Source organism: Ovis canadensis, chromosome X, assembly GCF_042477335.2.
Source record: "Ovis canadensis isolate MfBH-ARS-UI-01 breed Bighorn chromosome X, ARS-UI_OviCan_v2, whole genome shotgun sequence".
In the NCBI taxonomy this organism is placed as follows: domain Eukaryota; kingdom Metazoa; phylum Chordata; class Mammalia; order Artiodactyla; family Bovidae; genus Ovis; species Ovis canadensis.
This window is the reverse complement of record NC_091727.1, coordinates 100439146-100511234: the sequence shown is the minus strand read 5'-3', so window position 1 is coordinate 100511234 and position 72089 is coordinate 100439146. Positions and strand designations below refer to the sequence as shown.

The following is a 72089-nucleotide window of genomic DNA, read 5'->3' as shown; positions in this document are numbered from 1 at the left end:
AGAGATAAGAAGGCAGGTTTATGTACTCAATGGTTTTATTCCTCAATGGTCAATGCAAAGAAATAGAGGAAAACAACAGAATGGGAAAGACTAGAGATCTCTTCAAGAAAATTAGAGATACCAAGGGAACATTTCATGCAAAGATGGGCTCAATAAAGGACAGAAATGGTAGGGACCTAACAGAAGCAGAAGATATTAAGAAGAGGTGGCAAGAATACACAGAAGAACTATACAAAAAAGATCTTCATGACCCAGATAATCATGATGGTGTGGTCACTCACCTAGAGCCAGACATCTTGGAATGTGAAGTCAAGTGGGCCTTAGGAAGCATCACTATGAACAAAACTAGGGAGGTGATGGAATTCCAGTTGAGCTGTTTCAAATCCTGAAAGATGATGCTGTGAAAGTGCTGCACTCAATATGCCAGCACATTTGGAAAACTCAGCAGTGGCCACAGGACTGGAAAAGGTCAGTTTTCATTTCGATCCCAAGAAAGGCAATGCCAAAGAATGCTCAAACTACCACTCAATTGCACTCATCTCACACGCTAGTAAAGTAATGCTCAAAATTCTCCAAGCCAGGCTTCAGCAATATGTGAAACGTGAACTTCCAGATGTTCAAGCTGGTTTTAGAAAAGGCAGAGGACCCAGAGCATCGAAAAAGGAAGAGAGTTCCAGAAAATCATCTATTTCTGCTTTATTGACTATGCCAAAGCCTTTGACTGTGTGGCTCACAATAAGCTGTGGAAAATTCTGAAAGAGATGGGAATACCAGACCACCTCACCTGCCTCTTGAGAAACCTGTATGCAGGTCAGGAAGCAACAGTTAGAACTGGACATGAAACAACAGACTGGTTCCAAATAGGAAAAGGAGTATGTCAAGGCTGTATACTGTCACCCTGCTTATTTAACTTCTATGCAGAGTACATCATGAAAAACGCTGGGCTGGAAGAAGCACAAGCAGGAATCAAGATTGCGGGGAGAAATATCAACAACCTCAGATATGCAGAGGACACCACCCTTATGGCAGAAAGTGAAGAGGAGCTAAAAAGCCTCTTGATGAAACTGAAAGAGGAGAGCAAAAAAGTTGGCTTAAAGCTCAACATTAAGAAAACGAAGATCATGGCATCTGGTCCCATCACTTCATGGGAAATAGATGGGGAAACAGTGGAAACAGTGTCAGACTTTATTTTTTGGGGCTCCAAAATCACTGCAGATGGTGATTGCAGCCATGAAATTAAAAGACGCTTACTCCTTGGAAGGAAAGTTATGAGCAACCTAGACAGCATATTCAAAAGGAGAGTTGTTACTTTGCCAACAAAGGCCCGTCTAGTCAAGGCTATGGTTTTTCCAGTGGTCATGTATGGATGTGAGAGTTGGACTGTGAATAAAGCTGAGTGCCTAAGAATTGATGCTTTTGAAGTGTGGTGTTGGAGAAGACTCTTGAGAGTCCCTTGGACTGCAAGGAGATCTAACCAGTCCATCCTAAAGAAGATCAGCCCTGGGTGTTCTTTGGAAGGAATGATGCTAAAGCTGAAACTCCAGTACTTTGGACACCTCATTTGAAGAGTTGACTCACTGGAAAAGACCCTGTTGCAGGGAGGGATTTGGGGCAGCAGGAGAAGGGGATGACAGAGGATGAGTTGGCTGGATGGCATTAACGACTCGATGGACATGAGTTTGGGTGAACTCCACGAGTTGGTGATGGACAGGGAGTCCTGCCATGCTGCAATTCACGGGGTCGCAAAGAGTCGGACATGACTGAGCGACTGAACTGAACTGAGGGTACTTCCCTGGTTCTGTCATTTCCCTGAAAACTAAGAAGGTTGTTTAGGCTACCCGCTTTTCTCCACCTGACTCAAATCACCCTCCTGGCATGGGAGCTCTGGGTAGCTCACTAGAGCTTGTCACGGTTGTGTTTGCCTGACTACCTGCCAGTATGGTTAAAGCAAGCAAATAAATATGCTCTCTGCCCTTACCTCTGGAAGGAACCCGTCTGGAGCTAACTGAAGTAGAGAGCATCAAGTTATCTAAATAAATACACATTGTGTTATACAGAGCAACTAAATCAAGCTGAAGAGTACTCTGAAGTGGTGACTACTATATATAAGCAAGAGTCTGTGTTATGACATGCCTGGATTGTTCATGTGGAGATCATTTCCTTGGAATGGAAAATGGCAGATGATTGTACAATCAATGGGTTTGCCATCTGGTTGATTTTATTCCAGTTACTTTGGCTGAATACCATTGATCAGAAAACAATTCATATGACTGTGGTCATTTCTAATTGTTCTGACAGAACTGAGGACTTTTTCAGCCATGGAAACAGACTGTTTTTGTATGGTTTTGATATTTAGGAATTTGGAACCCCTTCCCTTTATAAAGGATTCAAAAGTTCCATCCTTTTTCTAAAAATAAAACATGTATCTGCCTAAAGGCTGAAAGTTTGTTACCTATTTGTATAATGAAATCAGTAAACTCTCTGAAAATGATCTTCTTTTTCACTTCAAGTCTTGTATCATCTTGTGAAGTGAAGTGAAGTGAAAATCGCTCAGTTGTGTCCGACTCTTTGTGACCCCATGGACTAAACAGTCCATGGAATTCTCTAGGCCAGAATACTGGAGTGGGGAGCCTTTCCCTTCTCCAGGGGATATTCCCAACCCAGGGATCGAACCCAGGTCTCCTGCATTGCAGGTGGATTCTTTACCAGCTGAGCCACAAGGGTAATATTTTGGGGGTGATTTTAATATCTATATCCTGTCTCCATCTAGAACATTCTATAACTCCCAGTATCTTATAGGGGCTTGTTCAAATGAGGGGCCCTGACATTTACTGGAAGCTTTATTAGCTTCTTTTAGCTTTATGGTAAAAATCACTCTACAGAGCATCTATCTTAGCCTTGAGTTATTTAAATCATTAAGGTGTGAATTAATATCTATCTCTCCTAGTAGACTGAGTTCTGAGAGAACAGAGACTTTGTCTAACTTTGCTGACCATCAGATCTTTAGTATTTAGTGTGGTATCTGGAGTAGGAACAGGTCCAACACAGTGTCTCATGGGACCTGAGGCAGGGCTGAATGAAACAGCAGAAAGAAGCCCTAGCCTTCTCAAACTTGCTGTAGGCAGAACGCCAACCCCCAAATAGCCGAGATTTAATCAATGGGATCTGGGCAGATTTCTGAGTGGGGGAATGAGGAAGGAAGGAAGTCACATGCTTAGGTTGGACTAGACTGGCCTAGACTAGGAAGCCAGGGGTATTATGTGAGTGGGGCGGCACCTGTCACCCACTAGTGCCTCCCTCTAAGTCTCATCAGGGATGAGCAGGAGGCCGTTCCTCAGAGCAAATAAAAGGGAAAAGGCACAAGGGATCAGAAAGCAGTCAGAGTGCATCACTAGAATGGCCCAAGTAATAGTCATAAGAACCGCCATTTACCAAGCTTCAGGCAAATGCTCAATATTTTCCCAGACAGTATCTCATGTCTTCCTCATCACTGGTCTCTAAGAGGGATCTCATCTACATTTCATGCTGTGGAAACCAGGGCTCAAGTTGGTCTGTAGTGCAGCAGCATTCCCAAGCAAGTCCAAGTCCCTCTATGCCTGGTCTTTCTGAGTTCAGAGCCAGAACTCTGTTTGAACCACTGTTCACTGGAAGAAGAATCTAGAAACACGCAGAGCCTCCTGTGAGTGAAAGTGAAAGTAGCTGCCAGAGTACACTTGGGTCAGCTGCTGGAGAACCAGACAGACAGGTTTCTTGCCATGTGGGAGCAGGGTTTGGTTTGAGTTGTAACTAGGGCTGGAAGCAGGGTGGTATTGAGGAAGGACTGCTGCTGCTAAGTCGCTTCAGTCGTGTCCGACTCTGTGCGACCCCATAGGTGGCAGCCCAACAGGCTCCCCCATCCCTGGGATACTGCAGGCAAGAACACTGGAGTGGGTTGCCATTTCCTTCTCCAATGCATAAAAGTGAAAAGTGAAAGTGAAGTCGCTCAGTCGTGTCTGACTCTTCGAGACCCCAAGGACTGCAGCCTACCAGGCTCCTCCATCCATGGTATTTTCCAGGCAAGAGTATTGGAGTGGGGTGCCGTTGCCTTCTCTGCAGGAAGGACTAGACCAAAACAATTAAAGGAAAATATCCAGCACCTAGGAGAGCTCCCTGTTTGCTTCTCAGCGGGGTAAAGCTGGCTGTCTCATTTGCTCAAAGAGTTTCCCTAGGTCAAGCAATCTATTCAGTGTGGTCACTGGGTGGCCTGAGCTGCCACTGTGCGCAACTCATAAGTGGGAGCTCTGTGTTAAGATGAGACATGAGCCCAACTTCTAAGTTGTAGCCCTCTGAACCCGGTCCTTGCCCTGAATTCTTGAGCAATGGAAACAGCAGTGACAGCTGTGGAAACAAGCAACCTTGCTCATCTTGGCATTGAGTTATAGAGTACATCATCATTACAGAGGGAATCAGTAACATCTGTCTTTCTTGGCCCTTATTTAACTTATTCTAGTTGTGAAACCTTTCCATGTTCCCACTCTCTAACTACTGTAAATGATGCAAAAGGGGAGTGAGAGACTGAAAGAGGGAAGGAGAATTAATTTACCACTGGGTGAAATGAAAATGTACTGAAGTGTAATGGAATTTCATTAACTTTGGAAACTATGATGAATGCTGTCCAAATAATTCTTACTAATGCATAATTCACAGCTGAAAATAGAGCCAAACTCTCCTAAAAAGCACATCCACTTATGCCCCCAAATTAATTTGGTGTGTTATTCAGAATGGTTGACAGGATAAAAGATCTACTATGAAATGTAATCATCTATTAAGATTGGGAATCTATGAACCTTTCTAGTTTAGGAGAAGATGGTAGCTGATAACAAGTGGCATCTTGAGAGGCAGACACCCACAGTCCTCATTCTCATAATTTGAATCTCCCCAAAGACATCATTTTAGACATAACGAGAGAGAAGATAGGATGAGCTTTGAGATCTCCATAGCAACCATGGCCCAATTCATATATATCCCCAAAGCAAATTAAAATCAATTTCAAAAGATTCAAATGGGGTCAGGAAAAGGCCTATACCTTTTCTGACTGGAAATGTTTTTACATTATATGTTTATAGAGTATATCAATTATATAGACCATATAGTATATGCATTTACATATAACTACACAGAAAGATTTAAAAATTCCTTTCCCATTTTGTGTAATAGTATCTATCCTGTTCCATAAACTCTCAACTGACATTTATCTCTTAACATCTTAAGACATAATAATCCCTCATTAAAACTCGCTTATGCTTTTTGTATACTCAGGAGAGTGGTAATGGGAGAGAGACCTTTTCACCTTTAGATCTAACACAAACCCCCATGTGGTTGGCAAAGAGTAACTCTTATTAAGTAGGAGGGCAGCTATTGGTCCAGCTCCCATCAATGGGAATACGCAGATTCAGAGGCCAGTTGACACCTGACAATGGAGGCGTCATGGCTTCCCCCCCTCACCATGTGTCCCTTCAGCCAATTAGAGAGAACCTTGGTCAGACACGTGCTTAGTAATGTCAGCAATGGCTTCTGGAACCCTCTGAACTCCTTTCCCAAAGTAGACTGCACTAGAGGTGGAAGTATAATGAAGGAGCACTACTTCCAAGATCAACTCTATTTGTCTTAAAGGCCAGATCTTATGATTTGGGGTGCTGGAGTGGTAAATAAGCAGGACTGCTGATACAGAGTATGTGACTAAGTAAGAGGCAGCTTTGGGGCCAGCTTCCACCAATGGGAGATCTTAGTTTGAGAGGTCAACAACACCTCACATTGGAGGCTACATGGCTCCTCCCCGTCCCATAGCTCCTTTCAACCACTCAGAGAGTACCCTAGACTTGATGTTTGAATAGTGATGTTGGGGATAACTTCTCCTACCCTCTCAACTCCTTCCGGTAGGGCAGGGTGCAGAGTATGGAAATGGAAATGTCATGAGGGTAGCACTATCTTCTAGGGCCAACCCTAGCTCTTCTCAAAGATCAGAAACTACGATCTGAAATTCTGGGGTAAGATGCCAGCACATGGCTGCTGATAAAAAGATTGTGAAGACAAGGAGGGTAGCCATTGGGCAAGCTTCCACCAATAGGTGACCTTAGTTTGAGAGGTCTTAGAAGATTGGCCTTGGAAGATGGTTGCCCCCCAAGACACACCCACTTTCATTCTCCGGACCTAGTGCTAGGAAAAGGACTTGAAATGGTACAAGAAAATATTCCTGATATCACTATACACATGTGAACACAAGGTGCTCTCTGATTGGCTGAGGGACTCAAAGGGTGTGGGGAGGAGCCTTGACACTTGACACCTCCATTGTGAGGCATTGATGGCCTCTCAAATTAAGGTCTGTCAATGGTGGAGGCTGACCAATGGATGACTCTTACTTAATCGCAAACTCTGTATCAACAGCCAAGCTGCTTGATTTGATGGCAGCACCCCATGTGACAGGCCATTAGTAGTAATAGAGCTGGCCTTGGAAAGTAGTAGTCCCCCTGGACACCCACTTTCATTCTGCAGACCTAGTCCTAGGAAAGGGACTTGACAGGGTAGCAGAAGCCATCCTTGACATCACTATTCATATGTCAGCACAAGGTGCCCTCTGATTGGCTAAGGAACCCACAGAGAGGGAGGGAGAAGGACAGAGGAGCCATGATGGAGGCTTTAACTGTCTCACAAACCAAAATTTCCCATTAGTGGAAGCTGGCCAATGGCTATCTCCTACTTAATCACGTGTTCAAATTAGAAATCAGTGTTCTTGCTTTCCACCTCAGTGCCCATACCACAAAAACTAGCTGTACCTAGAAGTTAGTACTCCCCCATAACACTTGCATCTTCACACAATGCTCCCTACCCCAGGGGAAGGAATAGAGGGTTGTATTAGTCATCCCTGACATCACTATTCACGTGTCAGCAGAAGGTGCTCCCTGATTGACTAAAAGGCCCCATGTGAGGAAGATGAATCATGCCTCCATTGTGTGGCATCATGGCTCCTCCCCGCTCCCTCTCCACTCCACCTCACCATGGGCCCTTCAGCCACTCAGGCACATGAATAGTGATGTCAGGGAATGTATCTCTTTTCTGAACAACCTCCCTTGGGGCAAAAGTGCAAAAAGTAGTTATTTACTAGGGAGTCTCTGAAATCTCTCATGGTCCCATTTTCTCACCTTCCATCCTTTCATATCCCTCTCCCCGCTGCTATTTTGTGATGTCACAGTCTCCCTAAGTTACAGTAACCAGGCAACCCTTGGTAAAGACAACTCTGCCCATTCCCATACCTAGGTGCACTCACACTGAGACACTACATTTACCTCATTATCCAATGTATTTTCTAAGGCACATCTAAGTTTCCCCATACTTCAGAACCTTGAAAACTTTTGAGTGATGGAAAAGCAGACATTCATTAAAGATTCTGTGATTTGTCGCTTGTTCTCCCTGTAGCCTCATCCATCTCCCAAGGCTCCTCCCCATCATCTTTCCTGTAGGTGCTTTACCCAGACCTAGTGTAGGTGTTAGAGCTTAACCTCAGCCTGAAATGGCTGTTAACTTCATCTCCACCCACACAAAGGCCACTTATCTTTCAAAGTCCAAGTCCATTATTTCCTTTGAAGCCTACTACTCTAGTTCAAATTCTGCCTTTGCTGCTGGTTTGAATTGAGACCCAGCGTCATAACTGCATCTTTACCTTGTTCCTGGACTAGATTACCTACTTTGTCCCTTTAGTCTTTTGTGCTCTATCTTACTTGATTTAAAATTTGTTTAGATGACTCTATTGAATGAATCCTTATAAGCTGTCTCCAACTCTTTTTGCAGCAAATAGGACAAATTAATAGTAAATAGAGTCTTGGAGAGTTTCACCTCGAAACCTTAGCTCTGCTGCTCGCTCCATGTACCCCATTCACTTTCTCTCCTACCTTGTTCTTTTCCGGGCACGTCTGCTTCTGATGGGACTTGATAGATGTCAACTGCAACCCCAGGTGAGTGGATAGATGTTAGTGATTCTCTGGATGTGAGCCTAGCCACGAAGGTGGGCTTCTGATGTCTTCATCTAGGCTCTTCTCCAGAGTCTGAGCTCTCACTAGGAGTGACCCTGTATTTATACTCTGCCCCTGCCCAGATTGCACTATTGTGTGCTAATCAACTATTATGACCTGGCCTTAACTGTGATGTACTCAGACCAGGACCAGGTTATATGTGAATATATTTTAATGACTGAGTACTTTTCAAGGTAGAAGAAACATATTATTAGATAAGCACAAAGACTGATACAATAACTGTTAACCACAAAATGTTTTCCAGAATTCTATAGCTTCCAAACCTACTTCCTCTATGGTTCATAAAGAGTGTGAACAGGCACTAGGAGTACTGCCTTAGCTCTTAGGTACTAATCAGAGCCCTGGGGCTTATTTCAGCCTTTGATTAGACCCCGGAACCAAGACATATCCCACTTCCTTAAGAACTGGAACAGCAGTAGCAAAACATGTGAAAACCTTACTGAGTTTAGTTCTAAGTAAACTTCATTGTTCTCCATGCTGTAAAACCTCTTGTATTTAAAGAAAATAGTGCTCACCATTTTTAAGCTTGTTACCTACTTCCTATAAAGTGCTGTTGCTTTCTTCTTCAAATATCACTGTCCATTGCTGCAATGCTATAAGCCCAGCCTCTTTCCTTTGCTTAAAAAAAGAACCCCATACCCTCTGTCGAAATAAAAAATCCAACAGCAAAAAGTATCCACTGGGACCCAGAGCAGGCTACCTCAAAATATGCTTTAATGACATATTAAATATTTTTAGTAAAAGTTACTTAGACATGGTCAGTGTAAGAGGGACACCCTGACCTCTTTTCTGTCTCCCTTAAAGAAGGAAATAAATCTCCTGTGAAAGGAACACTTCTACATCTGGAGGTAGGATGCTCTTAACACCAGAGGTGGGGAATTTAGGCCATCTCTGGTTTGTATAAACAAACTTTGTAGCTTCTTTCATTGATTACCCCAAGCTTATACTCTGTTTAGATTCTTCTTTAACTGAGCATCCAAAATCTATGTTTCTTTGTCCTGTCAATTCCTTACAAATGTATTGCTTCTTTGTCTAAAAAGTATAAAAGCTGCCTGCTTTGGCTACTTCTTAGATCCTATTTCTATGAGACTTTTGTACACACAAATTAAAATTTCTTTCTTTTCCTCCTTTTAATCTGTCTTGTATCAATTTTATTATTAGTCCAGCTGCAAGAATGTAAAAGGGAGAGAGGAGGAAATTTTCCCCTCCCCAACACCATATACTGCACAGAACTTCTAGAACTCTCTTTGAGTAATGTTAATATAATTGTGTTTGTTAATTGTTCATATATAAAAAGTAAAACCAAAGTTGACAAACAGAATATACAATCACAGACTTACATTTACTCTTAGAACATAAACCTCTCATATAAATTAAATCTATTTAGGTAGCTTAATTGGTTGCCTTCACTTAGACTTACCAATTGACAAAGGATAAAAGAAAATATTTATATTGGTTGTAAGTATATAGCTTTAGGTTAATCTGACTTCAAAATGCTTTGAAACACAGAGGTTTTCTGACCTCAACAGGAACACTTGTAAAAATGGACAAATTAAAGAACTTTTAGATGCTATTAACTTAAAGAAATAGCTACAATAAAAGTGGAGCATCAAAGTGTAAGGACCCAGCATCTCATGATAAAACCTTAGTTAATAATTTTCGCCATTAAATAAGCAGCTTTTATTAAGATGATTGCTCCTGTAATGTCTCAGAAAGGAGAGGCCTTAATATTAATAGACTCCTCTAAGTTTGTTGTTTGCTGTTGTTTATTGTCAGACAGAAGCTTCTAGTTTGGAAAAAAAAATATCTGGTAAAGTTTGAAGGCTCATTTCATAAAGACAATATTTGGTATTCTTGATATGGCTAACTGGTTATGTCAATCCTTTAAAATGGATGTTAGCCAGAATTCTTCATGATATTAACCATAATAACAGAGATAAATTTGCCATGATGTTATACTTAATATTGTTGGGTTGGGGTAATTTTAGAGGCATGTTCCCAAAACATGCTCTACCTTCTAACAACATAAACCTGATTAAACTGTAAAGTTGGGTTGTGGACAGGAATAGAAGCTTGAAGGGCCATTTGAATACCTCCAAGTTAATTTCTACAAATATCTCCTCACGAGGCTATAAGTAGACTTCCCAGGTGACTCATTGGTAAAGAATCTGCCTGCAATGCAGAAGACACGGGAGACACAGGTTCAATCCCTGGGTTGGGAAGATCCCCTGGAGGAGGAAATGGCAACCCATTCTAATATTCTTGCCTGGGAGATCACATGGACAGAGGAGCCTGGTGGGGCTATAGTCCATGGAGTCACAAAAGAGTTTGACACAACTGAGTGACTAAATAACAATAACAAGCCTGTAAGTATCTGGTTATTGTTTATTTTCAGGGTGGTTAAAGCGTTTCCTGTCAAAGGGTTACAACCCTGGATTAGTTTGCTTGGGCTGCAGTAATAAAGTACCACCAACTAGGTGGCGCCAACAACAGGGATTGACGGTCTCACAGTTCTGGAGGCTAGAAGTCCAAGATCAAGGTGTGGGCAGGGTTGGCTTCTTCTGAGGCTGTGAGGCCTTTCTTCTTGGCTCGTGGATGGCTATCAGTTTCCCTGTTTCTATGCCTGTTTCTGTGTCCAAATTTCTCTTTTTATAAGAATACTAGTCATACCAGATTAGGGCTAACACTGATGACCTTTCAACTTAACTAACTACATCTGCAAAGATTCCACTTCCAAAAAATCACTTTCTGAAGTTCTGAGGGTTAGAACTTCAACCTATGAATTTGGGTGGTACACAATTAAACATGTAGTAGGTTCTAACTGAAAAAAATAAAATCTTAATCTCATTTTTTTCCATTCCGATTTATGCCTGTAGTCATAGTGGAACTCATTTTACCAGAGCCATTATTAAGAAGCTCGGTAAACTTTTCCTCTTTTACCCAGAAACTTCCATTGTCCTTATCAACCAGCATCCTCACAAAAAATAGAGAGAACTAATGGAACACTTTAGTAAAAACTAGTAATGCTGTCAGAAACCCTAAATCTTCTATGACCTAAAGTAGTGCCATTAACTTTAATGTCTGTAAGGTCAATTGCCTCTGGGACCCACAAACTAGCTTATGAATTACTAAAGGTTAATGAAATAATAAGCTCTATGTGTTTGGGAATCTCACCCTCAGCCTTCAATTCTACTCTGTTAATGCAAGGGATTCAGACAATACCTCTGGCTTTATCACCTATGTGTACAGTCACATTGCCAAAATAGCTAACCTGAACAGCCTTGACGTGCCCTGGCAACCTGGAGATTTCATCTTCTGGAAAAGACAGTGGAGAAAAACTGCTCTTGAGCCTCAAAAGAGAAGACCTTATCAGGTACTGTTAACACATGTCACAGTGTATGGCTCCAGTATATTGATCCTTGGGTTCATGGTTCTCAACTCAAAAGATACATGTCAGTTCATCCTGATTACAAGACATCCACTCTACTTGAAGACCTGAAACTTTGGATTTTTAGGAATCCTCCAAAGTCTGTTGACTTCAGAGGTGGACAGCTTCTATCCAAGATGACAGGACAACTTGCTGACCTCTAAGGTGAACAGCATTTGCCCCAGATGATAGAACAAGATGAATTTTCTGATTCTTCTACATTCTTTTCTATTCTTTTCCTCTTTCACTAAACCTCTCTATTATTCTACTTGATGCCTTTTAGAACACTAATGGGACATCCCTTATCTCCATCCCATGATTTTTGTCACCCTATGTCTCCTTCTATCACTTAAGAAAAAGCAAGACTTTCTTATGTGTTTTCCCTGTAACCAGTGCTCTGAATTTAACTGACTGTGGGCTCTGTTACCCCCTACCTAACCCTGCTGGCAACAATTTAATAGCTGTTCCTTGAAACACTTCAGGAAAGGTAGATTCCCTTTTACAAGTTCCTTCTGGTACCTGTTTTCCTCACAACAGTAACCTCAACCTTTAGTCTTCTGAAAACTGGACCTTGATCTCACCTCAACAAAATGCTTCCACTAAAGTTGTTATAATCCTATCAGCAAAGCCTGGTCAATCAGGAGTAGATGCTAATATTGAGCATATTTTGATTGCAGTGGTCTGTTTGTTCTCTTCAACCTGCTTTGTGGGAACTATTTAACTCTACTAAAGAGATATGTCCACCTTGAGAGACACAAATTGGGCTCACTTCTGTTGTAATAAGTAATAGTTGTAGTATTAACATTGCATAATAGAATCTGTGCTCCACTAGGGTACCACTTCTTTTTGTTTTTGTTTTTTTTTTATTTTTACTTTACTCTACAATACTGTATTGGTTTTGCCATACATTGACATGAATCCACCACGGGTGTACATGCGTTCCCAAACATGAACCCCCCTCCCACCTCCCTCCCCATAACATCTCTCTGGGTCATCCCCGTGCACCAGCCCCAAGCATGCTGTATCCTGCGTCGGACATAGACTGGCGATTCGATTCTTACATGATAGTATACATGTTACAATGCCATTCTTAGGGTACCACTTCTTCTGTGGACATCAGCCTTCTACCTTGAGAAGGATGCCCAGAAGCCTCTAAAGTGAGGCAAATACAAGTTATTCAGGAGTACTTCCAAGGAGAATTGATTTCCTTTCTACATCTGCACTATGAGCTGCAATTCCCGTAATGGGGATAATTCAACTAGAATGGGGGTCTGAAATCTGTCTCTGCCACTGATGGAAGTTATAAAAGGTATGCTTCTGCTCTGGAAGCTCAACAAACTCATCTAAACTTATTAGCCAGAGTTGTCCTGGGCAATCACATTGCCCTTGATTTCCTCTTAGCCAGCCAAGGGGAAGTTTGTGCTAGAGCAATGTTACTTGTTATACTTTACAGGGCAAGCAGAAGAGTTTGTGACTAGGCTAAAAGAAAAAGCCACCTGCTTGTCTAAAACAAACCTGACTGAATTCTGAAACATGTTTTCATGATCTGGGTTTTATATTCTAGACTTCTGACTTCAAGACCTATTACTGGTCATTGATTTTGATGACTGCTTGTGTTACAGTTGGCTGATGCAAAATACCCAAAGTCCTTTTATATTGACTTCTTATTGCGCAGTCATTTTCATATCAGAGCATGCAGCAACTCACTCTGCAGCAAGCAAGAGAGAAAAATCCCAGTCCCAGTACAGACTGTGTTTTCAAAACAACCTTCCAATCTGCAGTGGGGAAATCTGGCAACCCAAGAGTAATGACCTGCAGCCTGACTTCACCTGCCTTGGGCCGAAGGAGAAAGAAAAGAAGCAGTCCCCGACAACCAGGAAATGGTCTGATGCTCACATCTGAGCCTTGGTGTTGGTATAGGTTGGACTGGTACTCACAGCTAGACCATGTTCTTCTCCTGTGAAACATAATTTTACAGAACACCACTGTCAGATAAGGCTTTCCAGGTGGCATGAGTGGTAAAGAACCCACCTGCCAATGCAGGAGATGTAAGAGACAAGGGTTTGATCCCTGGATTGGGAAGATCCCCTGGAGGAGGGCATGGCAACCCACTCCAGTATTCTTGCCTGGAGAATCCCACGGACAGAGAAGCCTGGCTGGCTACGGTCCATAGGGTCGCAGAGTCGGACATGACTGAAGTGACTTGGCACGCAGTGTCAGATAAGATTACTCCAAGACTACACAGTCAAGTCAGACATAACAAGGTCACTTCGTAATTTTGTCTAAGCACAAACAAAAACAAGGTCACTGTGCAGCCGACACACTGCCAAACATCGCCTTCTCCTGGCTAATCTCAGTGACTGCTGTTTATCTACCAATGCTAGCTTCAGCCTTTCCCAATTCTAGCTTTAGCCTCATTCTAGTCGGATTTACTGAGATACCCAATGATACACTTGTCACCGCTTTCTGACAGCACCTTATGTAAACCAAACCCTTTCTTTCATGATTCTCTTTATCTATTTTTGGCTGTGCTGGGTCTTCTGTGCTGAGCGGGCTTTTTTCCAGTTGCAGCAAGCAGGGGCTACTTTCTAGTTGTGGTGTGAGGACTTCTCATTGCAGTGACATCTGTTGCAGAGCATGGGCTCTAGGGTGTGGGCTCAGTAGCTATGGCGCACGGGCTTAGTTGCTCCACTGCATGTGGGATCTTCCAAGATTAGGGATGGAACCCATTTTTCCTGCAGTGACAAGTGGATTCTTTACCACTGAGTCACCAGGGAAGCCCTCCTTGCTTTCTTAAACTCTCTCCAAATTACCCAATCAAAACCCAAACCCTGTAATTAGTCCTTTCTAACTCCCTCTGACTGAGACACTTCATGGTTCCTCATGGTGTATATTCTCCTTCGTGGCAACAAGTAATGAAAACTCAACTGTGACTGTGTTCCTGGTGGCCTGTGGCTGGAGGCCGTTGACATTAGAGCACTTTGATAGGGACCTAAGACCTGCTCGTGAGACTCATCTCTAAGACCCCAAAGAAAGTATTTCAGAAAGCTATATCTTTGCAGGAGGACTAACTTGAAGCATTTTACAGTTTTCCAGCCAGTTTAAAGGCTGTGATCTGACCTACTTGGATGACCGTAACTCATTGTCAGATAACAAGAGGCATAACGTTATTGCTGGGCTTCAGTAGATTTGGAGGGCAGATGGGGAAACAGTGGAAACAGTGTCAGACTTTATTTTTTGGGGCTCCAAAATCACTGCAGATGGTGACTGCAGCCATGAAATTAAAAGACGCTTACTCCTTGGAAGAAAAGTTATGACCAACCTAGATAGTATATTCAAAAGCAGAGACATTACTTTGCCGACTAAGGTCCATCTAGTCAAGGCTATGATTTTTCCTGTGGTCACGTATGGATGTGAGAGTTGGACTATGAAGAAGGCTGAGTGCCGAAGAATTGATGCTTTTGAACTGTGGTGTTGGAGAAGACTCTTGAGAGTTCCTTGGACTGCAAGGAGATCCAACCAGTCCATTCTAAAGGAGATGAGCCCTGGGATTTCTTTGGAAGGAATGATGCTAAAGCTGAAACTCCAGTACTTTGGCCACCTCATGCGAAGAGTTGACTCATTGGAAAAGACTCTGATGCTGGGAGGGATTGGGGGCAGGGGGAGAAGGGGACGACAGAGGATGAGATGGCTGGATGGCATCATGGACTCGATGGACGCGAGTCTGAGTGAACTCCGGGAGATGGTGATGGACAGGGAGGCCTGGCGTGCTGCGATTCATGGGGTCGCAAAGAGTCGGGTGACTGAACTGAACTGAACTGAAGAGAAGAAGGGCTTCCATCTGAAGGGACTTCCCTGGTGGTCCAGCGGTTAAGAATCCACCTACCAATGCAGGGGACATGGGTTCAATTCGTGGTCCAAGAGGATTCCACATGCCATGGAGCAACTAAGCCATACTACAACTACTGAGCCTGAGTTCTAGAGCCTGGGAGCCACAATTACTGAAGCCCGGGAGCCTAGAGCCCATGCTCTGCAACAAGAGACGCCACCGCAAGGAGAAGCCTGTGCAGCACAGCCAGAGCAGCCCCTGCTCACTGCAACTAGAGAAAGGCCTGTGCAGCAACAAAGACCCAGTACGGCCAAAAATAAGTAAAACAATAAATTAATTAAAGAAAATGAAAACAGAGTATGAACAGAGGGAATAAACAGGGGAAAACTCAACTGAATTATTTCTCCTAATTAGTCAATTACTTCCCTCTTCCCTGTGCCCCAGGCTCCTTTGAATTCTGGCCTACCCATCTTCCTAAAGTTGTCTGTGCAGGCCTGCGCTCTCCTGAAAGTCCTATTACCTCTGTTCAATCTCAAGGATTCCAGCCTTGGGGCTTCACTTGTACTATGGGGCCAGGGTCTAGTGAACATGAGCTTCCAAAGGCTTCACAGCCAAGGGCCAATCATTATAGTTGATAAATTAGGACAAAAGAAACCTGAAGAGGTGACTTTCTCTCTCCCAGAGTCTAGAAATTTGACTGAAGCAAAGGCACTATCTCATGATAGCCTGAATGATCATTTATACCTAGGATGGGATGCAAGCAGAGGGAATTGCTCAGGGAAGGCTACACAGAGGAAAACGATAGCTGTACTGGGGCTTCCTTGGTGGTCCAGTGGTTAAGAATCTGCCTGCCAATGCAGGGAACTTGGATTTGATTCTCTGTCTGGGAAGATCCCACGTGCCTCGGAGCAAATAAGGCCCACAGCTAGAGAGTAGCCCCCCGCTCTCAGAAACTAGAGAAAAGTCCTCAGCAATCAAGACCCACCGTGACCAAAAATAAATATATTTTTAAAAATTGGTGTGTTGAGTCTTGAAGGATGAGTGGGAAAATCATCAGATAATTAAATGATAATGATATTATCTGTTGAAAAATTTTGGCAGAAGAGTCGTATACTCAGACCGGCACTGCAGAGGAAGTCTACTCTGTCAGCACCAATGCATCTTCCTGCTTTCTCCCTCATCCCCTTAGAGTCAATTTTTAGCACAGCATGCTGAGTGATCCTTTTAAAACATGTCAGATCATGTTATTCTTCAACTCAAAACTCTGTCATGACCCAGATCTTGGCTTCTAGACACTATTATCCATTAAATGGAACCAGGGGTCCTAGAAGAATGGCAGACTATAAGTCTGAGGCAGGGGAAATACAAGATAAACCTGGAGTATCTTGTGCAAGAAGGTAAGAAGTGCTCAGAGAATCACAGGCATGTGTTGGAAATTCTTTGGTGCTCCAGTGGCTAAGACTCCATGCTTCCAAAGCAGGGGGCCCAGGTTGCATATCTGGTCAGGAAACTAGATCCCACGTGCCACAGCTAAAACCCAGAATAGCCAAATAAATATATATATATATATATAAAAAGATTCACAGGGATGTGTCAAAAGGACATAGAGCCCAGCTTGAAAGAGTTCCTGTTGGCAATTTGTCCCATTTAGGACTATGTGAACATCACTGACTCGATGGACGTGAGTCTGAGTGAACTCCGGGAGTTGGTGATGGACAGGGAGGCCTGGCATGCTGCGATTCATGGGGTCGCAAAGAGTCGGACACGACTGAGCGACTGAACTGAACTGAACTGAACTGAACATCAAAATAATAATAGATTGTAAACCACTCAATAAAGTAAGAGTCCATGAGTTCATACTGTTAAAAATGAATGAATGAATGAATATGGGAGAAGGGAAAGCTCTTTCTGTAGAAAACTTACTAATAAGTGAAGGACAAATGATGGAAATAGAAAATTGGCATTTGGCAAACATTAGGCAAAAATTAGCAATGACTGCTAAAACTATTGATTGAAGGTTTAAGGAGTGCTATACACTGAATGTTTGTGTCTCAAATTCATATGTTGAAGCCTAGTCTACAATGTGATAGTATTAGGAGGTGAGGCTTTGAGAGGTGATTGGGTCAGGAGGATGGATTCTTAATGAATTGGATTAGTGCCCTTTTAAGAGGCCCCAGAGAGCCCCCTCATTCCTTCTGCCTTGTGAGGACACAGCAAGAATACAGCTGCCTATGGACCTGGAGGTTAGCCATCACCAGACACCAGATCTTCTGGTGCCTTGATCTTGGACTTCTCAGTCTCCAGAACTGTGAGAAATAAATGTCTCTTGTCTATAAGTCACCCAGTCTCTGGTAATTTTTTATAGCATCTTGAGTGAACTAAGACAATGAAGAATAGGATATTTACACAGACTAAGTATAAGGAGAAGTTATGACCAACCTAGATAGCATATTAAAAAGCAGAGACATTACTTTGCCAACAAAGGTCCGTCTAGTCAAGGCTATGGTTTTTCCAGTGGTCATGTATGGATGTGAGAGTTGGACTATAAAGAAAGGTGAGCGCCAAGGAATTGATGCTTTTGAACTGTAGTGTTGGAGAAGACTCTTGAGAGTCCCTTGGACTGCAAGGAGATCCAACCAGTCCATCCTAAAGGAGATCAGCCCTGGGTGTTCATTGGAAGGACTGATGCTAAAGCTGAAACTCCAATACTTTGGCCACCTCATGCAAAGAGTTGACTCATTGGAAAATACCCTGATGCTGGGAGGGATTGGGGGCAGGAGGAGAAGGGGATGACAGAGGATGAGATGGCTGGATGGCATCACCGACTTGATGGACGTGAGTTTGAGTGAACTCCGGGAGATGGTGATGGACAGGGAGGCCTGGCGTGCTGCGATTCATGGGGTCGCAAAGAGTCGGACACGACTGAGCGACTGAACTGAACTGAACTGAACTGAAGTATTTTCTTATAGATCACTTACAAATTAGAGACGGAATAACTTTAACATGGAGAAATCTGTCAGACATCATCTTAACCAAGTGATCACAGTTAACATCCTCAATAATGGGACAAAATAACATCATGTGTGTCCTGTGTGAAGCACTGAGAAGGACACATCAATTCTGTGCTATTCCTGCCAAAAATATACAACCTGAACTATGAGGAAAGATTATGCAAAACCAAATTGAGGGACATTCTGCACAATAGCTGCCTGTACAGTTCAAAAATGTCAATGTGATTAAAGTCCAATACAGGTTGAGGGAATATTTCCAGATTAAAGGATACTGAAAACTAATAACAGCTAAAAGCAGTGTGTCATCCTAGACTGGACCCTGGATCAGAGGGCAAAAACTTCAATAAAGGACATTAGTGAAACAGTTAGTTAAATATGAATATGAACTGTATAGGAGATAATAGTACATCAAGGTAAGTTTCCCTATTTCGATAAGTGTACTGTGGTTATGTAAGAACACTTTACCCCAAATAGCTAAGATGGCCTTTTGCTAGAAATAGTATTACATGTTGTCAAGGGATGCCTACATATAAAGCAAAAGTATGAAGGTACGCACAGAAACCACTACCAGCAGGGAGTTGGTGGGATGGTGGGTAGTGTTTGAGGTGTGTCTGTGTTAGTCACTCAGTCATGTCTGACTCTTTGCGACCCCATGGACTGTAGCCTGCCAGACTCCTTTGTCCATGGAATTCTCCAGGCAAGAGTACTGGAGTGGGTTTCTATGCCCTTCTCCAGGGGATCCTCCTGGCCCAGAGATTGAACCTGGGTCTTTTGCATTGCAGGCAGATTCTTTACCATTTGAGGAACCCAGGAAGTCCCCAGTGTTTGAGGTAGCAATCAAATATAATCAAGATTGTCCTTGGAAATCCCTTAGGAAGTCATCCATTCAGATGGTCTTTTCTCCAGCACTGGACTCTTCCACTGTTTCTATGGTCCAGCCCTGAATTCAGTAGTGTGCTTGTGTTTGGGGGGCCATGTTGTATGGAAACCATCAGACTCCTAACTGGCCTGGTGGGATGCTCATTGCAGGAAAGGGAAGAGGGAATGATGACAGCCTGGACCTTCACCAGATTAAGGGTCTATTGTATTGTCCAAAACAGGGACAGAGTGTCACCAAGCTCAGCACTTTGTGTGGGAGGACACTTCAATCAGCAGAGCCATATGGCTATCTAGACCTTCAAGTTTCCAGGGATGGATGGCTCATAACATCCTGTGATAGCTTTAACTCATATCTCCCACTGCAATTTCAATCCGTTTCCTATTACTATATAGATACGGAGAACAGATGGTCAACATTCTCCTAATAACCTTCCTGAGAATGGAAGGTAGCCATGAAAGCCCTTCCTCCTCAGGTGGCATTTTCTTTTTCTTGACCAAAAGGTTCCAACTTCTTTATTTTTTTTCCACATTTCATTTTCCAGTCAATTATTTCATTTGCACTACAACTGAAAAAACTAAACCTCAGTGTTTTTCTTTGAAAAAGCAATGCATGCAGATGATTAAAATTCTAATAGTACAAAAGCTTATGCAGAGAAAAATGAGTTTTCTTCAAGACCTCTCAGTCTCCTTTTCTAGAATCCACTATTCTCACCAAACTCTTCTTCCAGATAATTTTTTTTAACATATTCAAGTATGTATGAATATATTCTCTTCTAAATTTTTAAAAAATTCAACAAATATTCATTAAGTACCTGCAATGAGGGCAGGGTATGAGGAGAAAGATGTGTTTTCCTGTCCTTAGGAGGGGAGAAAAGCATAGTCATTTATTCATCAAATCTTTTCTTTGGCCATGCCTTGGGGCATGTGGGATCTTAGTTCCCCTGAACAGGAATAGAACCCGTGCCTCCTGCATTGGAAGTGCAGAGTCTTAACCACTGGACCACCAGGGAAGTCCCCATTCATCAAGTATTGACTGAGTGCTTATGTGCCAGGAAGTGTGTGAACCACTGAATAACATGGAACCTCCGCCCTTCCAGAGCTCATGGCGGGAGGAGAGAGACGGACCAATGACCAGGCATGGTGTGAATGCCCTTATCCATGTTTTACAAAAGAGGACACAGGGGTTCCAAAGATGTTAAGGAGCATCTGGCCCTAAATTCACACAATGGCAATTCAAACTCAAGTGTAGCTTCTGCAAAGCCTGGGCTCTCATCCAACATACTGATTACATTTTCTGGGCCTGGGGATGAGTAATGGGTGATTCTATACACACCTTCTTCCCCCTTCCCCCATGGAAAACCTACAGATGATAGGTTGACTCAGCCTCTTTTTAGACTGTCTTTTCCCATTTATGGTGTGAGGTGGAAAGGAAAACACACTGGTCTGGGAGTCAGGAGCCTCAGTTCTCATTCCTGCTCTGCCTCTCATAAGCTCCATGACCTTAAGCAATTCATTCTACCCTGTGGACCTCAGGGTTCCGATCTTGGAAATGCAGAGGGTGGCAGGAATCATCTCTGGATGGTTGATGGGATTTAGTATTTCCATCATCCCCAAAGGTCTTTACTGACACCTTCTGGGGCAAAAGCTACCTCTTCCATCTTGAGAATGACACCAACAAACCAGTTCTGTAAGTTTACTTATTTTCAAGGCAATTTGAAGGCTGGATCTGCAGTGAGAGTAAACAGCTGGCTTCCCTTTACTGACAGTGTGAGATGTGAACAAGTTAATACTTCCTTGGCCTCTGCTTTCTGCTTCTAGTTCTGAACATCACTGCCCCCTCCTCCCCATTGTCTTAATAAAGTGAAACGAGCTTAAGTGAACAAGTGTCTATTTAATAGATCCAGTTTACCAAAGCCATAATCAACTGGCAACTGAAGATAATCGTTACTGAAAACTGGGAAAGAGTCCTCAAATTAATGGGTTATTGCAGGTGTGTGATATACCTGAGAACTTTACTCCTGCTGATTTCATGCTTGGGAGAGCAGCCCCATGACGTGCTACCAGCCACAAAAAGGAGATGTACCCAATCAACAAGCCCCATAAAGTTAAGAGCAGAGAGGCTGATCTGATCCACAGAAGAAGGTGACTGAGGCATGGCCAGCAGTAATGAGCCTCCTGCTTTTTTATTTTATTTTATTATTATTTTTTTTGCTTGTCTCATTTCACATCAAATTTAGGGATTCAGAAACCAGATCTAGTCATTGGAAAAGCAAACTCATCTTCTGGACTCCACAGTGACACAGGGGTGGGAGGCTAAGGGAGTCTAGTCCTCAGGTAAGTGTCTTCCTTCCTTCTTTCTCTGTTACCTTCCTTTAAATTTCTTTAAACTACAAAAGTAACAGATACTCATCATAAAAACCAAATTGCATGTAATTGTATGAGACATAAAAGTCTTTAATTTCTACCCTCTCTTCTCTCTTGCCCTTTTCTTCCTTTCCTTCTTTCCTTCATTTTTTTTTAAATTATGAAAGTAATGCAGGATCACTGTAAACAGTACAGAATGGTATGAGGCATACAGGAAACCCCTTTCATTCCCATTCTTCCTTCCTATCTCTGTTGTCCCCTTCCTTCCTGTTTCCCCTCCCTTCCTTTCTCCCTCCCTCCTTTTCTTTACGTTTCCAAATTAGGTAGGTAATGTATGCTAATTATGAAAGAATCAAGCAGTACAGAATTGTATGGTATACAAAGGAAAAATCCTCAGTCGTCAGCCCCCCTCCTCCAAGCCACCTTTCATGCCTAATAAACATAGAGACTTACCTTATTCCTTTTAGTGACTGCATAGTATTCTGTAGTATGAATGTTCCATGGTTTATTTATGGGGTGCAAGGTAAGTTTCTGAAATATACCTTGAAATTGTTATAAAAGTTTAGAGGAAATGCAAGAAAGGTATAAATTGGATTGTTTGCTGCTGAAAATTCCATTTTATAGATAGCAATCATATCCATTTCTATAGCACTTTATACTTTGAAAATTGCCTTTGAAATATCACCGCATTTGATCCTCTTTTGTAGCAGCTCTGGGAAATAGGCAGATTATTATCTCCATTTTTACAGATAAGGAAACTGAGGCCCAGGAGAATGAAGGAACGGCAATAAGCAATACAGCCTCAAAGCTAGTTACGGATTCTCAGTTGGATCCTCTTCCAGCAGTGGAAATTTAAACTGCATTTCATCTCGCAAGTCATAAAAGATTTAGACAGTCCCTTACTTCTAAGCTTGTAGTTTAGAAAATCCATCCAAGTCATACAAATTTCCTTATTATTCTAATGAGAATAGCAGTAGCACACTTGGTAAATATGAAGAGCTTTATCAATGGCTGGTGCTCATAGCATGCCCAAGACTCATTTGGTTTCCTAATTGGCTTCTGTTACTTTAAATATAAAGTGAGTCTATTCACTCCAAACCCTGCTTAGAAGTGGAAAGAAATACAATATGTTGCCTTATTCTATAGAAAAAATGTTAAAATCAGTGGTAAATCACTCAAAAGTGTATTTTTTTCTTTTTTTTAAATTTTATTTTTTTAAATTTTACTTTTTATTTAAAATCAGAAAATACCCACCAGTGCCTTACTGCCAAGCTTCTGTAATAGTTTCCATAGGATTTGTAGTTTTAATACTGCTTTTGGTTGGAGCAAGGGGGACTTCCAATATGTTTCCCAAATAAGCAGTTTCAGTTATGATTATTTAAGGAGAAAAGGTGGGTCAATGTAAGAAGATAGTCAGGTTTCTCTAAACAGATGTGCTTTTAGAAATAGCAATGATTTGATAAGTTACTTTTGTCTATCAGATCTTGCATAATGCTTCCTCCAAAAAGTTTAGGATCATTAAAACAGCAAGTTGGGTTGAAGTTGTGTGCATTAAGGTTGAATATATTAGCTTTGGGGAGGGTGGGGGCGGCTCAAGAGGGAGGGGATATATGTACACATATAGTTGATTCACTTTGTTATACAGCAGAAAGCAATATTGTAGAGCAATTATACTCCAATTTAAAAAAAAAAACAGTTTCTGAGATTTAAAGAAAAAAAGTTGAATATATCACTTTTTGTAATTATACATTTAATGAATGAGTTCCCCTCTGGGCTAACTGCCCCATGAAAGCAGGTATCTCTGTCTTGTCTTTCCAGCATTGTATTCCCAGTGTGTAACACAGTGTTTGGCACATAGTAGGCACTCAATAAAATGTGTTAAGTGGATATGCAAATAAATCAATCGATGAGGCGGCAGCCAAGCTGCATAGCTCAGACAAGCGTCTATATTGTGGCTGACTATGTCAGCTTTGAGGCCTCCCTAGTGGCTCAGTGGTAAAGAACTCTCCTGCCAACGCAGGAGACGCAGATTTGATTCCTGGGGCGGGATCCTTGAGAAGGAAATGGCAACCTACTCCAGTATTCTTGCCTAGGAAATCCCATAGACAGAGGAGCCTGGAGAGCTACAGTCCATGGGGTCATAAGAGTTAGACACGACCGAGTGATTAAACAACAACAACAAATGTTGGCTTTGAGCAATAGGAAAAGTCTCGTGTGGGATGCAAAGGACAAGCATAATCACATGCACTTGGAAATCGTTTGTTCTGACTGAGCTCAGCTTCTTTCTGGTTTTTTGATTTTGCAGATTTAAACAACGAAAGAACACATTATATATCAGAAGCTTTATGGAACCATTCTCATGTCGAGTGTTATCTTTCAGGTAAGAAAATGTATTCTTATTAACCCTTTTAATATCTCATGGACAGTAAGTTATCAAAATAAAGTATTTGACAAATTGTTGGGTTGCCTCTTAACGGCTTTCTGTTGGTTCATATGGCTATAGGACAAGTTGGAGCTTCAGCAAGTGAATCCACTCACTCAGGATTACCTGTGATGGATGGAGAACTGGCCTCAAGTAGACAATAGCTGCTGTCTGACATTTCTTAATGAAACTCTGAAATGCCATTTGGGGGCCAATCCGCACCTAACTGAAGCTTTGGTTTTACTTTTAGACTATTTTCTTTTATGCATAAAGCTTTATTTAAAGCTCCCTGGAGCATTATGATATCATCTTCCTATCTCTATTATATATATAGCAACAATCATAGAATACACATGGGAAAGCTGAGGTGTGCCAAAAGCTGGTCACTGATTCATGGTGAGGAACGTGTATCTGATCTGGGAGGCCCAACCCTTGACTAGACTGTGATCAAAACAGAGATAGATTCTGTCTTTGTTTCTATTCTGCAGCAAATAGATGATTGAGACAGTTGAAGTGCAGTACCTGGTAATTTGGAGACTTAAGAATGAGATCGTTTTGGAAGACTGCAATATCATCCATGTTGAATGAATTCAGTAAGATAACATTGCTCATTTAGCACATCAGTCTTTAGCTAAAAGGCCACACATGCCAATGAGTGACAATTCCTTAATGAAATATACTTCAGGTTTAATTGGAATGGCCCTCAGATTTGAGAGCTGATCTGGAAAAATAGCAAATCATCATCACCATCAGCAACAAACACTGACTGTGTGCAGGGCCTAATGGGAAACTCTGTCTCTTATTATGAAGCTTGAAATTGAATCTAGGGGTCACAGTGGCAACTCTGTCGCCTGGCCTTGACTGCTTGCTAAGATGATGATTTATCTTTTCCCAGTTTCCTCAAAGGCAGGATGTTTGTCCTGTTTCTTTATGCAAAGCATCCAGCATAGGTCTTAACACACAGCTGAGGCAGTCAGTACAATATTTGTTGATTTAATAAATTAATGCAGTTTGAAATTATAAAACTTTGAACACCTGTATGGTGGTGGTGTGTGTGTGACACAAACTCTAAGTGGATTTTGTGTGTGTGGTAGGTAAAGAGGGATCTAGGAATAGAGGGACCTAGAAGTCTTTAGTGAAGTCATAGAAGAAAAAGTTGAAGATTAAAATGGGTTTGTGAGGAATGTCATTGATCAATGAAAATTACAATAGATGTATTGATTTTAAACCTTAAAATTCATGAATCAAGACAATGTTTCTTTTAGGTTCAGTTCAGTTCAGTCACTCAGTCATGTCTGACTCTTTGCGACCCCATGAACTGCAGCACGCCAGGCCTCCCTGTCCATCACCAACTTCCAGAGTTCACCCAAACCCATGTCCATTGTGTCAGTGACACCATCCAACCATCTCATCCTCTGTTGTCTCCTTCTCCTGCCTTCAATCTTTCCCAGCATCAGGGTCTTTTCAAATGAGTCAGCTCTTCGCATCATGTGGCCAAAGTATTGGAGTTTCAGCTTCAACGTTAGTCCTTCCAATGAACACTCAGGACTGATCTCCTTTAGGATGGACTGGTTGGATCTCCTTGCAGTCCAAGGGACTCTCAAGAGTATTCCCCAACACCACAGTTCAAAAGCATCAATTCTTTGGCACTCAGCTTTCTTCATAGTCCAACTCTCACATCCATACATGACCACTGGAAAAACCATAGCCTTGACTAAACGGACCTTTGTTGGCAAAGTAATATCTCTGCTTTTCAATATGCTATCTAGGTTGGTCATAACTTTTCTTCCAAGAAGTAAGCATCTTTTAATTTCATGGCTGCAATCACCATCTGCAGTGATTTTGGAGCCCAGAAAAATAAAGTCAGCCACTGTTTCCACTGTTTCCCCATCTATTTGCCATGAAGTGATGGGACCAGATGCCATGATCTTCGTTTCCTGAAAGTTGAGCTTTAAGCCAACTTTTTCACTCTCCTCTTTCACTGTCATCAAGAGGCTTTTTAGTTCCTCTTCACTTTCTGCCAGAAGGGTGGTGTCCTCTGCATATCTGAGGTTATAGATATTTCTCCCGGCAATCTTGATTTCAGCTTGTGCTTCTTCCAGCCCAGCGTTTCTCATGATGTACTCTGCATAGAAGTTAAATAAGCAGGGTGACAATATACAGCCTCGACGTACTCCTTTTCCTCTTTGGAACCACTCTGTTGTTTCATGTCCAGTTCTAACTGTTGCTTCCTGACCTGTATACAGGTTTCTCAAGAAGCAGATCAGGTGGTCTGGTATTCCCATCTCTTGAAGAATTTTCCACAGTTTATTGTGATCCACACAGTCAAAGGCTTTGGCATAGTCAATAAGGCAGAAATAGACGTTTTTCTGGAACTCTCCTGCTTTTTCCATGATCCAGCGGATGTTGGCAATTTGATCTCTGGTTCCTCTGCCTTTTCTAAAGCCAGCTTGAACATCTGGAAGTTCACGGTTCACGTACTGCTGAAGCCTGGCTTGGAGAATTTTGAGCATTACTTTACTAGCATGGAATGCCAAAGAATGCTCAAACTACCGCACAATTGCACTCATCTCACACGCTAGTAAAGTAATGTTCAAAATTCTCCAAGCCAGGCTTCAGCAATACTTGAACCGTGAACTCCCTGATGTTCAAGCTGGTTTTAGAAAAGACAGAGGAACCAGAGATCAAATTGCCAACATCTGCTGGATCATTGAAAAAGCAGGAGAGTTCCAGAAAAACGTCTATTTCTGCTTTATTGACTATGCCAAAGCCTTTGACTGTGTGGATCACAATAAGCTGTGGAAAATTCTGAAAGAGATGGGAATACCAGACCACCTGACCTGCCTCTTGAGAAACCTGTATGCAAGTCAGGAAGCAACAGTTAGAACTGGTCATGGAACAACAGACTGGTTCCAAAGAGGAAAAGGAGTACGTCGAGGCTGTATATTGTCACCCTGCTTATTTAACTTCTATGCAGAGTACATCATGAGAAACGCTGGGCTGGAAGAAGCACAAGCTGAAATCAAGATTGCCGGGAGAAATATCTATAACCTCAGATATGCAGAGGACACCACCCTTCTGGCAGAAAGTGAAGAGGAACTAAAAAGCCTCTTGATGACAGTGAAAGAGGAGAGTGAAAAAGTTGGCTTAAAGCTCAACTTTCAGGAAACGAAGATCATGGCATCTGGTCCCATCACTTCATGGCAAATAGATGGGGAAACAGTGGAAACAGTGGCTGACTTTATTTTTCTGGGCTCCAAAATCACTGCAGATGGTGATTGCAGCCATGAAATTAAAAGATGCTTACTTCTTGGAAGAAAAGTTATGACCAACCTAGATAGCATATTGAAAAGCAGAGATATTACTTTGCCAACAAAGGTCCGTCTGGTCAAGGCTATGATTTTTCCTGTGGTCATGTATGGATGTGAGAGTTGGACTGTGAAGAAAGCTGAGTGCTGAAGAATTGATGCTTTTGAACTGTGGTGTTGGAGAAGACTCTTGAGAGTCCCTTGGACTGCAAGGAGATCCAACCAGTCCATTCTAAAGGAGATCATCCCTGGGATTTCTTTGGAAGGAATGATGCTAAAGCTGAAACTCCAGTACTTTGGCCACCTCATGCGAAGAGTTAACTCATTGGAAAAGGCTCTGATGCTGGGAGGGATTGGGGGCAGGAGGAGAAGGGGACGACAGATGATGAGATAGCTGGATGGCATTACTGACTCGATGGACGTGAGTCTGAGTGAACTCCGGCAGTTGGTGATGGACAGGGAGGCCTGGCGTGCTGCAATTCATGGGGTTGCAAAGAGTCGGACACGACTGAGAGACTGAACTGAACTGAACTTAGATGAGTGAAATTGTGCGGTAGTTTTAGCATTCTTTGGCATTACCTTTCTTTGGGATTGGAATGAAAACTGACCTTTTCCAGTCCTGTGGCCGCTGATCAGTTTTCCAAATCTGCTGGCATATTGAGTGCAGCACTTTCATAGCATCATCTTTTAGAATTTGAAATAGCTCAACTGGAATTCCATTGCCTCCACTAGCTTTGTTTGTAGTGATGTTTCCTAAGGCCCACCTGACTTCACATTCAAGGATGTCCAGCTCTAGGTGAGTGTGAGTGATCACACCTTCGTGATTATCTGGGTCATGAAGATCTTTTTTTGTATAGATCTTCTGTGTATTCTTGCCACCTCTTAATATCTTCTGCTTCTGTTATGTCCATACCATTTCTGTCCTCTGTCAAGCCCATCTTTTCATGAAATGTTCCCTTGGCATTTCTAATTTTCTTGAAGAGATCTCTAGTCTTTCCCATTCTGTTGTTTTCCTCTATTTCTTTGCATTGATCAGTGAGGAAGGCTTTCTTATCTCTCCTTGCTATTCTTTGGAACTCTGCATTCAGATGCTTATATCTTTCCTTTTCTCCTTTGCTTTTTGCCTCTCTTCTTTTCACAGCTATTTGTAAGGCCTCCCCAGACAGCCATTTTGCTTTTTTGCATTTCTTTTCCACGGGGATGGTCTTGATCCCTGTCTCCTGTACAATGTCACGAACCTCTGTCCATATTTCATCAGGCACTCTTTCTATCAGATCTAGTCCCTTAAATCTATTTCTCACTTCCACTGTATAGTCATAAGGGATTTGATTTAGGTCATACCTGAATGGTCTAGTGGTTTTCCCTACTTTCTTCAATTTAAGTCTGAATTTGGTAATAAGGAGCCACAGTCCACCCCAGGTCTTGTTTTTGCTGACTGTATAGAGCTTCTCCATCTTTGGCTGCAAAGAATATAATCAATCTGATTTCAGTGTTGACCATCTGGTGATGTCCATGTGTAGAGTCTTCTCTTGCATTGTTGGAAGAGGGTGTTTGCTATGACCAGTGCGTTCTCTTGACAGAACTCTATTAGCCTTTGCCTTGCTTCATCTGTACTCCAAGGCCAAATTTGCCTGTTACTCCAGGTGTTTCTTTTAGGTTATCCATTGTCTTTCAATTGGTGAGAAATTCATCATTTTTCCTGGGGAAAAAAAAAATTAATTCTTGAAACAGTCCCCACCAGACTTCAGATGAGTCTCCAGCTTCCCAACTGTGAGGGTCTTCGTGGGAGACAGGGTGGGGTCAAGCCTAGATTGGGCAGAAGGTGATTCAGATGCCACCACTGGATGAGGCCAGAGAATGGAGGAAAACCACATCCATGGAGAGAATATCAAGGGTCAAGAAGAAGAAACCAAATCTGTCATAAGGCCTAAAGGGTGAGAGCAGCGCCAGCAAGGAGGGGGTGAAGACTGAGGTCAGGAACTGAATGGCTGCAGAATGGAGGGGAAAGGGGAAAGAGAAGGGAAAGAATAAAGCAGAAATAGCTGCTGGGCTCCCTGCTTCTTAAAAACAATTTTTTATTTTTTTTAAAATTGGAGTATAATTGCTTTACAATGTTGTATTAGTTTGTGCTGTGCAACGAAGTGAATCAGCCATAAGTATACATATATCCCCTCCCTCCTGAACCTCCCTCCCAGCATCCCCCATTCCACCCTTCTAGGTCAACACAGCTGAGCTCCCTGTCCTATACAGCTGTTTCCCAGCGCCTCTCTATTTGCAGGGCAGGAATAGAGACACAGACACAGGGAATGGACTTGTGGGTCCCAGCTTTTACTTTCGCTCTTTGATAGCCCATTCTCAACAGAGCAATCAGAGAAAGCCTTTAAAGTACTAAGTCAGTCACTCTTTTACTGAAAACTTGTCAGTACATCTCCATCACAATTAGGACACTCTGTAATTAGCCCTAAAAAGCGCTGCCTGGTCTGGTTTCCCAGTGCCTCTTGGGCCTCATTCCCTACCACACTTCCTCTCTCTCACTCCAGACACACCTTCCTAGGCCTCGAGTGTGACAAGCACAGTCCCATCTCAGGGCCTTTGCACTTACTATTACCCATGTCTGGGTCGCTCTTAGTTCACATCTTTGTAACCCTAGCTCTTTTTCATTCCCTAGGACTAAAGTGACTTTTCTTCAGAGAGGTTGTCCTTAACTATCGAATTGAATGTAGACATTCCTGATTCCCCCTACGCCCCCCCCCCCATTGTCTAGCTCATCAGCCTTTTAATTTCCTTCAGAGCACAGTTCAGAGTTCGTAATTCTTCTCTTGTTGAGTGATTGCCTCTCTCTCTCTGGAATGTTAAGGCCAGGGACCTGGTGTGGACATGTGTTCACTCTATCACTGTATTCCAACACTGCCACATGATTAGGGCTCAATGACCATCATTGTTGAGTAAATGAATGTTCCAGGATGCTTCTGGCTTTATGAATAAGAACATCTATTTTGTTGAGTGAGACATGGCCTTGGATGCAAGATTTGAAGGGACAATCTCATTACCTTTGTGAAGGTGATTTCCTCTGCCTCCTATTCCAAGAACTCTTGGCAAGCCACATACATGATCTGGAGGAGAGGCCATGTTGGATAACTCTGTGACTGGACTGGTGAGAGAAATGAGGCTCAAAGTTGGATGCTTCTATATATGGAAGATCTGTTTTTTTCATTTTTGTTTTTACATTTGTAGGGGGCAAATTTATTCATTGATGGTAGGAATTTTTTTTCTATGTGTAAAGTTCCAGATTAGTATACCATCTGTTTTAATCAGTTAAAATTTATTGAAGTATAATTGATTTACAATATTATATTAGTTTCAGCTGTACAGCATAGTGACAATATTTTTACAGATTATAATTCATTAAGAGTTATTACAAGATAATGACTAGAATTGCCTGTGCTATATAATATATCCTTATAGTTTATTTTGTACATAATAATGTATAATTCTTAATCCCCTACTCCTATATTATCCCTTCCTCCACTGCTTGTTTATTTCCTATATCTGTGAGTCTGTTTTGCATATGCATTCATTTGTGTTACTTTTTAGAGTCCATGTATAAATGATATCATACTGTATCTCTCTCTGTCTGACTTATTTCACTAAACATAATATTCTCTAGATCCATCTGAGTCGCTGCAAGTGGCTGAATTTCATTCTTTTTATGGATGTATAATATTCCATTGTGTGTATATGTGTGTGTATATATATCTTTTTAAAAATGTTAAACTTATATAAAATATTATTGTCAATAATATCAAAATATTAGTAATACCAACATTGTCAGATACCTTTGCCTTATTAAGCTGTATCAGTATTAAGGTTCAGTTTGGAAATAGTACCATAAGTACCACATCTTCTTTATCTGTTCATCTGTCAGTGGACACTTAGGTTCCTTCCATATTTTGGCTTTGTGAATAGTGCTACTTTGATCACCGGTGCATGTATCTTTTCTAATCACTGTTTTCATTTTTTCCAAATATATACCAGATGGTAGAATTGCTAGGTCATATGGTAACTCTATTTTTAGTTTTTTGAGGAGCTCCACACTGTTTTCCATAGTGAATGCACCAATTTGCAATCTCACAAACAGTGTACAAGGGTTTATGTAAAGAATAGTTGGTTACTCACAAGACCAGCGGGAAGTATAGGCAGTGGATGACAGTAGCCATCATCATGTGGATGGTTGTCTATATGACGGCCACAGTGACATAGGTAATGGAGCTCCCCAGTATCAAACATGTATCTACTATATCTACTTAGACAGCCAAGGCTGGTCTACTAAATTTTCCAATGCTCTTGGATATTCTTTTGCAAAGATTTGTGTACTAAGAGCCAGAAGAGCCCTATTATGAGTAATGACTTTTCCTTCGTTGAGGCAGGCATGGTATACCCTTGGCAGAATGTTCACCTTCAGAATTGGCAGATTCTTTACAGAATTGGTACAGCCAACGACTCTAGGGAGCCCCTTCCCTCAAATCAGCTCTGATTCCTCTCCTTCCTTGGACAGGAGGTGTTGCCAGGTGGTTAGCTGGGCTTTGAGCCTTATGCAGTATTATGAGTTGAATTGTATCCCTCCCACAATTCATATGTTGAAGCCTTAACCCTCAGCACCTGAGAATGTGACTATGTTTGGAAATAGGGTCATTACAAATGTAATTAGTACATTATTAAAAAGATGAAGTTACACTGTAGTAGTATGGACCCCTAATCCAATATGACTGGTGGTCCTTATACAAAAGGAATATTTGGACATGGACAAGCACACAAGAAGAAGGCCATGTGAGGATAAAGGCAGAAATTAGGGTGATGTAGCAGAAGCCACAGAACACCCCATATTGCCAGTAAACCACCAGAAACTAGGAGAGAGGCCAGGAACAGATTTTTCCCTCAGGGGCCTCAGAAGGAAACGACCCTGCCTATACTTTGACCTCAGACTTCTAGCCTCCGGAACTGTGAGACAATACATTTCTGTTGTTTGTGGTACTTTGCTTACAGCTCCCTGGCAACTTATTCCACTCAGATACTTGGTCAGAGTCTCTGGATCAGAACTCTTGCATAAAGTAGAGGAAAGCAGGTTACTTTATGGGGGAGAAACAGTGACCAGGTCATGCCTACAGTGCCTGGCCAGGGAGGAACCCCATTTGTTCACTCCTAAGATGGTGCAGAGCAGCGCTCCTGAAATCTCAGTCCCCTAGCCTTTGAAACACTTTAACATTTCAAGGAGAATCTTTACCAAGAGAGGACAGGAAAGCAAGTATAATCTGATGATTACTAATCCTATCTTCAGAAAACAAAGAGACTAGACTTTGCTAAAAAAAAAAAATCATTCTGATTATCTACCTCTTAGGGTTCCAATTTTTGTGTGTGTGTGGCCACATGGCATGTAGGATCTTGTTCCCCAAACCAGGATCTAACCCATGCCTCCTGCAGTGGAAGTGTGGATTCTCAACCACTGAACCACCAGGAAAGTCCCTAGAATTCTAAACTTTTAATTCACTGACTTTTACTTATTTTATTTTTTTAAATTTGTCTATCTATCTATCTATTATCTATTTATTTTTGGCTGTGCTACTTGCAAGATCTAGTTCCTCGACCAGGGAATAAACCTGGGTCATAGTGACAGCACCAAGTCCTAACCACTGGTCTGCCAAGGAATTCCCTCACTGACTTTTACGATGAATGTATTTGTTACTTTGGGGATCTGATAGGGAGAGTGAACTCTCTCCTGATATTTTGCCAAAGATTTTCTAAAACAGAGGGCAGGGTGCACAAGTTCAGTTTGTAGTTTAGAATTTGTCATCCTATGCCAGATGCTTCACTCACATCGCTGATAACTTTTGCACAATGGACAGCCCTCCATCTACCCACTTGTTAGTCTCCAACTCAGTGCCCTAATACAGGGCACAACCATTATATTCAGTATATAGCAATAAAGGACCTACTATGTGCCAACTGTTATGCTGGGCACTGGAAACTGGCAGTAGGGGCCAAGGCTCCAGTTATACTACTGCCCTGAAAATCAGATAATAAAAAGCAGGAGCCTTCTGGGGGAAAGTGGCATTGTTTAATGCTCAGTGAATTCAATTCTGCTTAGAAATTGCTTAAACTTGGCATCATCAGGCAAACAGCTTTGGAATTTAGCAAAAAACAAAATTACATACTGAGTAACTATTGTGGCAAGAATATTATTTTCCCTCAGGCTCTGCCAGAGAAAGACCTGGAGCATGGTCTTGTTATATCAATCTGCTAAAAAGTTTAAAAATGGTAGCTGACAGATAAAGACATCCTGAGAAAAGAAAAATACAGATCAATATCCCATATGATTTTTGATGCAAAAATTCTTTTTTAAAAATTAATTAATTTATTTTAATTGGAGGCTAATTACTTTACAATATTGTAGTGGTTTTTGCCATACATCGACATGAATCAGCCATGGGTGTACATGTGCTCCCCATCCTGAATCCCCCTCCCACCTCCCTCCCCATCCCATCCTTCAGGGTCATCCCAGTGCTCCGGCTCTGAGCACCCTGTCACAGATGCAAAAATTCTTAACAAAATACTAACAGACAAAATCTAGTAACAGAGTAAGAGGATTAGCTACCCTGACCAAGTAGAATTTATGTCAGGAATGCAAAGGTGGTTCAATACATAAAAATTAATGTGTCAATACAATACACTGCATGAATAGATTGAAGGGAAAAGACACATGATCATACTAATTGATGTAGAAAAATTATTTGACAAAATCCAACACCCTTTCATGATAAAAGCATTCAACACACTAGAAACAGGACATAACTTCCTCAACTTGTAAAGGGCATCTATGAAAACCCCACAGTGAACATCATATTTAATGGTGAAAAACTGAAAGCTTTTCCTCTAGATGAGGAACAAGACTAGAATATCCATTTTCACGACTTCTATTCAATATTATACTGGAAGTTCTAGTCAAAGCAATTGGGCAAGAAAAAGAAATAAGACATCCAAACTGGAAAGAAAAAGTAAAACTATATTCACAGATAATATAATCTCACATAAAGAACATCCTCAGTTATTTAAAAAAAAGGATATTTAAGTTAGCAAACAAATTCAGCAAAGTTGCAGGATACAATATCAACGTACACAAATTAGTGGTATTTCTATGCACCAGCAATGAGCATCTGAAATAAAATTAGGAAAACAACTTTGTTTACAGTACTATCTAAAAGAATAAAATGCCTAGGAATAAATTTAACTAAGTAGGTGAAAGATTTCTACACTTAAACCACAAACATTGCTAAAATAGAGAAGACCTAAATAAATAGAAAAGCTCCCATGTTTATAGATTTAATATTAAGATAGCAATATACCCCAAAGAGATCTCTAGATTCAATGCAAACCATATCAAAATTCCAATGCTCTTTTTTTACAAATATGGAATAACTGATCCCACAATTCATATGGAATTGCAAGGAACACTGAATAGGCAACAAACCCTTGAAAAAGAACAAAATTAGAAGACTCATACCTCCTGATTTAAAAACTTACTACAAAGCTACAATGATCAAAACAATACATTATTGGCATAAGGATAGACATGGATTAATGGAACAGAATTACAGTCCAGAAAGAAACCCATATATGTCTGGTCAATTAATTACTTTTCCCTCATTGAATGGTTTCAAGGGTACCAAGACCATTCAATGAGGAAAAGTAATCTTCAACAAAAAGTGATGGGAAAACTGGATATATAAACATATATCCATTGTATACATAAAAATACATGTAAACACAGGTAAAAGAATGAAGTTCACACCATATACAAAAATTAACATGGATGAAAGAGCTAAATATAAGAACTGCAGCTTTCCCGGCCGTGAGCCCTCCCTCGGAGGAGGCCTTCCGGCCACAGCCATGGCGCCTAGCCGGAATGGCATGATCCTGAAGCCCCACTTCCACAAGGACTGGCAGCGGCGCGTGGCCACGTGGTTTAACCAGCCGGCTCGCAAGATCCGTAGACTCAAGGCCCGGCAGGCCAAGGCGCGCTGCATTGCCCCGCGCCCCACGTCTGGTCCTCTCCGGCCGGTGGTGAGATGCCCGACGGTCAGGTACCACATGAAGGTTCGTGCCGGCAGGGGCTTCAGCCTGGAGGAGCTTAGGGTGGCCGGCATCCACAAGAAGGTGGCCCGGACCATTGGGATCTCGTTGGACCCGAGGCGGCGGAACAAGTGCACGGAGTCCCTGCAAGCCAACGTGCAGCGGCTCAAGGAGTACCGCTCCAAACTTATCCTGTTCCCCAGGAAGCCCTCGGCCCCCAAGAAGGGAGACAGCTCTGCTGAAGAGCTCAAACTGGCCACTCAGCTGACTGGACCTGTTATGCCCATACAGAATGTCTATAAGAAGGAGAAAGCCAGAGCCATCACAGAGGAGGAGAAGAACTTTAAGGCATTTGCCAGTCTCCGCATGGCCCGTGCCAATGCCCGGCTCTTCGGCATCCGGGCAAAAAGGGCCAAGGAAGCCGCAGAACAGGATGTTGAAAAGAAAAAATAAAGTGCTATTGGCAGCTTACGATAAACCTGCAGTGTCCATGTGACCTTCGTTGTGTAAGGAGCCAGGGCCTGGGGGGGGGCCCTCCTTGAGGGAGACCTGGGGTGTGTCTGACCTTTGTCGCAACAGAGCTGTGAGGGAAGCAGCTTTGGTACCTGGGAGGCTTGTGCTTAGTGTTCTTATTTGGACCCTCCAGCCCAGGAGGTGCTGTGTGTTCCTATTACTATTAAAATATTATTTTCACATCTAAAAAAAAAAAAAAAGAACTGCAACTATAGAATTTTTATTAGAAAGCATAGAGGTAAATCATCATGATCTTGAAGTAGATTTGACAGTAGATTTTTAGAAATGACACCAAAGGAACAAGAACAAAAGAAAATAGGTAAATTATACTTCATCAAAATTAAAATCTTTAGTGCATCAAAAGACATTATCACGAAAGTTAAAAGATAGCTTACAGGGACTTCCCTGGCAGTTCAGTGGTTGCTGTGCTGTGTTCAGTTGCCCAGTTGTGTTTGGCAATCCCATGGACTGTAGCCCTTCAGCTCCTCTCTCCATGGACTTTTCCAGGCAAGAATGCTGGAGTGGGTTGCCCTGTCCTCCTTCAGGGGATCTTCCTAACCCAGGAATCAAAGCTGCATCTCTCGCATCTCCTGCATTGGCAGGCTGATTCTTTACCTCTAGCACCACCTGGGAAGCCCCTGGTAGTTCTGTGGTTAGGACTCTGCAATTTTGTTGCAGGGGACATGAGTTCTATCCCTGGTTGGGGAACTAAGATCCTGCATGCCACATGGCATGGCCAAAAAAGAAAAGAAAAAGAAAAAAACAGCCTACAGAAGGGGAAATATATGCAGGTCATATATTTCAACATATTTCATAAGGTCCTAGTACACAGAATACATTAAGAGTACTTATAACAACAAAAAGACAATCTAGTTTAAAAACTGGGCAAAGGACTTCAATAGACTTTTCGCCAAAGAAGATATGTAAATAGCCAACAAACACATGAAGAGATGGTCAATATCATTAGTCGTTAGGGAAATGCAAATCAATCTCACAACGAGATGCCACTCACACCCTGTAGGATGGCTATAATATTTCTTAAACCCCAGGAAACAATAGTTGGCAAGGAGGTAAAGAAGTTGGAACCCTCATAGATTGCTGGTGGAAAACAGTTTGGCTATTACTCAGTAAGTTAAACACAAAATTACTCCAAGACCCACTCCTTATACACACAAAAGCAATGAAAACATGTTCAAGCACAACAAATAGCCTGAATGTTCATAGCAGCACTATTCATAATAGCCAAAAGGTAGAAACAATCCAAATATCCATTAATAGATTAATTAATTTTTGAAACGTGGTATACCCGTGCAATGGAATATTATTCAGCCATGTAAAAGAGTGAAGTACTGACACATGCTATGATGCGGAGGAACCGTTAAGACCTTATGCCGAGTGGAATAAGCCAGACACAAAGAGGCACATTGTATGATTTCATTTGTAGGAAATGTCGAGAATAAGCAAATCCACAGCGACAAAAAGCAGATTAGTGGTTGGCACTCCACTCCAGTACTCTTGCCTGGAAAATCCCATGGACAGAGGAGCCTGGTAGGCTGCAGTCCATGGGGTTGTGAAGAGTCGGACACGACTGAGCGACTTCACTTTGACTTTTCACTTTCATGCATTGGAGAAGGAAATGGCAACCCACTCCAGTATTCTTGCCTAGAAAATCCCAGGGATGGGGGAGCCTGGTGGGCTGCCGTCTATGGGGTCACACAGAGTCGGACACGACTGAAGCGACTTAGCAGCAGCAGCAGCAGGGGCCAAGCTGAGGAGAGTGACTGCTTCATTGGTACAGGGTTCCCTTTGGGAGTGACGAAAATGTTCTGGAAATAGATATTGGAGATGTTTGTACACCATTGTGAATGTATTAAATGTCACTGAATTGTACACTTTAAAATGAGTAAAATGGTGAATTTTATGTTATACGTGTTTTATCAATACAAATACAACGGTGCCTGGCACTCCTGGTGGCTGTAACTTTGTCATTGAAATGAGGTTTACGATAGGGTTTTCCTAACACGGAGCACACATATGTCATAATGTTAAGTGAGGAAAGCAGGGCACCACATTTTTCACACAATATGTTCTCAGTAACATAGAAACAAGCAAAACCCATGTATGGAACAAAGCAAATATTGTAAAATGTTTACAATGGTTGTCTCTGGGTGGTGGGGCTCTGGCTGACTTTGTTCTTTTTACTTTCTAATACTTTCCATTTTTTTCTTTTAAAAAACATGTACAGTATCACTTTTATAATGGAAAAAACACACTTCTTTTTCTAAAAGGGGAGAAACAATAAATGTAATTTAAAATAAAAGGAAACAGAGGGTAGAGGCAAAGAGACACAGAGGAGCCAAATCAAGAGAGAATACACTTCAGGGGAGCAATCATGCAATTTGAACTTGAAAATTGCCAGGGAACAGATGGCAGCATCCAAGCAGACATCTGCAGTGGATAGTTTAATCATATGCAAAAACACAAGTGGCTTTGAAGCAGGCCCTGGAGAGGCCCAGCAGAGAGCGCTGGTTGGCTGGCCAAACAGAAGGACAAAGCTCCTGTCCCACCTCATCGCAGCCCAGCCTCCTTGGAGCCCTGCTTGGGGCCTGGAGGCTGCAGAAAGGGCTCAGTGTGGATGTGCTTGCATGTGTGAGGGCGTGAAAGAGCTGGTGGGAGAAGAGACCTCTGATAATGACAATGGCAAACAGGGCAGCTGACATTTATATGGGGCTTTACAGTTTATCAACTTTCTCACATATGTGACCGAAGCGTTAGTTATTGCCTGAATTTGTTACTTATTGAATCTACTTTCATAACATCCCTGCGAGGTAGGTCATGATTCCTCCCGTTTTACCATGAAGGAACGAGGCATAGAGAAGTGATGTTAGTTTATTTAACATTCATATAGTGCTACTATGTGCCAGATACTGTCTTAAAAGCTTTCACATGGGAGAGGGATAAATTAGGAATTTAGGATTAACATGTACACACTACTATATACACTTTATTATATACAGCATAGATAGCCATATATCACAGGGAATTATATTCAATATCTTATAATAACCTATAATGGAAAAAAATCTGGAAAAGAATGTGTGTGTGTATACATGGGCTTCCCTGGTAGCTCAGACGGTAAAGGATCTGCCTGCAATGTGGGAGACCTGGGTTCGATCCCTGGGTCAGGAAGACCCCCTGGAGAAGGAAATGACAACCCACTCCAGTACTCTTGCTTGGAAAGTTCCATGGATGGAGGAGCCTGGTAGGCTACAGTCCATGGGATCACAAAGAGGTGGACATGACTGAGCAACTTCATTGGTTCACTGGTATATATATATCTGAATCCCTTTGCTGAGCACCTGAGCCTAAACAACATTGTAAATCAACTATACTTTAATAAAAAATTTTAAAATATTTCCCATGCTCATGCAGCTAGGGAAGGGTTAAAACTGGGGCCTGAATCTGGCCTTTATGGATTTCACTACACCACATTTCTGCTCAAAGTAGCCCAGATGGTAAAGATTCTGCTTGCAATGCAGGAGACCCAGCTTTGATCCCTGGGTTGGGAAGATCCCCTGGAAAAGGAAATGGCAACCCACTCCAGTATTGTTGGCTGGAGAATTCCATGGACAGAGGAGCCTGGCAGGCTACAGTCCATGGGGATGCAAAGAGTTGGACATGACTGAGCGACTAACACACACACAAGCAGAAGTTACCTCTATCTGCAGAACCCCAAGTACGGCCACAAGTGGTTTCTATCTATCATTTATCCACACATCCACCTTTTTTCTGATTAGAAATATAATGCCTTATTTATAAAGATTATAAACATTACTGAAATAAATAACATAGAAAGTAAAAATCCCCCTAAATCCTCAAACCTAAAGATACTCATTCTTACCTGTTTGGTATATATTCTTTCAGATTTTTTTCTAATATTTGCCAGTACACACATTTTTCTCTTATTTTTGAAATAGGATCTGGCACATAGATAATACTTTCTGCCATTTATGTAACTCCCATTTCACATAATAGTAAACTTTGGAAATCTCTCCACAACTCTATACATCTACTATGTTTTATGATTTCATTGTATACAGATAACAATTAACTAGTCACTTCTTGATAGACAGAGATTTTCCTATTTTTTTCTCAATTACAAACAATGCTGCAATAAATATCCTTGTTCAGTTCAGTCTCTCAGTCATGTCCAACTCTTTGCGACCCCATGGACTGCAGCATGACAGGTTTCCCTGTCCATCACCAACTCCTGGAGTTTACTCAAACTCATGTCCTTTGAGTTGGTGATGCCATCCAACAATCTCATCCTCTGTCATCCCCTTCTCCTCCTGCCTTCAATCTTTCCCAGCATCAGGGTCTTTTCAAATGAGTCAGTTCTTTCCATTACGTGGCCAAAGTATTGGAGTTTCAGCATTAGCAGCAGTCTTTCCAATGAATATTCAGGACTGATTTCCTTTAGGATGGACTGGTTGGATCTCCTTACAGTCCAAAGGACTCTCAAGAGTCTTCTCCAACACTACAGTTAAAAAGCATCAGTTCTTTGGCATTCAGGTTTCTTTATGGTCCAACTCTCACATCCATACATGACTACTGGAAAAACCATAGCTTTGACTAGACAGACCTTTGTCTGCAAAGTAATGCTTCTGCTTTTTAATATGCTGTCTAGACTGGTCATAGCTTTTCTTCCAAGGAGCAAATGTCTTTTAATTTCATGGCTGTGGTAACCATCTGCAATGATTTTGGAGCCACCCAAAATAAAATCTGTCACTGTTTCCATTGTTTCCCCATCTCTTTGCCATGAAGTGATAGGACTGGATGCCATGATCTTAGTTTTCTCAGATCATGTTGAGTTTTAAACAAACTCTTTCACTCTCCTCTTTCACTTTCATCAAGAGGCTCTTTAGTTCTTCTTTACTTTCTGCTATAAGGGTGGTGTCATCTGCATATCTGAGGTTATTGATATTTCTCCCAGCAATCTTGATTCCAGCTTGTGCTTCCTCCAGCCCAGCGTTTCTCATGATGTACTCTGCATAGAAGTTAAATAAGCAGGGTGACAGTATACAGCCTTGACGTACTCCTTTCCCGAACCAGTCTGTTGTTCCATGTCCAGTTCTAACTGTTGCTTCCTGACTTGCATACAGGTTTCTCAAGAGGCAGGTCAGGTGGTCTGGTATTCCCATCTCTTGAAGAACTTTTCACAGTTTGTTGTGATCCACGTAGTCAAAGGCTTTGGCATAGTCAATAAAGCAAAAGTTTTTGTGGAACTCTCTTGCTTTTTTGATGATCCAGCGGATGTTGGCAAGTTGATCTCTGGTTCCTCTGCCTGTTCGAAAACCAGCTTGAACATCTGGAAGTTCACAGTTTAAGTACTGTTGAAGCCTGTCTTGGAGAATTTTGAGCATTATTTTGCTAGCATGTCAGGTGAGTGCAATCATGCGGTAGTTTGAGCATTCTTTGGCATTGCTTTTCTTTGGGATTGAAATGAAAACTGACATTTCCAAGTCCTGTGGCCACTGCTGAGTTTTCCAGATTTGCTGGCATATTGAGTGCAGCACTTTCACGGCATCATCTTTTAGGATTTGAAATAGCTCAACTGGAATTCCATCACCTCCACTAGCTTTGTTCATGGTGATGCTTCTTAAGGCCCACTTGACTTCATATTCCAGGATGTCTGGCTCTAGGTGAGTTATCACACCATCGTAATTATCTGGGTCATGAAGACTTTTTTGTATAGTTCTGAGTATTCTTGCCACCTTTTCTTAATAGCTTCTGCTTGTGTTAGGTGCATACCATTTCTGTCCTTTATTCTGTCCTTCATAGATTCTGCCAAATTGCCTGCCAAAAGACTGGACCAATGCACATGTCCTTCAGTAATGTTTAAGAACACACATCATCTCACTTAATCCTCAATCAATCTTTTAAGGCTGATAGGTAGGAGACTTATTTGGTGCTGACCCTGGGTTGTGCATTCATGCAACTTTGTGTCCCTAAATTCTCATTTTACTGAAGCAAACATTGACGCATTGGGAGGTTAGGTTACTTGCTCAAAGTGACCTACCTGAAGAGTGTCAGAGCTGGGATTCCAACCCAGGTCGTCTGACTCCAGAGTCAATGGTAACCAGGTCCATGGCCATCTTGAGCCTCTTAAAGCTGCTGCAGCCCTCTTAGTGAGGAAATGGTAGGAGGGACTCAGGTTGCACTCCGGGCAGTGCCACTGCACCCCTCCTGAATGCAAACAGAAGCCCTGCAGCTCCAGTGTTGTCCATCCTTCAGGCCCCTGTCAGTGCCTCAGTGAGAAGCCATCTCCAGAGGCAGAATAAATCAGGTAATTTGGATCAGCAAAAGGCATTGGAGAAATAAATTGCTGTTGCAATGTGAATATAATAAGGCAGTTAAGTAGATGGAAATGGTCATCTTTTGATTGTATGAGTGAGTGTGATGTGCAGCAAATTTTAATTCCAAGCTGCCTTTTCCTGGCCTCTCCCCATCACTAGCCACACACTTCTAAATGCCCCCTCCCCCAGATTGTTCAGTTGGTGTGTGCTGTGGCCTCTGGGAACACTAATCTAACTTTTCATACTATCCCAGGCTAAATATAATTAGGAAGAAGCTCTTCTGCCAAAATAAAGTCACATGTCAAATAGAGGTGATTTTTTTTTAAAATATCTACTCTTTTGGCTTATGCTCACCAGTATTGACTCATAATAGTCTTGTACAATCTGGATTTGTACAAGATGTTAAAATGTTAAAATAGATTGTTAAATGTTAAATGTTAAAATTGATTTTTTTTTGTTACTGAAATTTCATTTGTTTTCTCTTTTCCCTTCCCCCAAATGTGGACAGATGCACTCTCACTAAAAGGAAAAAGGCTGGATTTTTATGGCAAAGCTGACACATATGGCAAAGCCTGACCAACAATATTCCTGGACTAAGTCAATTCACAGTAGGCCTTGATCTGCGATTTGTGAGTGTCAAATCAGTGATTGGCTGGCTTTCTCTTACATTACTAATAACACTTTCCTGGGCAGAGAAGACATAGAACTTGAACTCTCGGGAGATCATCAGCAACTAATTGTGTACAACTTTGGCAAGACCTTTCACATCCGTTACCACCTGATTCCATTTCAGTGGCACACAGTATGGTTGGTATGGAATGGTGTGAAAGGGCAGATTAGAGCTATTCCTGAATAAAGGATACTGATAATTATGGATCAACCACAGAACCTAGCGCCTAATGGGACTCTGGTTCTAGGACATTTTCTCAAGAAAGGCAATGACCAGGTTCAAGGCCTGGTTCCTAGGTTCACCAGCAGCTTGTACTACTTTCAACTCCGGGACCACATCCTGGGAAATGAAGAGTTTATGAAGTGTCTGAGAGGAAATGTATTTAATTGGGAAAAAGATGTTTGGCTCGTCAACAAGATCATTCCAACTGTTGATGTGAAATTGTGCTGCTGTGAGTAACTGATGAATTGTCTTTCTTAGCAACTCTAAACAACCCACTCCTAGGCTCAAGTTCTGTCTTCCTCAGAGGGGCCTAAGGTTGCCACAGTTTTGTCATTTTTCTTTTAACTTGGAGCAAATATTATTTTCTGTCTTGTATTTTGATATGAATTCAAACTTACAGAAAAATCTCAAGAATAGGGCAAAAAATTTCTGTATATTATCTACCCAGCTTCACTGACTGTTCCAATTTCCTCATATGTTTTATCTTTCTCCCTCTTGCTCTCCTTATTTTCCCCCACTCCATACACACTCTCTCTCTCACACCCACACCCACACACACATACACACAAATTATTTCTTAATAATTTGAGATTAAGTTGCAGATATAAGACTTCATTTCAATCCCTTAATATCTCAGTGTGTAATTCCCTGAGAATAAAGAAATTTTCTTACATAACTACACTACAGTGGTCAAAATCAGGAAGTTTTACATTGATATAATACTAATATCTAATTCATAGTCCATATTCAAATTTATCCAATTGTCCTAATAACTTCTCTTGTTTTACTTGGTCCAGGACCCAACTCAGATCACGCATTTGATTTAGTTATGAGTCTTTATAGATTCTATCTGGAACAGATCCTTTGTCTTTCCCTGCCTTTCATGATGCCAGTTGGTCTCATTACTGCTGATGGTAACTTTGATCAATTGATTCTGATAATGACTGTTAGATTTCTCCACTGCAAAGTTACTATTTTTTTCCTTTGTAATTAAGTAATTTCCTAGGAGATATTTGGAAACTATGTCAATATCGTGTTCTTATTAAACTTTCACCCAGTAGATTTATATCTATTGATGATTCATGCCTCAATCACTTATTATTATAATGACTACAAAATGATGATTTTTAGAACTCCATCATTTTCCCATATTTATTAGTTAGTATTCTATTTGAGGAAGAGTGTCTTCTTCTTCCACATTTACTTATTTATTCCTCTGATTGTTTATATGTTTATATCAGCATGGACTCATGGACTCTTAGTTTATTCAATAGGTTACAATCTGTTGCTATCATTTATTTTCATGGTCAGATTGGCCCAGATTTGGCCAGTGGGAGTCCTTCAATCTGGCTCTTGTGTCCTTTTGACATATTCCCATTATTTTTTAAGTACTTCCTTAGTTTCTAGCACAATACTAGTGTTACAGGCTCATCTTGTACTTTTCCCACTCAGCCCAAGACTCAGCCATTTTACCAAAGAACCCCAGTCCCTTTTAGTGGGAAATAGTATTGGTATACCAATTAATTTTTCTTATGAAAGCAATAGTGATATGGGAGAACCATTTAAAATGAAACTCTTGTAAGAAAATTGGGTTTTTGGAATTACACATGTATTTCTTTCCATTTTTAAGGAGGAAATTTAAGATTGTTTTTCTCTGGATGACCCCACTTCTCAGATCCAATCTTCTCCATCATTGTCAGCAGCAGCCAAAGCATGGGTGAAGTCATTGATAACAGCATCCAGATAGAATTTTTTTCTCATTTCCTGAAATGTTTATTTATTCTTAGAGGAATATTATTTACTGTTCTTATGGATTTGGGAGGGGGTAGAGAGGGATTAGGGGCTATATCCATGCCTAATAGGGCTCTTACTGACTCTGGAGATAGATTTTCACCAATGGTCTGGATGCTGTTTGAGTTAATGGCAGAGGCACATTCTGGAAGCTTTCTGTATTTCTTTGAGCTCAGACTAATGCAAAGGAACAGGAGAGCTATTCCTTTGAGCTACTACCTGAAGGCATTTGGTTTTTCTCTGTTGTGAGGGCTTGAAAATGAAAGCGAAAAGTCCAAGCTGGCTCCGTACAAAAACTGAGCTAGGGACTAGTAGGTTAAGCCTGAACAGCTCACTCAAAGCAGTTTCAAGTAACTTTATCTTTGATGGAAGGAACCAGAAATATGGCTCTATTAAATCCATATACTTAGTGGTGGTCTTTGAAAGCCTAATCTGGCCAGTGAATGGCAATGGTCTTTCCTACACTTTGCTGGTAAATGACTAAATCTAACTGAAGTGTTAAAGTGTTAGACGGCCCTCATTTGTTTTTTCTCTTTTGTACACTTTTTAACGTACAATCTATCCTCTTGTTCTCATTAAGTCCTAGTGGACATAATATACAAATAATCTAATACAATGAACAAGCAAAAGAAAACACAACCTAAAATAACAGTTAGTAGAAGGAGTAGAAAATGTTATTTTTATTATTCTCATGTCTTCAAATGTTCTTTTCAAACCTTAAACCAGGGGTTTCTAACCTGAGGTGCAGAATGGCTTTGACGGGTGAGCAAAGCCCTTGAGATGGTATGCACCATGCTAAAAATGTAAGGTGAATTTTTTCCCGCTGAGGACAGTCTGTAGCTTTCATCATATTCTAAAATAACATAATTGCTGCCTTTTACTGAGTCCTTGCTGTGTGCCAGGCACTTTATGGATGAGGAAAGAGAGGCTCTGAGAGTTTAAATAAATTGCTGAAGGTCACCCAACAAATAAGTAGTGGACTAGGGATTTGAACAAAGATCTGTCCTGTTGCAAAGCCATTCTTTTCACCCTCCATGGCTTGCAGGACTACCTCAAAGGAGTATGTGGCCCCCCAAAATGTTCTGAGACACTGTCTTAGAAGCTTCCTTTGAAGCGAGTTGCTGCTGCTGCTAACCCACCTGGTTATCAGCTATGATCACTGCCTGCTCCCCACTGAAGGAACTATAACACCACAGAATTTCTTCTACCTCCATGCTGCCATCTGACATCTGGGAAAAAGAGGGCAATTATCTGAATAATTAGGAGTGGTTACTACATGTCTAGCTTCAGCTTTTGCCTAATAAATTGTTATTTATGTTCCACAGAAAGATTATGACCTTTCAAAAATAAATTGTAATGAGCACATTACTAGGTTATAATTCTCAATAAATCTATTTACTCATAAATTATATATGTATATATTTATATATTCATGAGAACAAGGCTTTGGGGGAACATTTGCTGAAAACCATGAACACTACCTGAGTTTAATAAACAAGTATTCATTGTAGTTGTAGATATCTCAGAAATAAACAAGGGGTTTATTCTAATAAAGGTGTTTATTATTTAATAAGAATCAAGGCAAAGGTGCTAATCATTAGTCATTTCATTTCAGAGTAGTTTTAAAACATCTCTTTATTTAAAAATATTATAAATGCAATCCATATTGTTGTGAATAAAATAAACTCAAATAATACAGAAGTACATGAAGTATGCAGTAAAACCTACCTTATATCCTCTCCACAGAGGTGTCATTTTTCTTTTAGAATTTTTTTCCTGTGGATTTATAATGTGTGTATGTATGCACAGGTGTAATGTATGTGTATAGTTTAAAAAACAAAAGTAATATACACATATGTACATGTAGTTTTACAATTTGATTTATTTTAGCTTAATATGATGTACACATCAGATGTTTAGTAATATACCCACCTCATTCATTTTGGGGTTTCATATTCCATTGTATAGGTGTACTATAATTTACTTGACTAACTCACCATCAATGGGCATTTAAATTGCTTCCAACTCTGAAGTTACAAATAATGCTACAGTGAATTTTCTTGTACACACATCTTGGTATACATGGGCTTGTAATTTCATAGGACACATGATTAAAAGTACAATTTCAAGACAAAAGGATATAAGCTTTTATAGTTTAAATTGATTTACCATTTTTGCTAGTTATTTTATTAATTTAACTATTCATTAAAATTGATTCAGCTTTTAAATCAAAAGTAATGACATGCATGGCTAAAATTCAAACAATGCATAAAGATATAAAGTGAAAGTCTCCTTCCACTTCAATCCCTTAGCCCAAGTGCTTCCCCACTAAAGTAATGATTAATTTTTTTACATATCCTTGGAGAAACAATTTAAAACTGTGTTTCAGTGTAAATATTCCTCATTTTTCTCTTTCACATTTGAGATCATGACCATAAGCATAGTCCTCTGTATTTTTTTTTTACATTTTATAGTATATTTTGGAGATATTTCAATATCAGAAAATATAGGGCTTTCTGATTATATAGAATAGAGCTATTGTATAATTTATTCAATGAGCTCCCTTTGAAGGACTTTTAAGTTGTTTCCAGGCTTTAGATGTGACAAAAGTCTAATGTATTTTTAAAAAGAATGGATGGTGACCAAAATTTCTTGAAGTGACAGTTAGGGACTGATCACAAACTAAAATTCCTCTCTAGGTATGTTGAGCATAATTTCCTATTCTCAGCTCAGACACATGATCCAACAAAGATTTGTTCTGACTTGGGAATGTATGAAAGTGAAGAGTCTTCCTAAAGGTATGTAGATTAAATCACTCAGTTAATGCATTTGAGAAATCGTTTCTTGGAAAAGAATAAAGTAACATGAATTGAGTCAGTTCTGCAAAATCTACCCTGTATCAAAGCATAAGGTCGTTGTGTGCATGAAGCTGTTGATTTGCTAAGATTTATTAAATTAATCCATGGAATTCTCCAGCAAGAATACTGGAGTATGTAGCCATTTCCTTCTCCAGAGGATCTTCCTGACTGGGGGATCGAACCCGAAACTCCTGCATTGCAGGCAGATTCTTTCCTGTTTGAGCCACCAGGGAAGCCCATTAATTAATCTAATGCTCTAGCTGTTTTGAATTACTTTATGAACTAACCATTCTTAAAATATGCAGTGATTGATTTTATACTTTAGATACTATTTAAGACATTTGTCTGGCCCACTATTAAGCCTTCTGTCCAATTATCAGTTCTGATAGGATGCTCTGATGGGCTCTTCTAGCTAAAAGGTGATTTGGTTTTGCCCCTGTACATCAATTCTCTGTGTGATACTCATTTTTCATCATGAATGATAAGCAAGGGCTGTTTGAAGTTCGTTCAAACCTCCTTATTTGTATTCTCCTGCACAGGGTGACATTCGTCTATGGATTCAGAGATGGAAACTTCTAGCCTATCTCTCTCTCTATTGCAGGATTCATTTTTTGTGTCCTTGCCTGGAAACTGAATACAGACACCATTTTGAAAACAATTTTTTTTCCTCATCATCTTAAAGATGCTCATTTTGTATTTCTTCTACCCCATAGGCAGATGTGTCTGTGACGGTTTCTGGTCACCAATATCTCTCACAAATCTAATAAACACACTCTGAATTATATTTCCAGAGGTCGTGATTGAAAGAAAAATCAGATGTGAAATGTGGTCTAGAAAAATGCAAAGACTTAATATGAGGTGATATACCCAAATCACAAGCAGAATTTGGTACCTTAGCAAATGTTCTACTTAATATTCTGTTGGCAGGTACATCCGCAACAAAATGCCTCATGAATATTCAGCTACTCCATACCTCTGTCCTCTAGCTCCCAATGGTTACAATAATACAATTTGGTCTAAAGTGAAGGAGCAAATGGCAATTAAGTCCACAGTCCCCTATGAATTAGTATGGATTATCACCGCTTTAAAATACACAGACAGCAAAACTCATGCAGGTCATTTGCGCAAGTGATCCCTTGTTCACAAAAGGTGAATGAGATGAAACACGTTCAAAGCCCTTCAAAGACGGAGGCCACTCTCCATGGCTTCTGTGGTCTCTCCAGTACAAACGGACATTCAGTTATTGTTCAACTGCCTGCAGGGTGTGGACTTTTGGATTTGCTTCTTTTAATGAATTTTCATTGAGATAACTATACGTTCACATGCAGCTGGAGATCCCTTGTACACTTTACCCAGTTTCCCCCAATTGTAACATTTTGTAAAGCTATGGCGTAACAACCAGAATATTGACCTGGACACAATCCACTGATATTATTCAGATTTCTTTAGTTTTACTTGTACTCATTCCTGTGTGTGTGTGTATTAAGTTCTATACAGTTCTATTACCTGTGTTGGCTTGCGTGTCCAGCGACACAGTCAAGATACAGAATGGCTAATGGTTTCAACACTGTAATGATCCATCATGTTGCCCTTTTATAAACACGCCCACCTTCCTCCCTTTCCCCACATCTCTGCTTTTCACATCCCTAAACTTTGACAACTACAAATAATCCGTCCTCTGTTTCTAAAATTTTGTCATTTCAAAAACAAACCAATACAGTATTGTAAAGTAAAATAAAGTAAAAAAAAAAAAAAGAATTCAACAAAAACATTAACAAATGGAATCATACAATATGTAACCTTTAAGGATTTGCTTTTTAAAAGTTCATCTGTTTATTTATTTGTCTTTTTGGCTGTACTGGGTCTCCATTGCTGTGCAGATTTTTCTTAGTTGTGGCAAGTGGGAGCTACTCTCTAGCTGTAGTGCACGGGCTTCTCATTGTGGTGGCTTCTCTTGTTGCAGAGCACGGGCTCTAGAGTGCATGGGCTTCAGTAGTTGCAGTACACAGGCTCAGTAGTTGCGGTTTGTGGGCTCTAAAGAATAGACTCAATAGTTCTGGGACATGGGCTTAATTGCTTCATGGCATGTTGGATCTTCCCGGATCAGGGATTGAACCTGCGTCTCCTGCACTGGCAGGCAGATTCTTTACCACTGAACCACCTGGGAAGCTCAGGATTGGCTTTTATGTACTTAGCATCATTCTCTGGAGAGTCATCCAGGTTGTTGTGTTTACCCATAGTTCATTTCTTTCCACTGCAAAGCAAGATTCCATGGTGTGGATATATCACTTTTTAGCTATTCACCTGTTAAAAGGCATCTGTGATGATTCTAATTTTTCGCTATTACCAAAAAAACCTCTGCTATGAGTATTTGTGTGCAGGTTTCTGTGTGAGAATAGATTTTTGTTTCTCTGGGATGAATGCCCCAAAGTGTAATAGTTAAACATTTCGGGTTTTTTTTTTTCATTTTTTTAAAAAGTCTTTATTGAATCTGTTACAGTTTTGGTTTTGCTTTATGTTTTGTTTGTTTTAGCCCTGAGGCATGTGGGATCTCAGCTCCCTGTTGTTGCTGCTCAGTTGCTAAGTTGTGTCCCACTCTTTGTGACCCCACGGACTGCAGCCCATCAGGTCAGATTGTTTGCCAAAGTGGTTGCACCATATTCTATTCCGCCAGCAATGTATGAGTGGTCCAGTTTCTCAGCATTCTTGTCAGCATTGAGTATTGTCACTGGTTTTCAATTTTAGCCATTCTGGTAAGTATGTGGTGATGTCACATTGTGGTTTTAATTTGCATTTCCCTGATGCCTAAGAATGTTGAACGTCTTTTACTGTGATTATTTGCTATCTATATAACCTCTTCAATGAACTCTTCATGTCTTTTGCCTATTTTCTCTTTTTTTAAAAATTGAAGTATAGTGAATTTACAATGTTGTGTTCCTTCCAAGTGTACAGCAAAGTGATTCAGTTATACACATATATATTCTTCCACAGATTCTTTTTCATATAGGTTACTACAAGATATTGAGTATAGTTTCCTGTGCTATACAAGTCCTTATTATTTAGCTATTTTATATGTAGTAGTGTGTATATGTTAATCCAGGACTACTAATTTATTTGCCATTTTTAAATTGGATGTATTTACTGTTGAATTTTGAGAATTCTTTATATATTTTAGTCCTTTGTTGGACATATGTTTTGCAAATCTTTTCTACTAATCTGTAGATTACTCTTTTTTTTTTTAATTTTTAGTTTTTTATTTTTTAAATTTTAAAATCTTTAATTCTTACATGCATTCCCAAACATGAACCCCCCTCCCACCTCCCTCCCCAGAACATCTTTCTGGGTCATCCCCATGCACCAGCCCCAAGCATGCTGCATCCTGCGTCAGACATAGACTGGCGATTCAATTCACATGATAGTATACATGTTAGAATGTCATTCTCCCAAATCATCCCACCCTCTCCCTCTCCCTCTGAGTCCAAAAGTCCATTATACACATCTGTGTCTCTTTCCCTGTCTTGCATACAGGGTCGTCATTGCCATCTTCCTAAATTCCATATATATGTGTTAGTATACTGTATTGGTGTTTTTCTTTCTGGCTTACTTCACTCTGTATAATCGGCTCCAGTTTCATCCATCTCATCAGAACTGATTCAAATGAATTCTTTTTAACGGCTGAGTAATACTCCATTGTGTATATGTACCACAGCTTTCTTATCCATTCATCTGCTGATGGACATCTAGGTTGTTTCCATGTCCTGGCTATTATAAACAGTGCTGCGATGAACATTGGGGTACATGTGTCTCTTTCAATTCTGGTTTCCTCAGTGTGTATGCCCAGAAGTGGGATTGCTGGGTCATAAGGTAGTTCTATTTGCAATTTTTTAAGGAATCTCCACACTGTTCTCCATAGTGGCTGTACTAGTTTGCATTCCCACCAACAGTGTAGGAGGGTTCCCTTTTCTCCACACCCTCTCCAGCATTTATTGCTTGCAGATTTTTGGATCGCAGCCATTCTGACTGGTGTGAAGTGGTACCTCATTGTGGTTTTGATTTGCATTTCTCTAATAATGAGTGATGTTGAGCATCTTTTCATGTGTTTGTTAGCCATCCGTATGTCTTCTTTGGAGAAATGTCTATTATATATAGAAAACTATAAAACACTGATGAAAGAAATCAAAGAGGACACTAATAGATGGAGAAATATACCATGTTCATGGATTGGAAGAATCAATATAGTGAAAATGAGTATACTACCCAAAGCAATTTACAAATTCAATGCAATCCCTATCAAGCTACCAGCCACATTTTTCACAGAACTAGAACAAATAATTTCAAGCTTTGTATGGAAATACAAAAAACCTCGAATAGCCAAAGCAATCTTGAGAAAGAAGAATGGAGCTGGAGGAATCAACTTGCCTGACTTCAGGCTCTACTACAAAGCCACAGTCATCAAGACAGTATGGTACTGGCACAAAGACAGACATATAGATCAATGGAACAAAATAGAAAGCCCAGAGATAAATCCACACACATATGGACACCTTATCTTTGACAAAGGAGGCAAGAATATACAATGGAGTAAAGACAATCTCTTTAACAAGTGGTGCTGGGAAAACTGGTCAACCACTTGTAAAAGAATGAAATTAGATCACTTTCTAACACCGCACACAAAAATAAACTCAAAATGGATTAAAGATCTAAATGTAAGATCAGAAACTATAAAACTCCTAGAGGAGAACATAGGCAAAACACTCTCAGACATAAATCACAGCAGGATCCTCTATGATCCACCTCCCAGAATTCTGGAAATAAAAGCAAAAATAAACAAATGGGATCTAATTAAAATTAAAAGCTTCTGCACAACAAAGGAAAATATAAGCAAGGTGAAAAGACAGCCATCTGAATGGGAGAAAATAATAGCAAATGAAGCAACTGACAAACAACTAATCTCAAAAATATACAAGCAACTTCTGCAGCTCAACTCCAGAAAAATAAACGACCCAATCAAAAAATGGGCCAAAGAACTAAATGTAGATTACTCTTTTATCCTTTTCACATGGGCTTCCAACAGAGCAAAAGCTTTTAGTTTTGATGAAGTATAATTTATTATTATTCTTTTTGTGGATCATGCTTTTGGTATCAAGTCTAAGAATGCTTTACTTTGTGTTAATTTTGTATCCTCCAATCTTACTGAACTCACTTTTAAGTTTCAGGAGGGTTTTTTTTTTGTTTTTGTTTTTAGCTTCCTTGTGATTTTCTGCATGGACAATCACTTAATTTGCAATGCCTACTATTTCTTTTCCTTTTTTATTGGAGTGCCTCTAAGTTTCCATACTATTTATGTTGAATAAGAGTGGTGAGAATTGACATCCTTGCCTATTTCCCAGTGTTAGTGGGAAGACATTCAACCTTTCACCATTATGGTTGATGTTGTAGGTTTCTTGGTGATCTTTATCAAGTTAATAGAAACACCCTCCATTCTGAACTTGCCCAGATATTTTTTTCATGAATGGATGTGGGATTTTGTCAAATGATTTTTCTGCATCAATTGAACAGGTTTGCTAGGCCATTCTAATTAATTGCTAGACTTAGGGTTTGAAAAGATCTTTAATTCCCATGAATCTTGGTTAAAAAGTTACTGACGAGATTAGATTGACTCTATTTGGGATACGAGTGATTATTCAAGGAATACTGTTTCAGTTCAGTTCATTTCAGTTCCGTCGCTCAGTTGTGTTTGACTCTTTGCGACCCCATGGACTGCAGCATGCCAGACTTCCTGTCCATCACCAACTCCAAGAGCCTACTCAGGTCCATCAAGTCGGTGATGCCATTCAACCATCTCATCCTCTGTCGTCCCCTTCTCCTCCTGCCTTCAATCTTTCCCAGCATCAGGGTCTTTTCAGATAAGTCAGTTCCTCTCATCAGGTGGCTAAAGTATTGGAGTTTCAGGTTCAGCATCAGTCCTTCCAATGAACATTCAGGACTGATTTCCTTTAGGATGGACTAGTTGGATCTCTTTGCAGTCCAAGGGACTCTCAAGACTCTTCTCCAACACCACAATTCAAAAGCATCAGTTCTTCAGTGCTCAGCTTTCTTTATGGTCCAACTCTCACATCCATACATGACTACTGGAAAAACCATAGCTTTGATTACACGGACCTTTGCTGGCAAAGTAATGTCTCTGCTTTTTAATATGCTGTCTAGGTTGGTCATAACTTTTCTTCCAAAGAGCAAGCATCTTTTAATTTCATGGCTGCAGTCACCATCTACAGTGATTTGGGAGCCCAGAAAAATAAAGTCTGACACTGTTTCCATTGTTTTCTCATCTATTTGCTATGAAGTGATGTGACAAGAGGCCATTATCTTCATTTTTTAAATGTTGAGTTTTAAGCCAGCTTTTTCACTCTCTTTCACCTTCATCAAGAGGCTCTTCAGTTCCTCTTTGCTTTCTGCCATAAGGGTGGTGTCATCTGCATATCTGAGGTTATTGATATTTCTCCCAGCAATCTTGATTCCAGCTTGTGCTTCATTCAGCCTGGCATTTTGCATGATGTACTCTGCATATAAGTTAAACAAACAGGATGACAATACACAGCCTTGATGTACTCCTTTCCCAATTTGGAACCAGTCTGTTGTTCCATGTCCAGTTCTAACTGTTGCTTCTTGATCTGCATGCAGATTTCTCAGGAGACAGGTAAGGTGGTCTGGTATTTCCACCTCTTTAAGAATGTTCCACAGTTTGTTGTGATCCACACAGTCAGAGGCTTTGGCATAGTCGATAAAGCAGAAGTAGATGTTTTTCAAGATGTTTGTTTAAACATAAACAACAACATTGTTTCAGACCATGACTATAATTTGGGATTCCCAATGGGTTTCAATGCCAAGGCTTGCAAGTTGTCTTCATGTTTTGGTTTAGCACTGTGATGATCTCTTCTAAGTTTGTATCTGTCTGTTCTGGGTGATTGCTTTCTGTTGAGCAGTTCAGCATCTGCACAACCTGGCTTTTATTATTTACGTTTTCCAATCCTTGATTCTTTTAGATAGAGTCCCTTCTTTTTCCAGGGTTTGTGGTTTTCTGTGTAAATTGAGGGCATGCACTTATGGGTACCAGATAACTGAAGCACCAGCGCACACTGTCTTATTTCTTCTCTACATATTTCACCTGGTGCAAATCTCATCTTCTCAACACTGCACCTCTTTGGGCCTAATCTCTAAGTGAGGGGATTGAATACAATCTCCAAGGCAGTTCTAAAATTCTGTGATTTAATTACGGAAGACTTGAGTCTTTATTAAAAACATTTCATCTGAAAGATATTTGCTGAAATATACAAATCCAGGTTTTAAGTTAAAATGTGTGCATGTGTGTATACTAAGTTGCTCAGACTCTTTGCTAACCCACTGACTGCAGCCCACCAGGCTTCTCTGTCCATGGGATTTCCCAGGCAAGAATACTGGAGTGAATTGTCATTCCCTTCTCCAGGGGATCTTCCTGACCAAGGGACTGAACCCCTATCTCCTATGTCTCCTGCATTGGCAAGTGGATTCTTTACCACTGCGCCACCTGGGAAGCCCGTAAGTTAAAATGAAGGTTGCATTATTTCCTAAGCGATATCTGGTACTTAAAACGCCACCTGCTTGGCAATTTTGTTCAACTCATTTGTCTTTTTCTCAATCTTTTGCTTCTTTTTGAGATGCTTACAAGAAGTGTTAATAACAATTAACATCTATAGCTCAGCCCTCTCTAGATAAAAATACCATGCCTAATTCCCATCCTCTATGTTCTAAAAGAGTTTCCCGTTACTTGTTAAGGGTTTCTGTAACAGTGCTGTTTGAATGCTGCATCAAAGAACATAACTTAGGCTTTTGTGGTATTTAGTGTATTATTGTTTTCCTAAAAGTGAATGCAACTCAATCATTTGTTAAGGAATGGGAATTGTGAACCCTTCTCTCGATAATTAGTGCATTCATGGGGAGTGATTAAGGCCCTGGGATGCCACACTCCTCCAATGTGATATAAGTGACACTTTAACAGGTTTGCTAAGCCAATTGGCTGTGATAAAGCCATCTGTAAAAATGGGAGCCAAGATCCTGACAATTCTTTTACTCGCAGTTATGGTCAAATCGGAAGGCAGAAAGCTTGAAATAAATATTGTGCATGGGAGAAGGAAATGACAACCCACTCCAGTGTTCTTGCCTGGAGAATCCCAGGGACGGAGGAGCCTGGTGGGCTGCAGTCTATGGGGTTGCACAGAGTTGGACACGACTGAAGTGACTTAGCAGCAGCATAGCTTGATAGGATGTGAATCTCTGATAATTGAAACAACGTTGTAAAATTAAGTTAAAAAGTACTTCTTAAACCATTTTGTTTTCTTTTTATAAATGTGTCAATTTTTCAACTGGTCTATACAGTTAGTTGCAGGTTTCTGATTGTCACTCATTCTATTTGCTGATGACCACAGAATCTCAAAGAACATCCCACGCACATCTCAGAATTTCTGTACATGCAAATTAAAAGCAATTTTAATGCCTGAGACAGTGAAATAAGTTAGTAGATTGTCTACCACCATAGTTATTCCTACATCATAGATGTTGTGCTTCCCAGGTAGATTTAAAATGATAATTTCCTAATGGTGAACATGCATGATTTCATTTTGGGTGTTTTGAACTGCAGAAAAATTATGACTTAGTCTTGAATTTTACTATGTACCATTTTCACTTAGATTTTCCACCATCATTCCAAATTCCCCTTATCCAAGCCTGAAGTGGGTGTTTTCTTTCTGAATGAAGCTGCTCTCCCAATTTTCCTAGTTCTATGAATAGCACCATTGTTCTCCAATTAGTTCAAAAGTAGAAGTTAAGTTCTCCAAGACTGCTCTATCTTCATTTCTTAAACCTCTTTGCTAACATATCCTGTCCATTCTTCCTTTCCAATAGCTGTAGGATTGTGATTTCCCACACTACTCTCATCTTATTACAAACTTTCATCGTTTCCACTTGTCCAGTTAGTTAGCAAATATATATTGGACATCTACCATGTGCTGGGCTCTGTATTAGGCACTGAGAATGCAATGGTGAGTGAGCAAAGAAAGATGAGGTCCCTACCCATACAGTGTAGTGAGAAAGACATATACTAATAAGCACACATGCACACATGTAAAACTGCATCTGTGACAAGCACTATGAAGAAGAGGTATGAGGGATGTCATAAGAAGCTTGTCATAAGAGCCTAGAATAGATTGGTTTGACCCAGTCATGGAGGCAAAAGAAGGCTTCCTTGAAGAAGTGATGCATGAGCGAGATCTGGAGGATGAATAGATGTTAATCAGATGAAGAAGGGTGGGAAGATCATTCTAAGTAGAAGTAGCAGCATATGCAATGCTTTTGTGGTGGGAAAATAATGCCAAGTATTAGAGGATTAAAATGAGGCTGATGGGCTGAAGCCCAGAATACAAGGGAGAAATTTAGTACAAACTGAGAAGGAAGAGGTAGGTAGGGACCAAACCATGTACAGTTTATTTAAGCTCTGTTAAAATTTTTTTAAAAATACTTTATTTATGTATTTATTTGGCTGCTTCAGGTTTTAGTTGTGGCACGTGTGGTCTTCACTGCAGCATCTGGGATTTTTCCTTGTGGTGTGTGGACTCGGTAATTGCAGTTCACGAGCTTAGCTGCTTTGCTGCATGTGGGATTTTAGTTCCCCGACCAGGGATCAAACCCCATCCCCTGCATTGCAAGGCAGATTCTCAACCTCTGGACCACCAGGGAAGTCCTGAAAATTTTTCTTTTTTAATCCTATGAGTAACACAAGGTCACTAAAGGGAGCTAAGTATGTGAAGGGGTGTGTGTGTGTGTGATACATGATCAAATTTGAATGTCAAAAAGATCATTCTGATTGTATTATGGAACAGATTGGAGGAGCACCAAGAATGAAGGCAGAATCTAGTTGGGAGGCTACTGTCATAGTCTAGGTGAGAGATTGATGGTGGCTTTGGCACAGTGATAAGTGATAATGAGGGAGAAAAAGATGGAATCTAGAGATGTTTAGCAGGTAAGATCCATAGGACAAGATTATGAGTTGGCTATAGCAGATGAAAGAAAATGAAGGAGACAGAGGGAGAGAGTTTTGACTTGCACAGTGTAATGTATGATGATGTCATTCACTTAGGGAATACTGAAAGAGGACCCAGTTTGGAGAGAGTTCAGATTGGGGCATATTGAGTTGAGGTGTTAATGAGATATATATGCAAGAGATGATGTCAAGTGAGCAATTGGTTATATAAGTGTGGAGGTTGGAATAGAGATCTGGTCTAGAAATATAACTTCGAGATTCATCTGTGTATTGGTGTAAGTTGGAATCCAAGGTGTGAAGAAACCATAGAGTGAGAAGAAAAGAGGTGCTGGGACTGATCCTTGGGGAACCCTGATATTTAATGGCCAGGTAAAATAAAGTATGTCTGCAAAGGTGATAGCCAGTAAGAGTGGCCACAGAAGTAGGAGAAAACCCAAGAGTGCATTATGTCTCGGAAGTCAATTAAAAGAGTATTTTAAGAGGGAGGGAGTGGACAACGTTATCAAAAGCTGTTAAAAGGTCAAGTAAGATGAGGACTGACAAAGTATTCATAGTATTTGTCTACATGGAGGCCACTGGTGGCCTTAGTGAGTGCTGTTCAGTTGAATGATGATGGTAGAAGCCAGCTTACTGTGGGTGAAAGAATGGGTCAGGGGAACATGGAGATAGCCAGTATCGATAAACTTTTTCAAGATGTTTATTATTAGTTCTATTTTATTTTATGGTTGCACTGCATGGCATGCAGGATCTTAGTTCCTCAGTGCCAGTGAAGTTGCTTAGTCGTGTCCGACTCTTTGCGATCCCATGGACTATAGCCTACCAGGCTCCTCCATCCATGGAATTTTCCAGGCAAGACTACTGGAGTGGGTTGCCATTTCCTTCTCCAGGGGATCTTCCCGACCTGGGGGTCGAACCCAGGTCTCCCGCATTGCAGGCAGATGCTTTACCATCTGAACTCAACCAGGGATCAAACTTGAGCCCACTATAGTGAAAGCATAAAGTCTTTACTGTTGGACTGCCAGGGATGTCTGATAAACTTTTTAAAAAAAGTTTGAGTGTGATGGGGAGAAGAATGAGAGGACAGTACCTGTAGAAGGATATACAGGTTTTGTTTTCTTTTGCAAGAGAGTGGAACGTGTTTAAAATCAGGAGGGGAAGTCAGCACAGCTAAGTTTCTGTCCAATGACTTCTATTGTTTTTTTGATGAAGTAAGAGGCAAGGTTACTTGATAAACATGTGAGGGTAAAGTCTGAGAATGGGGAAGACTATCAATAGTTATTGCAGAGTAGGAGCATAAACTGACCAGAGAAATGTACTAGGCTGGATGCACAGTGTGAAAGGCTTATTTGAGGTTGGTGATCATGAATTTATAGAAATATTAATTCTTCTTCCTATATGGCTATGTCCAGCAGTGTTTGTCTGCTCAAGTGCAGGTGGAGTGGATGGCTGGGTTGGTGGGAGTGAGGTGGGGAGGAGGACTCTATCAGTGTTCTTAAAAGTCTCCCTGCCCTCAATTTCTTCCCATTCCTACCCATCCTGTACACTGCCATAGAATTCATTTACCTTAAAGAGTAAGTTCTAAGTGTTAGTCATTCAGGCGTGTCCAAATCTGTGACCCCATGGACTGTAGCCCACCAGGCTCCTCTGTCCATGGAATTCTCCAGGCAAGAATACTGGAGTGAGCTGCCATTCCCTTACCAGGGGATCTTCCCAACCCAGGGATTGAATCCAGGTCTCTTGCATTTCAGGCAGCTTCTTTACCATCTGACTCACCCTTTAAAATTTACTTTTTATCAACTCAATCTCCTTGTTCAAGAATTTACATCTTTGCAAATGGAATAGTGATTAAGACCATAGATGATAGACCTCCAAGTGTGAACTTGAGCAATTAATTCATGTAAAGATTCTAACACTCAGTTTCTTCAACTCTAAAATGTGGTTAATTGTGATATCTACCTTATAAGGTTGTTAGGTGCATTAAATGTGAGAGCAAGTAGCACAGTGCTTGGCTTGTAGTAAAGTAAAGCTGCTATCTTCTCTTATCTGTCTGCCCACCCATCCTAGTCTGGCATTCTTTTGTACCCCTAGTCAACATAACTCCCTTCAGTTAGACTGGTCCTTTCAATGCCTCTGTACTCATTGCTGTGTGAGTTTGCTTTCACTATCCAAACCCTATCATTTCTCAAAAGGCCCACGTGTTCTAAAAAAAAGCTTCCTCATTAGCTTGGAGCTAGTGCACTGAAGGAGAAGCTCTATACAATAAGTCAACAAAAACAAGACCGGGAGCTGACTGGCTCAGATCATGAACTCCTTATTGCCAAATTCAGACTCAAATTGAAGAAAGTAGGGAAAACCGCTAGACCATTCAGGTATGACCTAAATCAAATCCCTTATGATTATACAGTGGAAGTGAGAAATAGATTTAAGGGTCTAGATCTGATAGATAGAGGCGTGCCCAACTCTGATGAACTATGGAATGAGGTTCGTGACATTGTACAGGAGACAGGGATCAAGACCATCCCCATGGAAAAGAAATGCAAAAAAGCAAAATGGCTGTCTGGGGAGGCCTTACAAATAGCTGTGAAAAGAAGAGAGGCAAAAAGCAAAGGAAAAAAGGAAAGATATAAGCATCTGAATGCAGAGTTCCAAAGAATAGCAAGAAGAGATAAGAAAGCCTTCTTCAGGGATCAATGCAAAGAAACAGAGGAAAAGAACAGAATGGGAAAGACTAGAGATCTCTTCAAGAAAATTAGAGATACCAAGGGAACATTTCATGCAAAGATGGGCTCAGTAAAGGACAGAAATGGTATGGACCTAACAGAAGCAGAAGATATTAAGAAGAGGTGGCAAGAATACACAGAAGAACTGTACAAAAAAGATCTTCACGACCCAGATAATCGTGATGATGTGATCACTAATCTAGAGCCAGACATCTTGGAATGTGAAGTCAAGTGGGCCTTAGAAAGCATCACTACAAACAAAGCTAGTGGAGGTGATGGAATTCCAGTTGAGCTCTTTCAAATCCTGAAAGATGATGCTGTGAAAGTGCTGCACTCAATATGCCAGCAAGTTTGGAAAACTCAGCAGTGGCCACAGGACTGGAAAAGGTCAGTTTTCATTCCAATTCCAAAGAAAGGCAATGCCAAAGGATGCTCAAACTACCTCACAATTGCACTCATCTCACATGCTAGTAAAGTAATGCTCAAAATTCTCCAAGCCAGGCTCCAATAATATGTGAACCGTGAACTCCCTGATGTTCAAGATGGTTTTAGAAAAGGCAGAGGAACCAGAGATCAAATTGCCAACATCCGCTGGATCATGGAAAAAGCAAGAGAGTTCCAGAAAAACATCTATTTCTGCTTTATTGACTATGCCAAAGCGTTTGACTGTGTGGATCACAAGAAACTGCGGAAAAATCGGAGAGAGATGGGAATACCAGACCACCTGACCTGCCTCTTGAGAAATCTGTATGCAGGTCAGGAAGCAACAGTTAGAACTAGACATGAAACAACAGACTGGTTCCAAATAGAAAAAGGAGTATGTCAAGGCTGTATATTGTCACCCTGCTTATTTAACTTCTATGCAGAGTACATCATGAGAAATGCTGGACTGGAAGCAGCACAAGCTGGAATCAAGATTGGCGGGAGAAATATCAATAACCTCAGATATGCAGATGACACCACCCTTATGGCAGAAAGTGAAGAGGAGCTAAAAAGCCTCTTGATGAAAGTGAAAGAGGAGAGTGAAAAAGTTGGCTTAAAGCTCAACATTCAGAAAATGAAGATCATGGCATCTGGTCCCATCACTTCATGGCAAATAGATGGGGAAACAGTGGAAACAGTGTCAGACTTTATTTTTCTGGGCTCCAAAATCACTGCAGATGGTGACTGCAGCCATGAAATTAAAAGACGCTTACTCCTTGGAAGAAAAGTTATGACCAACCTAGATAGCATATTCAAAAGCAGAGACATTGCTTTGCCGACTAAGGTCTGCCTAGTCAAGGCTTTGGTTTTTCCTGTGGTCATGTATGGATGTGAGAGTTGGACTGTGAAGAAGGCTGAGCACCGAAGAATTGATGCTTTTGAACTGTGGTGTTGGAAAAGACTCTTGAGGGTCCCTTGGACTGCAAGGAGATCCAACCAGTCCATTCTGAAGGAGATCAGCCCTGGGATTTCTTTGGAAGGAATGATGCTAAAGCTGAAACTCCAAGTACTTTGGCCACCTCATGCGAAGAGTTGACTCATTGGAAAAGACTTTGATGCTGGGAGGGATTGGGGGCAGGAGGAGAAGGGGACGACAGAGGATGAGATGGCTGGATGGCATCACGGACTCGATGGACATGAGTCTGAGTGAACTCCGGGAGATGGTGATGGACAGGGAGGCCTGGCGTACTGCGATTCATGGGGTCGCAAAGAGTCAGACACGACGGAGTGACTGAACTGAACTGAACTGAGTGCACTGATCGCCCTTTGTATTGTATCCTGTAACATCTTATGGAAAAGTCCAAACGAACTTTTTGGCCAACTCATTACTTTAGAGATGTGAAACCTGAGTATATTCCATTGCTCACCGTATTATCAACTGTATTATTTCATTGTGCTTTTACTGTTTTGTTTTTAAAATATTATGTTACATTTTGTCTAAAAATATTTCAGTAATAAAAGATTTTCCAATAAAAGTGTGAGCTCTCTGAGGGAAAAAATCATGCCATAAACTCTATACATTTCTCACAGAATCTACAATAGTATTTACAATACTTGTTCAATTTAATTGACTTGAATTGGGACATAAGATAGGCTCCAGTGGTCTTCAAAGTGAGGTGCGCAATTCTAGGGAGCATACAGATAATACATTAGAGTGCAGGAAGAAAATATTGCGAAGTTTCTATTTATTTTTATCATTCTTTTGACATATTTTGACTATGTTTATAATATACATATTGTACATTTATTATATATATATACACATTATTTGTAAATATACATACATAAATGGCATATGTTCAAGAAGTTTTAATCTTGGTGTCCCAGATCAAAACATTTTCAATCTACAGTATTGAGATGAATATAAGCATTTGACAACAGTTAGTCATTTTTGAGCACTTACTGTGCCCCAGGTGCTATGCTAAGAGTTTTCACATGCATTAACTCAATTCTCAAAACAATTAAAAAAAATCTTTATTCATTTGGCTGTGTCAGGTCTTAGTTGTAGCATGCTCGGTCATCGTTGCAGCATGTGGAATCTTGCTCCCTGACCAGGGATTGAACCCAGGCCCCCTGCATTGGGAGCTCTGAGTCTTATCCACTGGACCACCAGGAAAATCCCCTCAAAACAATTTTTTTAAGGTCTGTGTTATTATCTCTTATTAGAAAGGAGGAACGTGAAGCACAGAAAGGTAAACTAACTAGTCCAAGATTACATAATGAATAAGTGAGGGAACCATGATTTAAAAATACATCTATTTGCATCCAAAGCCGATCCTCTTTTTTGGAAGACTTAAAGACATAATCCAACTTCTGTAATAGATACAGGACTATTCAAAGTCATCTATTTCTTCTTAAGTGAGTTTTGATAACTTGTGTCTTTCAAGAGATTGATTCATTTCCAAAGGTAATCCTCTTAATCAGTGTGCTACCATGCATACCTCTGTTAGGAATGCCTGATTTTTTTTTTTTTAATGAAGATATAATGGAATTGATGTCCTTCTACTTGTTACTTAACCAGGGCATTATAAGAACCACATATAGATTTTTGGAAAGTAGAAAATCATCTTAAGAAAAACCAGGTACATTTGGCCCTTGAACAAGGGAAAGTGAGGAACGTCAACCTCCAGAGCAGTGAAAATTCCATTACAACTTACAATTGGCCTTCTGTATCTGTTGTTTCTCCGTATCTGCTGTTCCACACCTGAGGATTCAACCAACCATGGATTGTGAATTACTGTAATTTATACTATTGGAAAAAAATCCATGTGTACGTGGACCCACACAGCTCAACCCCTGTATTCAATGGTCAATTGTAACCACGTGGTTTGATTCATATCTGATACTTATTTCCTCTTAAGAATATGAAAAGCCATTATAGAGCTCTTTCTTAAAGAATCTTTTCTGACTTCTAAAGTTGAATGCAAACTAACATATGCTTTGTAACTTTTCAGTTCTTTCTGAAAATATAATAATTCAAGAAAAAATTACCACTCTTTCACAACAAATAGACTTGACAACTCCATCTCAAGTTACTGAACTAAAACCGCAAAAGACTGCATATTCTTCTACAGTGGTGTCTAAAAGCATGCCTGTATTTGCAACTGATTATACAACTCGACTGTATTCCAATACAACATCTCGACCACTGAAAACAATGACTGCACCAATTTTTTTTAAAGACTTCCAGAGCGGAAAGAGCTACATTTGCAGCAGACCTTTTGTCTACGTCAGCAGCCATTGCTCTGTCTACCAAGAGTACCTTCGTAGGCCCTACTACCAATTCCATGAAAATAACTAAATCCCCATCTTCGGAGAGCACAAGGACAACCAAAATGGTTGAATCCATTGCTACTGAGACTTCTCATTCAGCGGTAGCTACTAATTTCCTGTACACATCTAGATTCACCAACAATTCAGTTGTATCCAAACCTTCAGTAACTGGATCTCAGTCGGCTGTTATGAGGACAGCATCTTTATTCTCACCTATTGAGTCAACATCCATGTCTACAACATCTTGGCCCAAACACAAATCCATAGGAATTGGGGCACTCCCTATTGCCACAACTAGCCAGGAGTTTCCTGCATCTACAGCTGCTAGAAGTGTACGTCAGTCCACAGTGGATCCGACTTCAACTACAGCTACTCCCATTGGGACTGCGTCAGCACTGCCACCTGAGTCTGTGCTTATCTCCACAGCTGTTTCAATGGATTCTGTATTTCCTAGAAATCAGACAGCCCAGGGACGGGGGAGCCTGGTGGGCTGCCGTCTATGGGGTGGCACAGAGTTGGATACGACTGAAGCGACTTAGCAGCAGCAGCAGTAGACAGCATCCACATTGGCCACAACTGATATGGAAATACCGTTTACAGTTTATTCAACTAGGTCTGTTGAGATGACACCTGTGCTAAGAACAGCTGAAATAGAATCACCATCTACAAATTTCCAGGCTGACTCTTCACCCATAATGGAAGATGCAATATCTACCTTCATACCAAAAGAGGCCTCTTCTATGGCACTTTCTTTCAGGGCATCTTCTCCATTCACCAGAGCTCAGAGTGTACAGATCGTTATTCATGTTGAGATGACACATACAGCCTTGACTCCTGGGAAAACACTTGCACCTATAGTGGCTGAAACTATATTTTCCTCCACAATCACTGGGCCAGTATATGCGTAGAATATACCCACAGGTGGTGGAAACATGCTTCCTCTGATTTCCACTAGATCAGCTTCCACATCCAAGGAATCTGAGTCTGGTCCCATATCAACAAGTGATGAAAGTGTCCATTTATCCTTCACAAATGAGATCACTTGGACTTCCAGGCCAGATCAGACCTTGTTGACATCAGTGTTCTATCGGAGTACTTCTAATACAGAGCATTCATCCACAACTACTAATATTATCATCCAACCAGAAGCATCCAAAGAGTGCAAGGCCACCACTATTGCTAATACTACTACAGACAGATATACAACAGTTCTATCCAAATTGACATCCCCATGGCTCACTAATTTCTCCATGGTTTCTGGAGTCCCATCTGTAACCAAACTGCTGCTGCTGCTGCTAAGTCGCTTCAGCCGTGTCCGACTCTGTGCGACCCCACAGACAGCAGCCCACCAGGCTCCCCCGTCCCTGGGATTCTCCAGGCAAGAACACTGGAGTGGTTTGCCATTTCCTTCTCCAATGCATGAAAGTGAAAAGTGAAAAGTGAAGTCGTGTCCGACTCTTAGCGACCCCATGGACTGCAGCCTACCAGGCTCCTCCATCCATGGGATTTTCCAGGCAAGAGTACTGGAGTGGGATGCCATTGCCTTCTCTCGGGTCTAAATTTAGCACCTTACTACTAAAAACCACCCCTGCATCCACAGTACTTGGAAATGAACTTCTTTCAACACCGAGGGAGACAGTTGTTCCACTTGTAGATAGAATATCTACCCTTGCTGATGTGGAACCAAATTTTTCTACTGAGGAGAGTGCTTCTGAGAACACACAAACAGAGATAAATGGTACAATTGCATTTGGAGAGACAACAGCCCCCGTTCCAGACTCTGCAATGATACAAAGATTCATTGCTACTGTGACAAGGAAAGAAACAACTTTCCATTATGGAAAATTGGCTCTAGCAGTGAAGATTAAGCTTTCTCTATTTGCAACAATGCTGGAAGCAACAGATGAGTCTATTTCCCCCTTTCCTGATGCAGAGAAGCTGACTGCCCGATTGGAATACAACTGCTGAGGTGAGAGAAAGTTGGTTTTCTACAAAATCAATGAAAACGACCCCTAAGAGTTCATACAACGAAACTACAGATATCTTCAATTCCACCCACATCTACATAGGACCTTGGACTTCAGAAACTCCACCTGAGGGGAATCCAGCTCCATCTCCCACTTCTGGGAGCACACAGACTCCATCTACCTTAACCACAAGTAACACAGAGGAGGTCCGTGTTTCAGAAATGTCTACTGGTCTTGGGAAAACAGCTCTCCCTTCACAAGCTCTGACAATTACCACACTTTTGTCTCCTGAAAAAGGGAGCATGAGTGCCCTCCCAGTATATACTCCCAGGACTGAGGAAAACGATAGTAAGCACCACCTCTGTGACTCACCCTTTCTCACACCGCCAGGACAGTTCCTTTGTAAAGACTGTAACCTCTGGGACAACCAAGATATCAAATCCTATAAACAATAAGACAACTTTTTTATACTTGCTTTCACCTAGGACTCAGCCTGAGGTGTCTTCAGTTGCCACTCTCATTTCTGAAAGCACACAGACTTTCCCTGAGTCCCCATCTCTTTCCACAGCTCGACTATCTAGTGCCAATTTTATAGCTGTGTCTACTGACAGGATCACTACAGCCCTTTCTGCTTCAAATGTATCTATAGCACTTCTTGGGAAAACTTCTATAATAACGTCCATTCATATCTACTAGATGGTCCTCACAGCCAGTTAGTGGCACTCCCTTCACTTCTAAAAGTGTTTTGGGCACTCCCACTGTACTAATGACTGGAATTTCTAAAACGGACATTCAGATTGTTTGAAAAGTACCTCTGTAGCCACTTCTGGGCCGGGTCTGAAATGTCTTCAATGTCAGTTAATGGCTCTGCTTTTCCACTTCCTACTGTTTCTTCTGATGCTTCCACAACAGGTGGATCATTCTATACTTCATTGTCTTCACTTACCCCCAGGCCTTCTATGACCATGCAAACATTGTCATTAGATGTCACACCTTTGACATATGCTGGGTCTGCTTCAAAAAATGCAGTGGCTTCCGTTGCTTTCACTACTTCAGAAATAACTAAAAGTATCATCCAGCATCACACCTACATCCTTTTCCTCCCCAGCAGAGGCAACTTTTCCCTCTGGGAAAACCATTCCAACCAGTACCATGGCTGGGACAGTGACTCCATTCATAGGCATCCCTGTCTCTCGCCTACTCAGTTCTAAGAACACTGAAGCTATTTCTTCCATTCCAAAGACCACATTTTCATCATTTATATTAACAGCCCAACAATCATCACAAAGATATCAGGGCACCACTCTGGGCATATTCCCTGGGATTACTAACAGCTCTCTTTCAACTGTAAGCAGTGGTAAAGTAACAGCTTTCACAAATACTTATTCCAGACCTGGTGCCCCTGAAAGTGTGCTTTCATCTACTCTGGAAAATCTCCACACTTCCTTGAATATTCAAATTTCCCCATCTTTGATTGGCTTTAAAAGCACTCCTGGATCCACAAAAAGTATAAAAATTACCATTTATCATTCTTCAAATACAGAAAAGAAGACTTCCTCATCAGAAAATACTTCAACAGCTGAACTGACAAAAGGTGCTATGTCTGTGAATACACCTGTTTCATACCCTCCCTGGATTCCATCCGGTACAACTTCACCCTCTTCGACATCAGTTCTTTTTTCACCTCAAAGTACTGAAGCCAAGTTCTCTACTCCAAAGACTTCTCTTCCTCCTATGTCCCAAAGAGTTGAATTTCCAGTTCTACAAACAAGAACTCTACAAGCAGTAATGCCCAGTCTCTGCTTTGACTTCCTGGAACACACCCACAGCTGAAGATTCTCAATTTTCAGCTTCTACCACTGCTCATGTACCTACATCCAACAAGAAGCAAACAGAGAGTCCTTACGTTAGTCTAGAGTTTTTGTCAACACTCCCAGTCTCTCAGACTGGCCTTGTACCTGGAGATGTAACGGCAATGTCATCAATTTCCACAACAGGAACTCTTCGTACCTTGGGGATGTCTGAGAGTCCTTCATTATCAATATCTTCAAAATCTATCCCTGTTGCTTTGGCTGACTTTAAGCACACATTTGAGAAGACAACTACAACTGTAACTCGTGGGACCACACTCAAATCGAATATTTCTGTTGCTGCTTCAGAATATATCATTTCAAAGGCTGCTACTTCACCCATGCTGACTTGGATCCTATCTAGTCTTCCTTCAGGTTCACCTCTGGCAACTAGATCCAATACTCTTCACATTATATCTTCCTCTCCAGAAGAGATATTCAGTTCAGTTCAGTTCTGTCGCTCAGTCGTGTCCGATTCTTTGTGACCCCATGAATCGCAGCACGCCAGGCCTCCCTGTCCTTCACCAACTCCCGGAGTTCACTCAGACTCACGTCCATCGAGTCAGTGATGCCATCCAGCCATCTCATCCTCTGTTGTCCCCTTCTCCTCCTGCCCCCAACCCCTCCAGCATCAGAGTCTTTTCCAATGAGTCAACTCTTCGCATGAGGCGGTCAAAGTACTGGAGCTTCAGCTTTAGCATGATTCCTTCCAAAGAACACCGAGGGCTGATCTCCTTCAGAATGGACTGGTTGGATCTCCTTGTAGTCCAAGGGACTCTGAAGAGTCTTCTCCAACACCACAGTTCAAAAGCATCAATTCTTCGGTGCTCAGTTTTCTTCACAGTTCAACTCTCACATCCATACACGACCACTGGAAAAACCATAGCCTTGACTAGATGGACCTTTGTTGGCAAACTAATGTCTCTGCTTTTGAATATGCTATCTAGGTTGGTCATAACTTTCCTTCCAAGGAGTAAGCGTCTTTTAATTTCATGGCTGCAATCACCATTTGCAGTGATTTTGGAGCCCCAAAAAATAAAGTCTGACACTGTTTCCACTGTTTCCCCATCTATTTGCCATGAAGTGATGGGACCAGATGCCATGATCTTCATTTTCTGAATGTTGAGCTTTAAGCCAACTTTTTCACTCTCCTCTTTCACTTTCATCAAGAGGCTTTTTAGCTCCTCTTCACTTTCTGCCATAAGAGTGGTGTCATCTGCATATCTGAGGTTATTGATATTTCTCCCGGCAATCTTGATTCCAGCTTGTGTTTCTTCCAGCCCAGCGTTTCTCATAATGTACTCTGCATAGAAGTTAAATAAGCAGGGGGACAATATACAGCCTTGATGTACTCTTTTTCCTCTTTGGAGCCAGTCTGTTGTTCCATGTCCAGTTCTAACTGTTGCTTCCTGACCTGCATACAGGTTTCTCAAGAGGCAGGTCAGGTGGTCTGGTATTCCCATCTCTTTCAGAATTTTCCACAGTTTATTGTGAGCCACACAGTCAAAGGCCTTGGCATAGTCAATAAAGCAGAAATAGATGTTTTTCTGAAATTCTCTTCCTCTTTTGATGATCCAGCGGATGTTGGCAACTTGATCTCTGGTTCCTCTGCATTTTCTAAAACCAGCTTGAACATCTGGAAGTTCACAGTTCACATATTGCTGAAGCCTGGCTTGGAGAATTTTGAGCATTACTTTACTAGCATATGAGATGAATGCAATTGTGAGGTAGTTTGAGCATTCTTTGGCATTGCCTTTCTTTGGAATTGGAATGAAAACTGACATTTCCAAGTCCTGTGGCCACTGCTGAGTTTTCCAAATTTGCTGGCATATTGAGTGCAGCGCTTTCACAGCATCATCTTTCAGGATTTGAAAGAGCTCAACTGGAATTCCATCACCTCCACTAGCTTTGTTCATAGTGATGCTTTCCAAGGCCCACTTGACTTCACATTCCAGGATGTCTGGCTCTAGGTGAGTGAACAGACCATCGTGATTATCTTGGTCATGAAGATCTTTTTTGTACAGTTCTTCCGTGTATTCTTTCCACCGCTTCTTAATATCTTCTGCTTCTGTTAGGTCCATACCATTTCTGTCCTCTATCGAGCCCATCAATGAATGAAATGTTCCCTTGATATCTCTAATTTTCTTGAACAGATCTCTAGTCTTTCCCATTCTGTTGTTTTCCTCTATTTCTTTGCATTGATTGCTGAGGAAGGCCTTCTTATCTCTTCTTGCTGTTCTTTGGAACTCTGCATTCAGATGCTTATATCTTTCCTTTTCTCCTTTGCTTTTCACTTCTCTTCTTTTCACAGCTATTTGTAAGGCCTCCCCAGACAGCCATTTTGCTTTTTGCATTTCTTTTCCATGGGGATGGTCTTGATCCCTGTCTCCTGTACAATGTCACGAACCTCATTCCATAGTTCATCAGGCACTCTATCTATCAGATCTAGGCCCTTAAATCTATTTCTCACTTCCACTTTATAATCATAAGGGATTTGATTTAGGTCATACCTGAATGGTCTAGTGGTTTTCCCTACTTTCTTCAATTTGAGTCTGAATTTGGCAATAAGGAGCTCATGATCTGATCGACAGTCAGCTCCCAGTCTTGTTTTTGCTGACTGTATAGAGCTTCTCCTTCTTTGGCTGCAAAGAATATAATCAATCTGATTTCGGTGTTGACCATCTGGTGATGTCCATGTGTAGAGTCTTCTCTTGTGTTGTTGGGAGAGGGTGTTTGCTATGACCAGTGGGTTCTCTTGGCAAAACTCTATTAGTCTTTGCCCTGCTTCATTCCGTATTCCAAGGCCAAATTTGCCTGTTACTCCAGGTGTTTCGTGACTTCCTACTTTTGCATTCCAGTCCCCTATAATGAAAAGGACATCTTTTTTGGGTGTTAGTTCTAGAAGGTCTTGTAGGTCTTCATAGAACCGTTCAACTTCAGCTTCTTCAGCGTTACTGGTTGGGGCATAGGCTTGGATTACCGTGATATTGAATGGTTTGCCTTGGAAATGAACAGAGATCATTCTGTCGTTTTTGAGATTGCATCCAGGTACTGCATTTTGTTGACCATGATGGCTACTCCATTTCTTCTTCTTTTTTTTTTTTTACTTTTATTTTATATTTTAAAAAGTACATAGCTATTTATTTAGCTGTGTGGGCCTTTTTTTTTTCTTTTTTTTACTTTACAATACTGTATTGGTTTTGCCATACATCAACATGAATCTGCCACGGGTGTACATAAGTTCCCACTCCTGAACCCCCCTCCCACCTCCCTCCCCATACCATCCCTCTAGTTTATCCCAGTGCACCAGCCCCAAGCCTCCTGTATCCTGCATCGAACCTAGACTGGCTATTCATTTCTTATATGATATTATACATGTTTCAATGCCATTCTCCCAAATCATCCCACCCTCTCCCTCTCCCAGAGTCAAAAAGTCTGTTCTGTACATCTGCATCTCTTTTGCTGTCTCGCATACAGGGTTATTGTTACCATCTTTCTAAATTCCATATATATGCGTTAGCACACTGTATTGGTGTTTTTCTTTCTGGCTTATTTCACTCTGTATAATAGGCTCCAGTTTCATCCACGTCATTAGAACTGATTCAAATGTATTCTTTTTAATGGCTGAGTAATACTCCACTGTGTATATGTACCACAGCTTTCTTATCCATTCATCTGCTGATGGACATCTAGGTTGTTTCCATGTCCTGGCTATTGTAAACAGTGCTGCGATGAACATTGGGGTACACGTGTCTCTTTCAATTCTGGTTTCCTCAGTGTGTATGCCCAGCAGTGGGATTGCTGGGTCATACGGCAGTTCTGTTTCCAGGTTTTTAAGGAATCTCCACACTGTTCTCCATAGTGGCTGTACTAGTTTACATTCC

The 72089-nt window shown here is 41.0% G+C and overlaps 1 protein-coding gene and 1 pseudogene across 1 annotated transcript; both read left to right on the top strand.

Annotated features, from left to right (window-relative positions):
- The first annotated feature begins 35223 nt into the window (after positions 1–35223).
- LOC138930016 (large ribosomal subunit protein eL13 pseudogene) lies at positions 35224–35908 on the top strand (annotated as a pseudogene).
- A 6889-nt stretch (positions 35909–42797) lies between these two features.
- On the top strand, positions 42798–66810 carry ADGRG4 (adhesion G protein-coupled receptor G4). Its single transcript, XM_070291223.1, is given in 8 exon segments — positions 42798–42863; positions 42866–42941; positions 42944–43420; positions 64070–64281; positions 64283–64852; positions 64943–65682; positions 65954–66343; positions 66345–66810. Coding segments are annotated over 8 exon segments (2997 nt in total).
- Positions 66811–72089: the final 5279 nt, after the last annotated feature.